Genomic DNA, 60,948 nt, shown 5'->3' with positions numbered 1-60,948 from the left:
ATTATGTCGCCGTCACAATCTATAAAGCCTTTTAACCAAATGTCCGACATGGAGACATAGTCACAACGTATTACTCTCGCTCGCACCAGTTATACATACATGTACTGTCTGTCGCACTCTTTTCTTGCTGTACACCCGATGTCTCAGACGTCGGTCGCTACCTAGCATCAGTTGGACACACTGTTTCAATTTGCCATGCTATAGGATGTCTCAGAAAGGACCTAGAAAGCATACTAACCACTCCCGCACCAGTTAGACATCCAGTCGCAATCCTCATATGTTCGCAATTGTCTTCGCACGATGCAGGATGTCTCAGGATACTCAAATGCGACTGAGACAGTTTCATATCTGACTAAGACAGTTTGATTCGAGAAAACAATGACTTAGGCATATCAAAGAGTCTAACCTGTGGTTTTTACATCAACTTCAAAGTTATTGTAGTATATTTTCCAACTTACCACTTGAGAGTTTGTCTTTAATCAAACAAATAACTGCATTAATTGTGAGGTTTTTCTTGAGTGTACTGTTTCTGGCGGCCATGTTGCTTGATGTAAAACTGCTTGAGTCACATTTGTTTGATTCAGGCATAGGCATAGTTATTCCATTGACCTTCCCATACACCAGGAGATGAGATTTTTACCACAGGTGACTCTTATGGTAAAGAGCTGACTTTGGCGAAAATATCGATTTGGCAAATAAATGACTTGGGCATTTATTTTATGGTCAGAAAAGGGTATGTCGGGGGCCTGTTTTGGAGACACCGTCACAAACTATCATTGTCGCACCTGTTAGACGTACTGTCGCAATCTTGAAATTTGTCCTACAGAGGATGTCTCCCAAAAATATAAGTTCAACCTTTGCCAACCTTAGTGCCAACCAAGGACTTTACATGAAAACATCGTCAACTATAATTAATTTTCGTACCAATATATAATCCTTGTTGCATGCAGGATGTCTCAGAATGGTTTGTAATAGGCCGTGTTACCGAGGGTCTCACATGGAGACATCGTCACAACCAACCTAACTCGCAATAGTTAGATGTGCACTCGCAATCCTCATATCTGTCGCAATCCTCGTTCAGTGCTATACGCAGGGTGCCTCAGTAAATGTTATATGAAGTCTTCACTTACAAAGGACTGAGGTGAAGACGTCGTCACAACATGCCAGTGAACTGTTGTCCCCGACAGGCTTGCAATTGTCACCGTTCGAGTCCAGGGTGACTATTCCAGCTGGGTCAAGGCTAGATGTACCTGCACCTTCGTATCTGTCTAGCCTTCAGCAGAATCGCACCAAACCCAACTGACCAAGCTGTTCTCGTCCGAGCTTCTAGCCCACATTCAAAAACCAGGTATGGAGATCAAAGCTTCTTTAAGTTGCTGCTCCTAAACCCTGGAATCGTCTCCCTTCAAGAATTTGATCTTTCGCATCTGCTCAGTGTGGTGAGCATTGCAATTGCTTGTCTGCAATTTTCAACGGGAGAAATCCTTCCACTATTCATTGCATATGATGATGATGATGAGAAACACAATTTTGTTAAAAACCACAAAAAAGGGCTTTGCAGAGAAGATCGCAACAACGAGCATAGGAGGTGACATCATTCCCGAAGACCGTCATGCAGAGCGGACGGCGGCTGTCCTGGAATGGTTTGTGCAGTTTACACAAACTACACCAACAACATGATTATCTGACATGTACGTCTGACTAAACCACGTCAAACAATGCGTTTATTATCTCTCTTCTAGTTCTAACATTGTCTACCATGAAGTAATCATTATCTCTAATTGGGTTGACCTGATCACATGATGAATGGTAATGTCATATACCAGAGATCAATTCTAATGTGTATGTACCTAAGATTTTGTGATGGACTGTTTGAAAGTGCTGTAGTGTAACCAGTGTGAAAGGTTTGTTTCCACTTTTTTAGGACTAGGATTAGGAATATATGTGTACATAATGTACAGAGGAACAGAGTGTACATAGATAATGTACAGAGCTACTACTGTCTATGTGTACATGATAATGTACAGAGGGACAGAGTGTACATAGATAATGTACAGAGCTACTACTGTCCCGGCTATTCTGTAGTTAGGCCCTTTTTTACCACTCCTCGGTCTCCTGTACTGTGCCTGTCATAGGCATAGCCTCAGTCTGTCAAGTGTCATCCATGGAGGTTAATAATACCTCCATGACCATGGTAGATATCCATGCATTTACTCAAATATGTTAGCTTGTTAGTAGTTTTGGCTTCATTGGTAATAAACTGGCCTACTCTGCAGACAGTTTTTCATTATTCAATTGACAATTGAACGCTAGAACTCCTCATGATTCATGCCATAGGTGACTGATATTTCAATTTTGTACCACTCCAATCACCTCGTCCTCGGAGTTTTAGTCTCCTCCCCCTCGGAGGTTTAGACTCCCTGCCGACCCTGGGCAGTCCATTGCGCCATCCTAATTCGATCTCCCTAGGGTGAGGTATGAGGCTGGTCCACTGGCTGCGTCCGGTCAGTGTACAGAGGTTAGTCGATCCTAATAATGTCTCGTGTCATGTTGTGTTTTCTACACCTATTCAATCTTTTTCAGGAGCTGGGAACTTCACCAACTAAATAGGAAATGCAAATCCAACCTTTCAAAATCTAAATCAGAGCATAACAGCCTATGGTGCCTTGGTGGTCAATTTTAGGAGTAGGATCTGTTTTACTTGACTTTATTGCTTGTTTTAAATGTTATACTGGATATTTCTTCTGTGCACTGTGCCAACCTGTATCCTGCATTTAATCTAATGACCTGGGTTTGAACATGCCTCCTATAAAGAATTCCAAGTGGTTTTGAAGTAATTCATTTCAACATTTTGGTGCTACTCGTTACTGCTGCTCTCAACAATGGTTCGACCTTCAAATTCTGGGCCGACAGATCCTTTGGATCCAACTGCCCGTACGCCACTGCTAGAAGGGCAGAACGGTGTTGCCGGAGGAGATACTGAGCAACCCACACGAAGAATGAATGATGAATACGGACCAAAGGATAGGTTGGTATCTTAAAATATCTCTCATGTCTATACACATTTCTATAGTCCATTATGTCCTCAGCAAAAAAGCGAAAGTAAAAGCTAGACATTTAGATACTTCTGGTTCTATAGTTCTATTCCATTTTCACTTTCATGTATGATGTAGGCTTATAACTTGTTGCTAAAACGATGACCAGTGGACTTAAAGACACTCCATGGTACTTATGTTGCAAACCATTTGATTTGGCTCACTATTTTGGATAAGCCTCCTGACTTCTCTTGACTCCCCTGCTATGTGGTATGTGATGTTATCATTTATTGTCAACTCTCGTGACGTGAAGACGTCAAGTATGACATAATTTTTTATTTGACAACGATGTGAATTGTGATGACGTCGCGACCACACAAAATCTTCGACGGCTGTAAGCAGGAGCTAAGGGTCTATTTAAATGGTCTCAGGCTAACTAAATGATTAAAAACTTCCTCCTTCTTCTTTCACTTCAGGCTTCGCGTAGTCTATGGTTTGTTCTACCTCCTTGGGATGGGAACTTTGCTACCATGGAACTTCTTTACAACTGCCAAATTGGTACGTAGGGGCTAGGTACTTTGATTAAGTCCAATGCCTAAATCTAAGTCAGCCTGGTATTGGCAATGCGCATTGCCTGAGAATCTTCTGATGGTCAAGAATGTGTAGAAGCAAAAGAATCGGCGATGCAATCAGAACACACTTGTCTTAAAACAATATCAAGGCAAAGTCCTTGGAAATAAAGAGAAACGGGTTATGCTTGGCAGCTCTCTGCAAGTACGAGGTGATAATATGTTACTCGCTCTACCAAAACTAGGCGCTTGTCGCATCTGAACACGACAGGTTGATATGGACTTGTTGTTCATTTCCCTATTGTAGACATTTTGTGAAATCTATTACAAACTGATTTGGTCACATTTCACAAAAGGTCTACAATAGGGAAATGAACAACAAGTCCGTATCAACCTGTCGAGTTCAGATGCGACAAGCGCCTAGAATAAGGAAGACTTACACATAATATAGGTCTATGTACAGGCTGCCTTCAACTTGTGAAAGGGCGTCTACACAGTATATGAGCTTGTCTTGTGTATTTTTGATCAAGCCAGTGATAATTGTTTGTTCTCAAGCCAGTGTTTGCATTATTTTTCACGAATTGTTCACATTTTCTCCATTTCAGTATTTCGAATACAAATTACGTAATACATCCTTGCCAGATAGCGTTGACTACACCAAACCAGAGTACCAGACAGAACTTCAGGTGACGTTTGAGAACTACCTCGCAATAGCTGCCATGGTGCCCGGGGTACTTTTCATGTTTCTCAATACCGCAGTCACGAAAACGTAAGTTTTAGACCGATCTGGAGTTTGATTGTAAAGCACTGGGCATCATTTGCCCATCTCAAGTCAAATGACTTATGATTTAGGCTGTTGTGGATGAGGGGGGAGAGGTAAAGAAACAATTGAACGTAACATGAAAGTTAGCTTAATCCCGCTTAGATATACAGGTAGACAAAATAAAAAAATTAGCTACAGGTCTTTTTCTTGATTTCAGAATCCGGCTAAAGGTTCGCATGGTGACAAGTCTGATCATGATGATTCTGCTCTTTGTATTCACAGTCATTTTAGTAAAACTAGACACAGATGATTGTAAGTATTAGAGTGGCACCTCCCTTAGCCCACACCTCCCTATCAAGGACATTAGTTTTGGTCCAAATTGGTTGTTTCCATTCAATTTGACCTCTTTAATCAGGACACCTCACTATTAGGGACAGTGCTTGTCAGTCCCGAGGGTGTCCTCAGTAGAGAGGTTCTACTGTAGTACATACTACATGACATATAGATTTCTAGGCCTAAACTGATCCGGTATTCTTATCATTTTAACTTTAGAACTATGCGGGAATAGAAATATTGTATAACTCTACCTTATCAAATGGGGACAGTGACTTCATGCAGCGGGGGTCTGTACAATCATACTAAAACAAAAATGTTTTTAGAATAGATCCACCATCATTTTTTGAGAGTGAAGATTTAAAATAAACGTGTCGACTTATCTAATTCTATTAGCATATCTTTTGTGATTATTATGGTAATTTGACCTGTTCTCTGACCTGTCTGGCATTAGTCCAGCTAATTGTCTTGAGTGTCTGTTGACAGTCTGCTCAGTTTATTTTATATATCTTGGTTGTAATGTTTTGTTTGAAGTGTCATCCACTTAGAGAGGTCAGACATTCAATTTTTAGTAACAGTTCGGTACCACTTGTACGAATAAAAATGCTCTCCAAAAAAACTATAACAGCAAATCTTTTTTAATTCAAAGAAAGAAACGTATTTATTAATCTTCGACCGGCATGATGTTGTCACTCGGAGAAAAATGATGTCATACCTTGTGTGCCGAAGGGAGTGTGGTTATTATTAGCTGCGTGTTAAACTCTGACAGATCACTCTGGTACGAACTCCACGATTTCTGCAGTAACATTTTTATTGTACTCATGTTTATTAATTTCATGATATCATGATACAAAACGTCAAAGGATTTCTCCTTGTTTCTTTCAGGGCAGCTCATCTTTTTCATTGTCACACTGTGTTCTGTTGTCATTATAAATGGTAAGTGAGATTATACTGGGTGTACTCTCTGTCCAATTGATAGGGTCAGTTACATTCAATTGACATAACTCAGACATGTTAGATCAATAGAATATATGTCATTAATAGAACCAAGTATCGATACTTCCTAACTTGAACATAAGATCAACAGAATATATGTCATTACTAGAACTAAATATAGATTCTTCCTAACTTGGATATTAAATCAACAGAATATATGTCATTACTAGAACCAAGTATAGATACTTGCTAACTTAGACATGTTAGATCAACAGAATAGAACCAAGTATAGATACTTGCTAACTTAGACATGTTAGATCAACAGACTAGAACCAAGTATAGATACTTGCTAACTTAGACATGTTAGATCAACAGACTACAACCAAGTATAGATACTTGTTAACTTAGACATGTTAGATCAACAGACTAGAACCAAGTATAGATACTTGCTAACTTAAGACATGTTAGATCAACAGACTAGAACCAAGTATAGATACTTGCTAACTTAGACATGTTAGATCAACAGAGGATTTGTCAATACTGGATGTTCCCTTTACTTTGCAGCTAGTAGTGCGATAATGCAGGGATGCTTATTTGGTCTCGCAAGTATGTTCCCTGAGAAATATACTCAAGCTGTGATGGGAGGACAGGTAAGAACCGCTGTTCTAATCCATGCAACAGTCTCTGCGTTACCAATTGTCACCCTGTTGTTCTGACGCAACCACATCATTCCGCTGGTCAGGTGTGGGTGAACCTGAGAACATTCAGAAAGCAATGTTTTCGTTTTCATTGTGGTTTTAGTTAATGTACACGATAGTTTCAGGGTATAAATTATAAAATGGGGCTCTGTATGTGTATCATATTGAATTCAGCTAATGTGTCAACTTTTTGATTTCGCTCCAGGCTCTGGGTGGTACCTTTTCTGCTGTAGCCAATCTAGCTGCCATCGCAGGAGCATCAAATGCCATAGAGAGTGGTTTCGGGTTCTTTCTATCTGCTGAAGCTGTGCTTTTGATATCTCTAGTTGCGTATTTACTGTTGCCATTTTCTGTAAGTACATGTACCTGTACCCACTAAGAAATAGTTCAAATTTCGCTACATTACCTATCTAGATCTTAGTCATAAGACCAGTGCTGTAAAAACCGAATCAGATTTCTACCATATTATTCCAAATATTCATGTCTTTCACAGAAATTGTATTTCAAATGAAACATATGTAGTTTTTTTCCTGTCTTCCTGAACATTTGCCTGAAAAGTAACAAATTTCATTTTAGTAATAACTCTCTTCTTTCAGAGATTTGCCAAGTACCATATAGCAAAATGCAGTAAGTTCTTTTACTCCCTCTGTCAAAATTTAATTAACTTTTGATTAAATTTTATGGCTTTTTGATGGGTTGACAGCTTACCAAAGCTTTCACAGGAAATCTGGTCTGCTGTATCAGTGATGATCACACCGCATGGGCCGTGATATCAATTCAATTCAATTTAACGCCATGCCATCTCTCGGTTTAACCCCTTAAAATATGCTATTGTTCTATCCAGGTGACGACGATATCCGGCCAACCACAGCTAATTTTGATAGCCTATCACCTGATCAGTTTCCTAGATTCGTTCGACCGAATCGACCATCGTCACTGCTCATCGTGTTCAGACGTGTAAGTTTATTGAGGAGTAACAGCTTGAGAAAATCCAAGTGGAACTATATTGCCTCTGACAATATTGTATCCTATACTGAATGATGCATGACAAAGTTCGTGGTGTTAAAACTGATGTTCTTTCCTGAAGTTTGTTTCATCTGAGTTGTTGTATTCTTCTCGATTCGTAACTAGATTTGTGCCTCTGTGATGGTCGATCACTCACCACCTCATTTAACAAAAAAATGTTCGCGATCCAGGTAATATTTGGCTTGGTGGACTTGAGATCGGCTGATCCAGGAAACATTTGACTAAGGAGTCTTTAGTTCAGCTGTTCGCTGTGTGGTGATTTCAATCTTCATTCCAACGTGCTCGATGATAATGGTAATACATTGTGTCGTCTGCTCCTTCCAGATCTGGTCACTTGGAATGAGCGTCTTCCTCACATTTGCCGTGACATTGTCGCTCTACCCAGCTATTCTCTCTGCTATCAATGCAAAGGAAAAAGGCAGTGGAAATGCTTGGACGGGTATGTACATGTATATGGTTTACGTCAGCATTGGCAGAGTTTGATAGATAAAGTCGTTTAGTGCGAGTAAATTACATTAAAAGGAGCTGTACGCAGTGTTGCCTGGTCCTAATTCCTCATACTTAAGTATTCATGTGAGTCTTTCTTCATTGCAGACACCTTCTTTAGTCCTGTTGTGTGCTTCCTCATCTTCAACGTTGGTGATCTTGTTGGTCGGGTTGCCGCAGGATGGGTTAGAATAGTAAGTGCACACGACATTTTCAACACATTTGATACCCATTTTTTATTCAGATGATTAGAATACCTATCCTATACAATACTATGATTATGATCCATCTTGCAAACTTGAGTTATGACCTATGTATACTATTGGTAATAGTCAGCGCTGCTTCTCTCTAAAATTAGCAGAAAAAAGTTTTGTGAGACAATATGAGAAACTTGTCTACATGTATCTAACCTGAGCCCTGCAAAAATGAGTAACCGACCTTCATACCTGTCTACAAGGACTGACTCAAACTCGAGGGTAGTGTTGTAGCAGAAGGACAATCTAAGGACAACCTATCCTTATAAAAAATTGTGTCCCGACCCTTGAACATTCATTTAATTCAAATTTCCTTTTCAGCCTCGCGATGGGAAGGGCCTAACGCTACCGTTGCTCTCTATCATCAGGATAGCGTTTATCCCTCTGTTTATGCTTTGCAATGTACAACCACGCACAAATCTACCTGTGATATTTGAGGAGGACTATTATCCGATTATCTTCATGGTGTTCTTTAGTACGACTAATGGATACGTGGGGACACTGGGCATGATGTATGGACCAAGGTAAGAACCTTGTATTCTGTCAACATGTTTTATTCACTCTGAAGACGAAGTATTAGGACTTTCATTTATGCCAAGAAACAGCGACAATTATAAAACCCTTTCACTGTTCTGATTGATCTTTTCCATTTCTTCTTTCAGTCAAGTTTTGGCAGAAGACGCAGAAGCTGCCGGCTCAATGATGTCATTTTTCCTGGCCCTTGGACTTTGTATTGGGTCGCTGTTATCAATGGCTATGAACAAACTAATATAGAACCGCATCATAAGTCGTAGTTCCACCTATCATAAAACCCCGTGTTTTTTCAAGACCCGTGTCTTCGCTGTGTGTCAAAAAACCCACGGCGCACTTACACCTATCAGTTGTGATAGATAATGGTTAATAGCCTCGGCGACAGGTGCGCTGTAGGTAGGGAGCTCTCCTGTGTTTCTTTCCCGCTGGAGGGGGCGTAATACCGAGGCAACTACACCGCGCCATCTGTCGCCGGATCTTAGAACTTGCAATTGCCGTGTCTATTCAGATTCCACCTATCAAAAAACCTGTGTTGAACATGGGTCTAAATTAGCCCCCGATTAGCCCCATCGAGCTCGATAACGGGGATTTGACACACGGGTCTATTTAGATACGACAATTCATAGGTGTAAGCGCAAAAGACACGGGGATTTGATAGGTGGAAGTACGACTATTATTAGACTGTAGCCTGTCAAAGACACTATCAAATACAATGTACATGTATATTAGCTGTGTATTCACGGCGCTAATTAGTGTATAATCTGTGATTATTTGTTTATGGCAATTCCGGGTAGTGGCGCAGTTGGTTGCATTTGGTCTCTCATGGGAGCCAAAATGAAAGCAAAAATGAGAGCTTCGCTTGAGCTATTCTAGAACACCTCAAACTTGATAATCTTAGGCGTAATCTATCAAGAATCGGCTTTTGACAAGAGGTCGGTATCAAATCCATTCTAAAATGAAATGGCCAGGGCCATTGTGCTCACCTCATGTGGAGGAAAGATGGATAAAGAGCATGGTATTGTGTCATGTAGTGTTAGGTTTGATATAGGTCCAAGCAATTACAATTTCCCCAAAATGGCCAATTTACAGTACATTCGACCTCTGTGACCTTGAAAAGTTGGTCAAATCAAAGAAGACCCGGGTGATACATTGAATGGTTGTTAGAATTAGATGTACCTATGATATAAAATTGGTGCCAATCGGGTACTAGGAATAATGGCATTTTGATGAATTTAGGATTTGGCCCCCTCCCTGGAGGCCAAACGGCAAATCAGATCGCACCAAACTTCGGTACCTGAGATCACCTGACCAAAGGGTACATGTGTACTTAATTTGTGATCAATAGTCATTGCAGTTAAGAAACGTGCCATAGTTACGTCCTGACGGCGAATTTACGTCATTTGACCTCTGTGACCTTGACAAGAAGGTCAAATTAAAAACCTGTGTGACATATACTGTATGGTGGTTAGATGTACCCATGATATCAAATTGGTGGCAATCGGGCAAGAAGTTAAGGAATTATCACATTTTTAAGGTTTTTGGATTTTGCCCCCTGGTGGTCAAGTGGTGAATCATATTGGACCAAACTTCGGTCCCTGAGATCACCTGACTAAGGGGTAAATGTGTACCAAATTTGGTATCAATAGTCATTGCAGTTTAGAAACGTGCCATCGTTACATCCTAACGGCCAATTTACACCATTTGACCTCTGTGACCTTGAAAAGGAGGTCAAATCAAAAACCCGGAGGATATATGATGCACCTTTGCTAGAAGTACCTACCATATTTTTTTCAAAATTTCCCGACTACTATTAAGGGAGATATTGCATATTTTCACTTTTAACGTTTGGCCCCCTGGTGGCCAAACCATGAAACGAATCGGACTGAAACTTGGTCTCCAAGGTGTCATTACATAAGGGTACATGTGTACCAAGTTTCAACTCAATAGCTCTAACAGTTACGAAACGTGCCCTGCTAACGGACGACGGACGACGACGATGACGACGACGACGACGACGACGGACGACGGACGCCACGGTATGGGATAAGCTCACCTCTGCTAAGAGGTGAGCTAAAAATGAAACATGGTAACCAAGGTGTTTTGGAATTACGGGCTTTTGTTGTATTCCCTGTGATTAAAATGACATGTATAATTCATAGTCAAGTTTATTTGCCCAGGATTACAATGCATGTCCATGTTGTTCATTTTACTCAGAATAAAAGAAAAAAGAAGAAGTACATGTGGCAGGTTGACAGTTCAGATCTGGTGTAAATAATCCCAGAGTACAAATTAAGAATTCCACAAGCAGTTTTCCAGAGGTCATTTTCATGAATCACTTATGAGTTATGATGTCGTTACTCCAGCCAGTCAACATTTCCTTGTATAAAAGAAGGCAAGGCCTGTGATGCTCCATTAGTTCGTTTTTATTCTTATAACTAAAACGGTCTCATTTTACCAATAAGGTACCCGTTTAATTTCCCAATTCGTCCATGCTCAGCCCGACACACGACTGTTTCCTTGAGAGAGAGAGTTGTGGTAGATCGTTGTCCGATGAAATATTGTCACCTCTTCATCATGAGGTATTTATTCAACATGTATTATATTTAATAAAATGACATATTTGAATGAAAATAAAATACTGTAAATATTACATTGGTGTGTTCGTGTTGTTGTACATGACTTATGTTTTGACTTACCTGGGTATGATTCCTTCACTGAAGATTCCTGTGACTCAATACCCTTTAGGACTATTTCCTCTTTCCTCCACATTTTTAATTTTGAATAAAGAAAGAAAACAATATGTAGTCTCATGCTCCATTTTCGTATTGATAAATATTTAATGCCCTTTTCGAAACAATAATATATAGACATATAATATACAACATGACTATAATTTCATTTTTTTTAAAATACCTGGCGAAGTTAAAACACATAGATCAATCCTAAAGTCTCCTACTTTTTGTGAAGGGTGAATATACGCACAACGACGGCAGATCGAAATGCTAAAACACAGCTTCAGCCAGCAGTTAGTTATTGCTCCATCATACATAAAATTAAAGGTTTTTGAGCAAATACATGTATTTAATCCAGTGGTCTTTCACGAGCTGGTTTTTCATTTTTCTAAAAAACCTCTATGGAGGGTACATTTATTGTTGGCTGAAAACTCCCAAAAAAGGTTTCTGAAAAGCTCAAAAACCTTTATCTTTATGGGTGAAAACATATAAATTATGGTGGTCAATAAGGATCACTAAATCAATATTCGGCCTAGATGTATTTTGAGTTCCGACGTCAAAGAAGACAAGAATGTTCTTTTGTCCTCAATATGGTTAATAGTATGTATGATCAGTTCATTGAAGGACCCAAAGCTTTTATCACATTCTGTACACCTTTCTCCAGCATGAGAAATGTCATCAAGATACCAGTCTCTATTTCGGCACCGACTGCTATGATTTCGTAAACTCCGCTTCGAGTTGAAATTGCTCAGACATGCAGCGCACGCTATCACGTCCTCAGGGTTGCAAGTTGGTCTGGGGGCCTTCTTGTACACGGGGCTGAATTTATCCACATCATGACACTCTCGGAGGTGTATCAGTTGGCCGAATTTGAAGCGGAATCTCCGGCGACAAATCGGACACCTGTTAGTTTCTCCCGGAAAAGGCGGGAACTTGAGAATCTGAAACGCAAGCAGCAGATAAGGGATAAGAAATACGTTACACCTGGCGAAGATAATACGGGCCGGGCTACATACGAGTCTGTGGGATGGGGACCAGTCCGTTATATAAGTCGAGGACGCGGTGGCCCGGCCTCGTCCGAAATACGTTCAGGACTACGAAATGCACTGCATAGGAGTCTAACGGTTTTTACGAACATGGTGCATGGAGTCCAGAACCGGTCCTCTACGGGCTGGCCGGTTTGGTCATAATGTCCGTCCATAATCTTCTATAACGCCGCCTCCATAAATCGCGCCCAGGAAGTACAGCTTGGACTAACCTTCATCTTGATGATCACGATGTCTCCACCCGCTCCACCCGTCTTCACCCACTGTATCAGGTTTAACTGGAAGAGACTTTCTTTAGAGGGATTATTGATATCGATAGTTTAATCAGCCCCCCCCCCCCAATCCCCATGCGGCTTCCGTTGCCGCTCAATTCGTCACCTAATCTTTCATTAGGAGGGACTCTAGGCCAAGTCACCAACGGACAGCCCAGAAGAGATTTATCTGTTGTGTCCGGAGTATAGCCTACAGCACCCCCGTGACGAGCGCTCTCTTTCTGGACTTGGTGCAGGTCTCGGGTGCAGCATCCTCGAAAACCAGAGTCGGTCGGTTGCTCCTCCCCTCACACACGGTCATTAATGCACACAGTTTTTTCCCCAGGACGTGACAATGCGAGTCGGAGCACAGGCACATGAAGATCAAAACTCCGATGGGCCCAATTGACAAAACACCTCAAGAATATTTTTGATGAGTGTTTTCAGTTTTGATCTTCATGTGCCTGTGTTTGGGGCAGAGAGGGATGTATACAGGGCCAAGCAAGAACAAGTTAAGCAATAAAATTTAAGTTCCGCCACTTACCACTCTGCTACATGCCGACTTATCGGCGGTGAATATCAGTCCTACGCACAACGACGGTGAATCGGCATGCTCTGCTACTACGCGTCCCGGGCTTCATTCCACAATGACACAGACAAAGTGCACAGTGTTGGACTGCATTAGTATGATACGCGGGCGGCCTAATGTTAACAAAAGCCCGAGCAGTAATTGTCTCGATTTCAGTGATAACATCAAGGCCATGTTCAGCTATAAATAACATAGTTCTTTCGGAGATAAATTTATTACGAGATTGAGCAAAGTAACGAGGCGTGCTGGTTGTGACTTTGTCCTCATAAGACCATCCTCGATACAAGGGTCATTCACACACAGTTCGACTTACAACTTGAGCGCACAAATTATAAAAATAAATTGAAACATTCAGAAATTAAAAAAAACACCCTGAGACTGGTGTGCCAAGGCACCGCGATAATGACAGTTCGGGACACCGGATTCGGATGGAAGTGTCTTTGTCGACGGAGACTCACTATCATCCAGTGTTTCATATTCCTCGCCTCTGTTTAATAACCAGCGGGCATCTTTCGCAATCTGTGAGATATTAATTGAGTTACGCCCATTGAGAAATTGCAATCACGAGCATAAAGCCGATGCAGGAGGCGTTCAGCATTGAAGAGGTTGCCGCCACGCGGCGTGAAAGCCGAGCAGACGATATATTGGTCACGTGCGCTAGCGCCTCGCAGTATCATCAAATGGCATGTGCTCGCTTGAAGAGGCGGGATTTCAAGGAAGGGAGCCGGACGTTAAGCTAGCCTTGCGTTAACTTGCTATCAGTATCAAGCCATTCCATGCATTCAATCGGATCTATGGATTTATCATGAAGTGCAAAAGGGTTCGAATTTTTGTGACATTAGTTGTGATCTGGAGTGTCGGGATTCTTCAGTACGTGTTTCATAGTCCGTCTGATGAGCAAAGTGCAACAGTTTTGCAGTTTCAGTCACGAATAAGCGCGACCCAGGATAAAAAGACAAAACTGGCGAATGCGAAGAGAAAGAATAAACTCACTGAAGCAAGAAGGGCAGTTCGAAAGGTAAGACGGCCGGGAAGGAACCCTTTGACTCAAAGTCCAGTCAGGATAACCAGACATTGAGACCAGAGATGTTTAAAAACCTTCTACTATATACGTAATCACTGGTGAGGAGAGCAGCGCTTTGAGTTGGTTTAATAAGCTTGAACCAATTAAATACTCATGACAAATATTCATATGTAGTGCCTTTCTAGGTTGCCCTCCCAAAGTGGGCAGATTCAGTAGTCTTATAGAGCGGGTGCCCTTAAGAAAGAGCCGGCACTCAGATGGTTTTTGGTTCTATAAAAATCCTTGACATTAACACATTTGGTATTTGTGGTCTTAACCTAGTTGTACAAGTACCTTCTCCAAGCAGAAGTGGCCGGCCTGAGAAAGACAGGGCCGCGTCCTTAGAAGTGTCGGTGGCGGCACCTAGTTTTTAGGGTCACATTACCAGTATTCATGATCTGGTGGGTGGGGTGGGGGGGGGGGGGGGGACCACCTGCCCCTCTTCACCTTCCCTGAATCCACCACTGGCAGAAGCAAGTGACGAGGCCACGTTGGCTTGAAAAGAGGCTCTTTGGGGAAGCGGAACATGCACCTTTCGTCCCAAAACATGCATGAAGACATGTTTTTCAGAGACAACTGGGTACAGTTCCCCCCTTTCACCCCTGCTAAACACACGGCCTGGTCTCATCACAACCATCATGAGGAGCCGCAATAGGGAAGTAACTGAAGTGGTAAACACATCATTATGGCAGATTTGTGGCAGATTTGCAGCACATCTATCATTTCAAGAGCACTTTTGATTTTGCCAGTCACAGGTTTGAATTAGTGGTTGGCATGAATAATTTCTAAAAATGCTGCCGCAACGTGACTTCAAGAGGGTTTGTAATGTATACAGATCAGACAAAGTTATGTACAAAAATATTTCAGTTGAAAATAGGTTACATTTTGACTATAAATTATCTAAAGGTATTTGAGAAGTGTATGTGCAATTTAATACTTAGCTCTGAAATCAAAATGGTCAAAGTAATTCTAATGACAACTGCAAAATGTAGTTGTGGCCAAAAGTAACCTACCTTTTCATACACAACAACCATGCAACGTTCTACTGAAGAGACTTATGTATGATATGGTTACTACATTTCTCAGCAAGGCAACTGAGTGTTTGATTTCAGACCAGACAAGAAACAAAAAAGTTATTATTCGTGATTGTCCTTTGTTAAGACAATTTGTGTCAATATATTGATGTTTAAAAAAATCATGTTGGGCACGTATCATCTTAGTACATGCCAGGTTTCCTTGTCCTTGTATGTCTTATTTTGCTTCACTATGGCCGTGTTAATTTCACATTTAGGTTTAAAATGTATATGACCTTTAAATATATCAATGGTTTAAATCATCCCCAAACACTGACAAGTTTCTTTTGTTTAGACATATCACTTGCTGCTGCTCAGCAGTTAAGTGATAAAGAGGACCACTTCATCGGCCACGCCAGCGCCAAAAGCGCCAAAACGGCATCGATTCCTGTCCCTAAAAACCCATTGTAAATTGCAGATTCACAGCCGTACAATGCCAACGACAAGACAATTATTGTAGCTTACTTATTCATGGGTCAATTGAAAAGCAATTCGAATAGTAAGCTCTGTACATAGCGGGATGTTCGAGCTGTCAGCTTGGCTACCTCTCTCTGTGTATGGCGTCATGAATTTTTGATACACTTTGTTGCCACTTTGCCAAGACCGACTCAGTTTTCCAGGGTTTTTTATCTTCCTGCTGAGGAAAGATGGTATTGTTCTTCGTTATAATAACTAACCCAACCAGTAAAAAAATCGATTATATTATGGGACACAATAGCTAATCAGGACACTTCCCCCCGAAAATAGAAAAAGTGTATTCATCATCACTGCATACAGAACCTCCCTTAGTGGACACCTCTCTGATGACGCCACCCTCTCTTTTGAGGACATTCTGTTTGGTCCCGAATTGGTTGTCTCAATTCAATTTGACCTCTCTATGAAGGAAACCTCTCTATGAAGAACAGTACTCGTCAGCCCCAAGGGTGTCCTCAATAGAGAGGTTCTACTCTTATAAAGAGCGGCATTGTTACCAAGATATTCTCTGCATAAAAAGGTGATAATGGCGACATTGGGAATTGGCTCCTTCGTTGTTGAATTGAATCGGTTAAGTGATCCAGCGAGTGATTAGGTAGCTGTGTCTGTCAATGCCAGCGATGATTGCTTACCGAATGGTTTTCATGTCGATCACGCGTCAATTGAAACGTGTCATATTTTTCCTTGTGCCGCAGCAAGTTCGGTGGTAATATTATACAAAATCTATTTGCCATTAAATCTTGTGATACACATCGGGTATTTATTCATGGCTGTCGCACGGTTTATTGGGTTGTCACAACGTCTGATTATAGGGGCGATGAAAAAGTAGAACATATCGGTGAATCATCTTTCACCTCTGGAGGAAGCAATCTCTGCCAATTGCCGTCCCATTATGAAGACAGATTTGATGGAGCGAGTCATTTCCATGTAAAATACTTCCCTTCCAACTTTGCGTGGGAACTACAGAGGACAAGTACTGCTGTTGGTGTCAAGTCTTCAGAAATATCCCCAACGTCAGCAGTGCGTGCATTGTTTTGAGAGATGTACCACCCCAGTCAAACTCCCCGCCTGACACCGTATCAGAGCGGATAGCCACGCCACTGCCGAATTGGCCAGTTTGAAGGGCGTAACTGCCCGATTCGGCGACAGCTCGCAGTTCTGGGAGCCTTGCCTTACTGGTATTGGCTTGGACCTTTTACCATCAATGCTTTAATACCAGGCTGTTATAGTATTCATGAGGTTTTGCACAAAGTATTGAAACAGTTTCTTAGATCTCTCTTCTTTTATGCTTCAAAAAACCTCATTCGAATGTGGTGTACAGTGATACGGTTAGTTGAATTGATTTTGTATTGTAAATCGGTCAGTATTCTCACTGATCTCCATCTCGAGTGTACTTCACATGATCTCTATGCATAGGTGAGGACCGGAGAGTAGCTGAGAGTAGGAATCGATTACAAGCTTGCTGCGTTCTCGGCAAATATGATGATATCAAATATGACCAGGCTTCCAATTCTAGCTTCTCAAGCGTGGAAGACTTTCCATAGTAGAATCTCTCTAGTAAGCCTTATCGCATGACACTACATTTAACACCAGTTTCGTTATGGAGCTTGTGACTCCGTTTAGAAGAGCAGTCCATCACAAGCATGCCCACTTTTGCTCATGCCGATCTACCGTCGTTGTGCGTGTATCCATCCTGTAAGGAGGATACTTTAGGGTTGACATTCACTGCCGGTGTAGAAGTTTAAAATGTCCTAGGATAAAATGTCCGGGAACAAAGGATTCTATTAAGCGCTTCAATCTCTGAGCTATTGACTGTCAGGGTCTCTATAGAACCATATTGCAGAATACAATAGGGCCCGACACTTTTTCCCGGGGGGACACTTTTTACTTTTACACCGGTAAGACGGCATGACTTTTGCTAAGGTTGTTATTTTGTCGCTCAAAGGATGAGGCGATCAAAGAAAAGCCACTTCTCTAAGATCACAAACAATGTGTCTGGCATCCACACTATTTCGATCACAGGTCCTACACCCGACCATATAGACAGCCCTGCCCCTGTGAAACTTGTTAGTCTAACTCGTGCAGCCCAGAGAGCCGTAATGGAAAAGAGGAGGAAGGGTACAATCAATCTGTTCAAAATATGATCTATTTTTTTGGCACTTTTATCTTTTCAGAGTTTGAGTCGTGATGTTGTGGAGCGCATGAACCAGGTGCCACCGTATTTCACCATTGACTCCAAGTTTTATATCGAGGAGACACAATCTGCTGGTGGCGATCCCTATCAGAGACATGCCTTCAACGTGGAAGCAAGTGATAATATTGACATCAATAGAGAAATCCCCGATACCAGAGAGGAGTTGTAAGTTGTCCTTCTTTCCATAAAATCCCTCATGGAACAAGTTACAATAGGTTTGAGAGAAAAAAGTACCTCCTGGAACTCCCTCCTGTCGACCCTGGCCCTGTCTTAAAAATTGTATTTATGCGATGGAACACGAAAAGAAGTTGTCATATTTTTTGTTATTGTATCAGACCGACGAATTCCGAATGCAGATGAAGAAGAAGAAGAAAAAGAAGAGGAACCTCTATCTTATTCCTTGTAGAAGCCAATATAAAATTACCTTCTATATCTGATCAGTCACGCGGAACAGTTACAAGACATTTTAGAGAAAAAATACCTCAGGCGATACCGAGCAACCACTTTCGAAAAATTGAATTGATTGATCGTGAAACCTGATGATGTATTGGGATGTCAATGAACATTGCCTGTGGTCAAACAACCTGGTAACATTAGCGGAGAATTACGGAAGAGTGCACAGGTAGAATGTGGGGAATCAATTTCCCATCTTAGTGAGAAACATGAGAACTTGAGTTGGCCTCGCTTGCCACCATGTACCATCTTGACCCTCAATGTATTACATACAACGCGCGTATGGGCGGAGGTAACGGAGGCAATACCGCTGGAAGTTCGGTATGGGGGCCCTAGCTCTTTCTCACAAAGTTGGGAAACTATCTCCAGAATGAGGTATGTTGGCGTGTAGGTGCATGCCACTGGATTACCATCTGTATCAGCAGAAGAGCAGGTTAAAGAGGTTGAATAGCGCCTCCAGAAGCAAGCAACAGCGCCACCCGTAGCAGAAATAAGCACTGCTTAGTGACGTCATGGTTTCCATATACGGCATCTCATTTGCATATTTTTACAACCTTATTTACTACGAGTTATAAATATGCCAGTAGCACGTGTATCATGCCGGGCGGCGCTGTCAGGTGTTTCAACTATGGGTTACATAATCGGCTACAAAGAGGCCAGTGTTCTAGTAAATGAAGTTAGCAATGATAGCGAAAGAATGTTAGTGTATGTTACGCAGTCAATAGCGATAGTTGTGAGTTGGAGAGAGGAGAAAATGGAGAGAATAGTAGTATGGATTTCGAGTCGCCGGTGGATTCTGGGCCGGTGGAGAGCCGCGAGGCCCCTGATCCGAACAGTACAGAAGAAATGGAGCAGCATATTATCCAAGACTTGTTTGACAACCATGACGACTCAAGATATTTGCCAGAATTGCCGGCAATGAACATGAGTGAAGAGGAGATGGGGCCATTCCAGCTAAGTGACCTAGCTGTCACTGCTCATGGCGAATGTCGGAGCCTCTAGAGACGCTGGTCTCGTCAGTACGCCAACGGCATTGAGGTGTTCCCCAAGGGTGGTGCAGACGCCAAGACGTGAGACTAACACCGGCGCGGTGACAGCTGTAGCAGATGGAGCCACGCCACTAACATTTTTCAAGCATCCGAATGGTACCTTACAGATCCGCAAGGGGCGCGTTACCGAAAATGTTGCAAAAATCAATAACGTGATCGTAAATATTGTCATATTTTTCAAGATGAGAGTATGTAAATGATACGCAAACTGTAAACCAATGAAAGGCCAGTATCTATTGAACCTTACAAGTAATTTGGGGGCCTTGAAACTCCTTATATTTATCAATGAAACCTTATTCCCGCCTAAGGTTTTGACCGGGCCGTCCAAAACTCCCCATTTTTTGGCGGGCCCTTTCCTTTAAGTGGCGTTTTATTGCTGGAGATCTTGTTTGATGTTAAAACATCTCTGAGCCCCCTGCAAGAATTCTCAACAACTCATATCTGTTGGTGGAATGTAATCTGGTACAGGTTGTCTCAGAAAAAAGGATGTCGCTGAAAAAAAGAGAATTTGCAAGTTGGTCCTGTTGGTGGTATGATGTTCAGTTTCGAGCACTCTAAAATAAGCATATAAGATTACTAACAGATTTTGACCGGGTTGTTTAAATCTCTCCATTTTTCCGTTTCTTGGTTGGTTTTCTTTGATTGAAATTTATAACGCTGTTTGCTAAACAGCTGAAAGATCTCTGTCACTATTATTCTCTCCCTATTTCTAGTTTGTGGACTCGTACGTGCCTTCACCTTGGTAATGTTGGTGCAGCGTGTGAGGTATTTTCCCCAGCGCATGATTGATACGACAAGTTATGTTTGTAATGACTAATTCACATACGATATGAGATATTAATGTTGTCCTGAGTTATTACTGAAGAGGGCAGAGGTCCAGCTTGGTTCAGAAGCAAACCAATAACTCATAGATATACTGCAGGATGAAAGGAGTGTTTGTTGATGTTGTTGGTTGCTGCAGGCAAGAGTATCAATGGAGCCGGATTAGACATGAAAGCAACTGTTACTCATATGCCCAGTAATAGGCCTGCTTCCCCTGCAGGTTGTTTTACTTTCCCACAAGTTGCTAAATATTTTAAGGTGCTGAGAAACTGGTGATTCACAGCTGACATTGCCTTTATAGGGTTAACATATAAAATCCAAGGATTTAACACCCATTTAAAATCGGAAGATGCTAATCTATGCTAAGGCTGTGTTACAGAATATATACGAGTATACTGTTGCTTCTTCATCACCTGTGAAGGAAGAGTTTTTTTCAACTGTATCAGTGCACGATGATTATTTTACAATCTCGGCAATTGGAAACCATCAACGTCGCTGGACACCTGCCCCTCTGAGGCGATAATGATCGCCCAAGTTATTCGCTTTAACTCCACTGGAAATATGCATGAATCTTAATTGCTTAAAGCTGAACCATCACTGATACACCCCAAGAACGTATCCCATAGATAATACGTAATAAAATATACTAACAAGAATACTCCAGCTAAGCTAAACTGAACGAATTTCATTTTAAGTCCCTTTCTCGATATTTTGTCTATATCTCCAGATGTGGCAATGTGTAATGTCACTTCCATGGCTATTGACTCAGGTTCAGAGCTTTTTATGTGCATCAATGGCGTCATTCTGTTGGCTGTTTGTTACTTTTCCGCACTCTACCTTTTACTCGTAAAAAGAAACCGAAAGCTGTCCGTTGACTAATTATCTACCGAGTAGACATAACGAGCCAATTAGTTAACTTTACACCTTTTTTGCCAAAGGAAATGAGTTCTTTCTGTACCATGCTCTAGAAAATATGTCTGGACTTTTTGCGAGACTTGCTTTCAGTTCACTTTCGCTCTTTGTTGTCTCCTAAAACTCTTTTAGACATATCACCACATAACCGTTTAAAGGGGTACGCATATTAACTGGTGGTACCGTTTATATTATGCATGGAAATTTCCTGAAACTTGATATTATAGTATTTTTATACCGGTCTGCACAACGGCAGTGCTGTAACTTATAATCATTACACCATTGGAAGTTTTCAAATTCAATTACAAATCTAAATTTTCAACGAACGTTGTGGGCCTTTAATGCTGCAATTTTCGGGTATAAATCTGCAGCCCCTTCTACAGCAACTCGGTCAATTCACTATAGCACTGGCCCGGCATTATTTCGATCTCGGGACAATCCTACTTTAGCTCAAGGAGAATAAACCCTCTTTTGATATTTGCTTACATTACATCGGGGAGGATAGAAGGCTTGTTCAGGTTATTCAAGTTCCTCCTAATCACTGATTTGTTTCATCGAACTGTTCTTCTGCAACATTGAAAATGGCCTGTGCGTACAAGGCTAGCTCCAGAAGCAACAAGCAAAACGTTAAAAATCTTCGGAGGAAAGATGAGTTCCCATAACATCGTCTCGATGTTATCACCATGTTCTGTCTGGCCGCTAAGCATTTGTTTATTATGAACAAAAATATTATTGATCCGCCAAGACTAATCACCAACCATTAAGATTCCTGCCTTGTTGGTTTCAGTAGATAGTTCCGGTGGTCTAAACGATAGGAAAAAGAAGATCATGATTTAATGAAGGTGCTATGCCTTTAGACAGACAGGAGAGACAGTTGCCACCTTTATCACCAGCCAAAATTATTTGGCCTACCATGTAAATATTTCATCCTTACACTAAGTAGTACACTGACTAACATCTCTGATGACGTCAGCAAACTCCAGGATTTTCAAATATTCTGATCTGATGTAGCGCTCTTGCCTCTTAGGGGACAGTTTGGGGGCTTCCATCCTGTACGTAGATCTTTAACGAAAAAGCTAGACTGTGCAATCTGGAGTGAGAATCCCAACTGGCACTGATACTCTCAACTGTTAAGAATACACAAACAAACAAAAACACTTGATAACGCAACTTCTGTTTGACTGTATCACTTATACGTTATACCTATAGTACTCAGAGAGGATCAAGAAAAGAAGCAAACTATCTGAGTTCGCTAACAAGCTGAATTCCTATGGTCAATTCTCTCAACCGTCTCAATCCTTTGGTTGTTGCTTAAAACATTGTGGCTTAGAGAAAGCTTTAAGAAAACCTGGGATACAAATATCAGTTGACGTTTTTCCATCGTCCAAGATTTTGTTTGAATGGCTTCTCGATGTTCAATGTGATATTTATTTACCCGGCGATCACTTTCACTTTTTCAGATGCCAGTCAAAGCAATATGAGGATGATCTCCCACAAACGAGTATCGTCATCACATTCCACAACGAAGCCAGATCGGCCCTGCTGCGGACAGTTACCAGGTAGGAGGCGTCTTCTTCTTTGGATTCACTCGATGTGTTGTCGAAGCACCTTTTCTGATCCAGTCAGTCGGTTACTAAAAAAAACCTGGGAGACTGTTCTCTGGAAAACAGGGAACAGACTCCAGCCTTTGAAATTGGCAATCACTTCATTTGAAGTTCTATTTGCTCCTAGCGAAAATGGTGATGTCTTGGTCAACCCTTAGCCACTCTCTGCTTCCTGCTATACTACTGAAGAATGCTTCACCAGATGAAATTGGCTGTCATGTCTGATGACCAGTGAATGAAAAGCTTCCCTCCTCGATGTCTGAGTTGCGCTCGTCCAGCATTGACAAGTCGATGAATTGCAGGATGTTATTACATTCTGCCCTACATCATGTCAAAATATGTGACGATATTGACCTGTCAGTATCTTAGCGGTCATCTCATTTGGAAGTTGTTGACTTTATTGGCCTGGGCTTGCTTGCCTGTTGTTGACCACGACATGCTTAAGCCTCCTCGAAAGTGTTCCGGCTTAAACGCATGACATTCATAGTCAAGATTGGGTAGTACAGGAGACCTGAGATTGGGGGTACAGAGTTCACCGAAATCTATATGTGTTGATAATTGTCTGAGGAGAAATATGGATGCCGGGCGCCTCCAACTACCAACTATTGGGGACAACCCGATAAAAACAGGTAGCCTGCACATGACCGTCTGTCGTGACATCATCAATCAACAGACTGATGAAGTTCCCAGCAGGATGTCAACACGCTGATTCAATTGATTAAAAACTAACTCTTCGTATTGTTTCTTAGGCACTCCTTCTGGTAAAAGTTAGATTCAAAGTATGTTTCATTAACATTTTTTTCCATTATTGAATGAAAGAAGAACAACTTTCCTCCCCCAGTAAAATCACCAGTGGTTGCATTCGCCAACGCATGAGATCATTCATCAAGTCGCTTCCAACTGCATGTTCTTCATTATCCGCAGAAATTGCCTGTTTGCGAACTCGCTAGTCAAATGGCTGCCTAGCCAAATTGTTGCATCTCTGTCTCTCTTGGGCAAAGTAAACTGTGTGAGTCATTCACTAAGTGATATTTGTCAAGATGGAATGAGGTTTTTTCGGATTTAAGAGACCACTTGTCTCTTTTGTAGTTCGATCCTCCATGAATCAGTCACTCTGTCTGGAATTTCAATCTGCCGATGGTGAAATTCTTCTTTTCTAAAGGGTGGGTTGAATTCTATTAATGAAGATGCATCGCGTTAGGATGTATCGGGATAAGCCGTACTTCAGGCTTTTCCAAAAAACTATTTAGGGACATCTATTTGATTTGACCCATCAGAGTGCACTCTGTAAGGGGATTAGCTGATAAATGGCACGCTAACAGTGAATTTGAAAGAGGATTGGGTAAAAGGGTTGACAAGGCAAGAGGGATGATTGAGAGATGGGACTTTGAAAATGGACAAGACCGGAAAAAGGCCAAGTTGCAAATGAGAAAAATGGGAAGTTTGAAGGGGGACTTGGGTAGTGGGGAAAGTAAAATTTGGAATAGAACTTTAGGCAAATGGATGAGGCCAAATTGAAAGGCGCCACTGAGATGCATATATAAATGTTGTGACCGCCTTGTTCTGATATAGTCAGTCGAAGTTGATGTTCAAACACGTGCTAACATTGATGTCATTAAGTACACAAGTCGATCGTCAGTATCGTCGTAATTAGAACCGTTTTAAATAAATTTGCATTCATCAAGCTTTTCAATTTCTTGAATGAAGTACCAATGCAATTAATGAACGCATTCAATGCCGGGGGCATGAAATCTTGTTTCACGGTGCATATCAATTCTCCATTTCCTGCAGAATTCGATACAGGTGCTGTATACCTAGCCATTGAGTTTTACGCTGATACAATAGTGTCTGGTTTCAAGGATGCTTCATGAAGGAGAACGGAGAGGTCCTTGTTGCCAAAACGTTTGTTTATTTGACTCTCGTCGCCATTAGAGTACCGAAACTAGTTTGTTCAGTCCAGTGCTTGTGTATTTCAAATTTCCTCGGAACGAATTTTTCAACTTAAAGCGATAATTGCAAATGTTTGTTGAAGATGCTGTGACTTACAAATGCAAATGGAAAAAAGGCAAATGGTTCAATAATTCTACTGTTCACTTGGATGGGTCATTTGCTTGCCCCAGCATGGCCTCAGTTGCCACAGTTCCTGAAATAGTTTTCATTCTCTTAGATGAATTTCTGTGCAAATTTAGAATTTCTGGTGTATTTACACAATTGATCCTATATCACACCTGCATAAATGTTAATCAACTTTTCATGAAATATTAAGATTATGACCACTCAACATGTTGACTCTTCACTTTACATGAAACTAATGAATTATTGTGAGTAATCTGACTCATCTGTAGACGTAGCTCCTTTAAATGGCATAACACATATTCATCACACTTGGATAAGATTTTTGCCGATATGTATGCACTCAAATATCCATATGCATTCACATTTCTTTCAGATGGAGCATTTATGCCATATAAAAAAAAAATCTCATCTTTTATCAATTCTGAAGAGGGACGTCGGCGTCTTTGGTGTGAATCGTGCACGACCACATCCCAACACTTATTAGAATTCATTCGTCTTGAGATGAATTTAGCGCAGTATAAGAAAATCTTAGACGCTGTGTCTGTGAATTTAAAAATGTTGGGTGGCTTTCATCCTGGACAGTTTTTCATTGGACTTGTTGGAGATTATGTCAATTTCTCCAAGAAATTATATTGTGACTTTCATTAAAGCTGATTTTAACACTCTTACAAAAATCTTGTTTTACTACTTCTACGATGTCTAATCAGGAGTTGTGAGCGCTTCACAGTTGAAATCTTACTGAACATCTGTTGTTTTCCCCCATATATACCTTTGTACATTGTTTTATCATTAAAAAGAATACTATACATATATTTCCAGTGTGATCAACAGGACACCTCCTCACCTCATCAAAGAGATCATCTTGGTGGATGACTTTAGTGACAATCGTAAGTTATTGACTGGTTTCCTGCCATTCCCCAGCCGCCCCACCGCCCCATTGCCAGCTCCCCTTAGCTCAGAATCCGAAATAGAGCTCTGTTCACCTCTGCTGCCCTCCGAGCTTAGCATGTCTACCATCTGTCCCTTTTCCAACGCAAGATAATTACATCCTGCGCTGCACATGTCTCTGTTCCTAAAAAATCATCCCAGAGGGAACTACATTTATATTGCCTACTTGGGTCCATGACCCTGGATGGTATTATAAAGAAAACCGATCAGAAAATGATAATAAAAATGGGAGAGTTTGCCAGCTGATCAGTATTCCCAGGCGGAATGAGCTTTCATTGACGAATCGTAGCAGTTGCTAAGTACCCCACAGGTCATTTTGGACTCCAATCAATGATCATGATATGTGTGACTCTGCGAGGTAATCATTGAAAAACATGGCTGTACCACTGTACCTCAAGATGTAGAGCCCAGGCGATAATTCATCCTTCCCTTCCAGTAACGACACCTTGGATACAATAGAATGTTGGGTGGGCAGCAATTCACCTCGTAGCCGATAATGATGTTTGTTATGGACAGCTGCTGGAGATGCAGATTAGTGAAGGCTAACAAACCGGCTAGACCAATAACAGGAAGGCCGTGATTGCTACAGTTCTGGTCAGATGGAACGTCTCCTGTTGAACACAACGTAACATTCTACAGTTGCGTCTATAGCTCAAGCATATTTTGAAACTGTGAAATTGATCGTCCTGCGAGCTTAACAAAAATGTGTATCTTTACTTCTGGGTGTTAATCCAGGAGAATGATTTATTGCATGATATGTCAAGTGTCAGCCAAGATCTCAGCAATCACTTTCGAGGATATCGTCACATCGTCTATAGGGAATTGATCATCTGTCTGCGTTGACAGACATATCGGTATCCAAATATATATTTCTGTCATTCTGTATCGCTTTTTCTGATAGATGAGAGTATTGACACCCTGTAGTACAGTAGTGGTAATACGGTTGTGATCCTGTGTGGTCTCGATTTATTCATCTTACTTGTTGATGAGTAAAGTTCTCACCAGTACCTGTTTCTTTGCACTGTGAGGTGTTGCAGGCAGGTAACTATTATTATGAATGAATACTTTTCATCTGTTTTTTACGAGATACAGAAAAAGAAAAACGAAAAAACCTGATAACCACGGATGCTAGTACAGCATGCTCCTGCCTCGTCTCTCATGCAATCACCAGAGGTAAACACACAAATAACATGGACAATATACATGTATATGAACATTACCAAGTACATGTACAAATTTGGAGATTGATATACCCTTCAACTTACTGGATTTACAAATTTTGAGCTAAAATTTGTCGATGTACTTAACCTAGGAAAACGTCTTCTGATTCCTCGTTCTGAAATCAGCTCTTTCTATCAATAAAAAGCTATCGATCCCCTCTCGATCAGATATGAACTCAAGCAGAATCCTGTTGCATTAGTGAAGAAAATTACCAAGATTTTTTTACTGGTCTGCCACTCAGAATCGGTATGAAAAGAAATCATAAGATACTGGTGATTTTGGAACCGATTCGATCGATTGATGCGGTATGACGACGCAATCTAATCTTGAGATAAAATAAGGGGCTTAGGGGTTGATGAAATTGCAATTGTAATCATGTTTTTATCGTGTTGGTAGGATAGCGATTCGTTCCGAGTGAACACGACGTGTTGCGAACGATATTGGAGACGATCCTCGAGGGTCTTGGGCTACAGCAATCATGTTTAGTGATATGATGGATATATTGCATTTTTCAAACAACAAAGCCACCAGTGGTAAAGAAACTACATTTTGTAAGATGGAAGTCCAGTTGCTTTTGGAATCGCAATTTATCATGGTTTTAGAGCAAGGGAAGACGATAAAATTGTAAGAGCTTGGGTCTTGGGATGTGATTTTCATGTTAACTAATTTATTGGCTTGTTTCGACAAAAAGCCTGCCGGGTTCCCAGTAATCTCTTATGGCATCAATGCTAGCGCAGTCCTTTTCACACAGAAGTTAGTCGAAATCGTCTGTTGGAAGTTTATAGAATATTGACATACCAGTATAGTTGTGTATAATTATCATCAGTTTAGTTGTGATCAAGACACATTCTTTTGTCGGTCTTTTGAATTCACATCCGAAACTTCAACACACAGGTCCATACTCTTCCATAGCCCAAATGATACCAAGAGTTTCAGAGCAATCAGTCAAGAATATGATTTCTGCAGACATTGAGTGAATTAGCATTTTGGACCACAATAATTGGTACATTAATCATGTTTATCACTCCATAGCTTCCCATGAAATATATTTCATTCGCTGAATTAACTAACAAGTTGGTTAGCTGTTGCAGGTTTGGTGCACTTCTGAACGATTGCCGAGTTCTTTACCGCTTAAGATAGTAATTCATAGATGAGCTATTTGTCAAACTGTCTGTATGAGTCTAATGATACACATTCCCTTAGTCACCAAGATCTATATCAGTCCGGACTGACAAATTTCTTACAGATTTTCTACCCAGATGCAAGCTTGAGATTTTATGGGAATTGGATGCATGTAAGATCATTATGATTGCCCAAATGCACCCTATTTGTAGTAAATCTCTCCTAAATAATGCGCGAGGATTATCGCGAATGACGGGGTCATAACGGGCGATGAATTGTTCATTTACCGTTACGGACTTCTTACATGATAATGCTGCTCCTTGTTAATCCATGAATACTATAATTAAGATCAGGGAAGATTATTCAGAAGCAAATTGATCCTCAGGGAGGGCGTTGTCATTATCTTTGTCTTCTTCTTCCATGTTCAACTTTCTTAACCGATTTCCAATTTGCAATATGGGTCATCGCTGTTTTGAGTTGATGCGTATCTCGATACGCCATTTATTTCACAAGTGTTGCTGTACATTGTCTTCAGACCACTGATGGCAGACAGCAGAGAGGCATTTTTCTGGTAAAAAAACAATAGTTTACATTGAACAAAACCTTAAAACCTTTTCAATTTCTTATTCCACATAGACGTTTTCAGTCTGAAACATTGCTGTCGTGGATATCTCTTAGATGAACTAAACAAAGATCGCAGTATTTTTGCATCATTAGCCAATCATCCATGCCTGCTCACATGCGATACCAAGTATCACCAAGTATCATTGCGCTGCATTTTAATATCTTGCATTAAAGGCCAACGCCGTTCTTAAATTCTAAGAAATATGTTATTGAATTTGAAAATGCCCAATTGCGTCAATATGTACTTAATCTAAATTTCAACATTGCTGTTGTGCAGACGGATATACAAATACTATGAATAACAAGTTTCAGCAAACTGTACTAAGGCATTGTGTGTACCTGCTTGTCTATTTTCCTGAGCCACAAGTAAATGCCAATGGCGTACCCATTGAACACTGCTGACTTTGTTGCTCTCATCAACTTCTTCACCATAGATTTTCATTTTAAAGCTCTTTCGATCTCTCCTCGGTAATAACAACTAATGATGTCTACGGAGGCAAATGACTAGCCTCAGACATCAATTATGGAAACTAGATCATTCTCTCTGATGGCGTTAGTTGATGGATAACATGACTTCCAGTCTATCCATTCAACATGTTGTGGTACAAGGAAGAAAAATATTGCGGTAGGAATTTTGAGATTAGAGAAATTGCCAATTAGTTTTTGGTTTGTGATTGCCTTGGGAGCAGAATATACACTTGTAGATCCAGCATTGCTACCAATTGCTGCCAAGAGCTAGATTACCTGAGAATTGTAAAAACCTTGTGATGATTCAGCAATTTTTTACCATGGTGCTCGATTATGCTATCTCCCCCATTACCAGATCTGTATACTGCGCTAAAAACTATTTAATGCAGAATCCATGCTGAGAGTAATTAGCAGAATCAGAGTGATTGATTGTAAGAAATGAATATTGTGTTTCCAATCTTTATCACTAAAGTTCTAATTAAGATAGTTTTGCCTCTCCATCGCACTAATTAGTCAGTTTTAGGTTATTTATATTCAAAGTTTGCCAGGATGATTGGATGGATTGGACCGAAATAGTTCTTTGAAGACTTTTAGCTCATCAGGTATTACAAAGGCGTTCTTATTGTAGGATTTCAAGTTCTAGCCAAAATGATGGTAAATAGGGGTTGGCCCTTCTCCTCTTTTGTCGCTGATCCAAGATACCATGTTTTCGAGATCTAATTCAACTTGTCTCGTCTTTCGACTTTTCAGCTGACGATGGATCAAGACTTAGCATTATCCCAAAGGTCAAGGTCATAAGGAACAGCAAGAGAGAAGGTCAGTGAAAAGAAGGTCGATCGTAAACAAGTGAGGAGTCCACGAATTTAGATTACAATCCATTTTACAAAAAAGTGGCGTTCAGATTTTTGCCTATTTCACACAGAATATGCAGCAGACAACGAAACGCCATGTTTCATCTGAAGATACGAAGCATAGAAAATGGTTAATTTGCCAGAATCGGTCAATGCTCGAACAGGAATGTGGTATTTGAAGCGAAATACTTTGTGCTTCCTTTTCCCTGAAGTCTTTGTTCCTATTGTAGGTTTGATAAGGTCAAGGGTGCGAGGTGCTGATGAGGCCACGGCAGAGGTTCTGACCTTTCTGGACAGTCACTGTGAGGCAAACACTGATTGGCTTCAACCACTGCTACAAAGAATTAAAGAGGTAACTGAAGATAATTTTCATATTTCTGTAAATATTGATGATCAAAGAGGGACTTTATTGCCAAAGGGTGGCAGTAATAATTAGCGCTAGAGTCTAATGCAATGGCTCATCAAAATGAGAAAATGCTAAGTGGATTGTAATAGACAAATTACAATCAGAATAAAGAAAAAACCCAATAGCAGTGAAGGCATCCGAATCATTAGGTAAGCTAATTCGTTTGGAGATTTGAGATTTTATGGGTCTCTCTCTATGGTCTCTTCATTCAATAGATTCTTATTTGATTTTAAATTTAGTAGGATCTCCTCCCATACTTATTACATTTCTGACTCTGGTTCATGTCATGCATCGCAACAGGATTCATGTCAATTTAATGAACCAATGTTTTGAGCAGTAATTCTTTATACTGTATGCTGGCATGTTGCTGGTAGATACTGCAAGCGTCTGGTAGCATTCCTTCAAGAAGACTTCCTAACGTTATCTTGCTAACTTACAAGCTCCTATATATTTGCCTCAAAATCATACCTAAATGGATTAGGAATACATGTACTTCTATTTGGTAAGCCAATTTGACCTGCAATAAAAAAGTGTTAGTGAGATGACGTCGGGGATAGGGGAGACATTTTCAGGAAGTCCTACCTCTACGAGGAATGCCCTCGAAAAATGTGGTGCTCATCCTCCAGGGTGAAGAAAAGAAGACACATACCACCCTGGCCTGATGCATTTCCCATATGATCCAGACATCTGGTAGCATTCATCATGAGGTGTGATGTGATGACTCAATTGTAACGAACTCACACCACGCACAGCTACTACAGAGCAAATAAATGCAAATTTTGTATGATGAGATGGGTTTCCTGTTAGAGGAAGGCAAATTTGATTTGGTTCCAATCTGGTTCACACTCCGAATAGCTAATGCTTCCCCTCCATATAGCGGTTGCCACTTTCTCGTTCAGTGTGATTAAATAGAGTTAGAAACACGGCATTGTGTCATGAAGATACGTCAGGAAAACATCATGCATATTCCATAAGGGGCTGAACTGAGAGGCCCTCCTGATCTGTGCTCCCATTTATTAAAAACAGGCTGATGAAAACTTTAAAGGTGTGTAAACATTGTTTACTGAGAAATATGAGCATTACGTAAGGAAGGCACTCAAGATCCCGACAGCTCTTCTCAGCTCCCATCTCAGCGTCCCAAAAAGCACCCTCTCAATAGACTGAACACGGTGGACTGAAGCATCACATGTTTTGGGTCCCAGCAGGCTGATCAGCATATCGCTGGTGCCGTAACCTATCGACTTGCGGCCCTATTGATTAAGGAGGTGGAGGGGTGACTGATCCCTTACACCCTGGGACACATCCGACCAAGATTAGCAAGATGTGGCAAAGATGAGGTCATCGAGCCATTAACCCTTTGATGTTTACGTGACTAGTGTTGTGAGAGCCATTGTGGTGCACTTATTTCGGTAAGCGTCCGCATCTTTAGCTGGGGAAGAGGAGTACATCAGGAATTCTCATGTTTCTCACTTTCATTGGACATGTTCCTTGCCTGGCAAACAGGAACAAGGAATCACGTGCCTCAGAGCTTTTACGATCTGGCAATTGAGTAAGGTGCCTTGCCAGGTTGTTTTAGGAGCCATGTGGATTTGTGGCTCGGACTCTCAGCTAGCAATCAAGACCTGCCTGGTTCGAACCCCACAGATGATGTGAGACTTTCGGAAGATCTCTTTGTTTGACTTGCCTGACTCCCCCCCAGGAGTGTACATGTATAAAATTGGTACCGGTCATAAATGCTCTGGTTGTAGCGCTGAATGAGCATCTCAGCGGATTTCTGTTGAAGGTTTCGGGATAGGCAGGGGATATAATAATAAAGTGTGATGACACCTCTACAGCAGTTGATATCAGACTAAGAACCCAAACTTAAAATTTGAACATTAGGTCACAAGCGCGGTGACTGCCAGCCTCTTGCTCGATCTTTCCTTGAAAGCTTTCTGTTGCCTCAGCACCTTAACTTAACATGCCACGCACCCGTTCAATAAGCTCTACTTTGAAAGCTGACATTTCAATTCCTCTCGGGTTCCCTTTCTTGTGTTTTACTTGTTTTGTTTGAGTGTCAGTTTGCGTAAAATGATCTTGGAATTGTTCGGGTCCATTAGGCTAAAAACTGGAATGAACTAGAGGAGTGTTGCATAGCATCAGTGATTTCATCTGAAAGCATCACCAGTTTGCAAATAGGAGCAGTCAGATGATGAGGTTACACTGTGACAATGTCATTAATCTTGGTTCTAGCGTCTGCATTCGTAATCTTCCTGAATCTTTGTTAAGTGAGTTAGAAACTGGAAAGTGTCATCGGAAGATCAGTTCCAGAGTCCGTGAATCAAAGTGATTGATAAGAATTCCAGTGCCGCGTCTCAGAGGGGCCGACACGTCCCTTGCTTTGAAACTGTTCCTGTGAAAACTCCTGGGCATCACCTCTTTTCCAGGGGCAAACACACTCTCATGTCTTCCTTTCCATTTGTCTAGATCTTAATTATACAATGATCACTACACAATTTAAAATCTCATCAGATAAAGTGAGAAACTCCATGTCAGGCCCATGGGTTCAATTTCATTCAAATTATATACTCATTTATTCAAACCTTGGGAATATGAGTTGGGCTGCGGTTCACTCTGAATTGCATGCAGGCATCAATAATGATCATTATTCTGTAGAATGCATTCCGTTGCTCATTTCGATACAACGATATCTTTTAAACATGTGACAGTAATCTATTTCTCGTTATTTTTTATGTGTTTGCTTCAATAAGCCATGGGGGCTAAACACTCATCAACTTCTCCCCTCTCCCTCTCCACTCGTAAGGGAAGTATTGGCACCGACTCTGATCAGATATTAAATGCCTTTGGAGTAGCAACGAGCTAAAGTGTCAGCTTATAAGGTTACTTGATTAGAAATTAATTAGTATCAGTCCAATTAGTGTTAATTATGGACCATCATCTGGGATTATCCAAGAGATTGGGAACCGTTCAAAGGATTCTAAAAATACAGCCTTGGAGGCTGCTGTGAATTACTAGAATGGCATTCAAAATGGGAATGGAAACTGGATGGCTGAACCATGTATTACTGCAGTATCAGTAATCTACTGCTGGTATTATGATATAATAATGTAAAATCATGATACATTGTCGTAATTTCAAAATTGATAGGCCAAATGTCGTAGAACAATAACCATAAATATGTCTAATCTCTCCCGTAAGGTTCGACACACATTAAGAGCTGATTATAATTAAGTTGCATTCTAATTTACATTTAAAAAAAGGGACCAGTGACATGGTAGTTACACTGAGCTTTGAGTTCAATATCCGGAGGTTGTTGTATCCTAGTGTTCTTGAGAAAAACACCTATATACATATGTGAACCTTTCTTTCATTGCTTTTTTCCACCTATAGGAGTATAAAGTTGATACCATGATCAACTTGGGAGGTAACTAGGGACTGAATCAGATCTTACCCAGGGCAATGGTACTTCTAGTTGCTTCATTTAATGAAGTCAGTGTTAGGCTCAGCCAGACTTCAATCTATTTGCTCATCCGTCCATATCTTTGCCTTCAGGACGCCCATGCCGTTGTCAGTCCAGTGATCGACGTCATTAACATGGATACCTTCCACTATCTGCCAGCATCACATGACCTTAGGGGAGGATTTGATTGGAGTTTACATTTTAAATGGGAACCGATGACGCTTCACCAGAGACAGATGAGACGAGATGCCACATCGCCCATTAAGTAAGAATATTTCACCCAAACAGAATTTACTTACAGCAATGAAAAAGTTGAGGAAACTTTCTTTATATTTACATGTACTCTTATGGTTTGTCCATAATGTCTTTGTTGGATAAGAACATTTGTTGGGATGCACAGCTCTATACTTTTGCCATGTTTTTATCCGATCTCGATGCTCGGTGGCACAGTGTGTGAAGATGGTATTAAAGCCGATGGTATCATACTTTAATTTCAGAACTCCTGTGATAGCCGGTGGACTGTTTTCAATCCGAAAGGACTGGTTCATCACCCTGGGCAAATATGACACTGAAATGGATATCTGGGGAGGGGAAAACTTCGGTGAGTCTTTACGATAAGAAATGCTAATTTTCGGATGAATTCAGGATTTCCCTTGTGGTTTAGAGAGATTCGTGAAGATGTCGAGATGTTGACTATCTTCTGGACCAATACATCACACTCCATCTGGTGTTCATACAATAAACTACATCTACCTGCCTCTGATGGTAAAAAATCGAATACTTAGATGCAAATTAATCGTCCATCATTAATAAGCCTATTGGAAACATTTCACAGCTTGGATGAACGACACATACTTAAGCTATAGACTGCTATACCAGATGATGGGAATGAAAAAATAAAAACAGTCGTTCATGATTTGAATACATGTTATAAGCTAAATTTCCTCTTGGAAAACGACGACACTTACATATCATGCAGTGAAACTTAGTTGCATCGTGGTTGCAAAAGATATGCCTGTAAAGTCCCAGCTGATGGAATGTAAATTTTGTTTCAGATTTGTCTTTTAGAGTTTGGATGTGTGGAGGGGAACTGGAGATTATGCCCTGTAGTCGAGTGGGCCACGTATTCAGAAAGAGACACCCGTACACGTTCCCGCTGGGAAATGCAAAAACGTATATCCGCAATACTCGAAGAACTGCTGAAGTGTGGATGGACGAATATAAACGATTTTTCTACAATGCACGCCCATCAGCCAAAAATAAACCTTACGGAGAGTAAGTTCTTGAAAATACTGTGGACGTTTCATAATATCTTGGCCAAAGTGACGAGCATAGAAAAGTGTCATGTTATAGACATCCTGAGATAAGTTTTTGCTCCTACCTCGTATACAAAAAATAACAGAATAATAAAAGAAATATCGAGAGGGGGAGTATATTGAAAGTCACTGGTTACGTCAGGATGGTTATAGAGAGACCTTTTAAGGAATATTTCACCATGATCTTTGCTGGTGCACAACAAGCATGTGAACTTCTACATTGTAATCATGAGTGGATCTCTGTCTTCTAAAGGCATGTATAATAATATTAGGAAAGCACATAAAAGGAGCTTTGCTGGTTTATAGCATTTGTTAATTCACGTGTAAAATCTTCCCTTTTATCAACATCTAGTGTTTCAGAGAGACAAAAACTCAGGGATTCATTAAAGTGCAAGTCATTCAAATGGTACTTGGATAACGTATATCCAGAACTGGAGTAAGTAGTCTACATGAACTCTTAGAAAATGAATCAGACAACATCCGCTTGGTTTTCCTAGTACAGTACTGTGTACTTGTATATCTGTCTCTCAACGGCATTGTTGTAGTATATCTAATTGCATATCCACAATTTGAAACTTTCAAATTCAATTAAAATTTTCAAATATTTAACGGCGAAGGTCTTTAAGACAAATACTATCGGGTCACTGTAACATGACGATTATTCTAAGCCGCAACCAATTTTTGTTTTAGAGTTCCAGAGCGCGATGAGATTGCCTCTGGGAAGCTGAGGCAGGGAGATTGGTGCATAGATACGCTGCATCAAGTCACCCCTGGAGAACCCGTGGTGCAGTACTGCAGCAAGCACAGCACTAGTCAGGTTTGTTGGATGGATGTACGGTTGTACCTTTAACATGCTTGGGAAGAATATTTAGTTCTACAGCTGTCCAGTAGATGGCAGTGCAATAGCTTTACCAGAAATGCCTGGCGTGAATCAACTTACATATATACTTACTTACTAATTTACTTACTACTTACTACTTAATGCCCTGGTTAATATATCTGAAATGTTTAGGACAACCCTAATAGCATCTTGACCACCAAGGTTTTGACACCTGGCTACATTTAAATGGGGTATAGACCGTGAGGTTCAGGATACCGGAATAGGTGACAGAATCCATCCCCGAGCATAGACATGCCTTGGGCCTTGCTTGGAATTGGTGGATGACATAGTCATGCCGTTGCTGTATCTATTCATTCAAATACATTCAATACTGATTCAATTTTGCAGGACTGGGTCCATTTGAAGTCTGGTCAGATGATGAGTAACCAGATGTGTTTGACTGCTGATCCGATAGAAACCCATAACCATATAATTCTTAACTTCTGCAACAAGGGCTCACAACAGGTTAGTACCGGCAAGTCAAACCGAATAAAATGGAGTGTTACTCGGCCCGACCAGCGAGTCAGCCAACATCGCCCAAGAAAATGCGCCTTCTCATTTCCTGTTTAAAAGTCTGGCGCAGGTCAGTAGCTAGACGCAAGGGCCCAACGCGCCGCGTAGCGGCAAAAAAGCGAAGCTGGCGAAACATTTATAACGGGTCACCGTCACTTATTATTGGACTTATAGCGCATTTACGGGGTTGCAACTATTTTGCTTTATAGTGTCACCAGGAAAGAAAAGCATGCGACCTAACGCCGATCTATTTGTATAAAGTGATAATTGGATGGTATATAGTAGGAAATATCAATAAAATAATCATTCCATTTCGTCTTTTGAGGGCATTTTTGACTGTAAAAAATATATGTGTACGTCACCGTAGTCTCGGCAATGATAATTTTATCAGAGCAGTCTCGCGCAAGTAGAAGTTCTTTACCTGTTAGTTCTTCACTTATTAGTCTCAACGTCTGGCGCAAAGCCAGACGTTTTCCATTACGATTTCACTACGATGTTTGACAAGAAGGAGCAGTGCGCGAGATATGCTAATGAGCAGACTTCCCTCGCTTGAGTTTCTGAAGAATGTTCCATATCGCGCTAAGCTCATCACTACTGATTATGACAGGCGTGCAACGGTAGGTATCTGCTCCCCAACTTCCACCCTAATACGGTACAATAAGTTACCATTTGATGGGAATGGGACAATGCCCTCACTGTGTATGGAGTCATAGGGATAAGAAGACATTATTCATTAGTGTTGGTACAAGTGATTTTGCCCAAAAAGCATGCGCATTCAAAAAACAAAATATGCAAGGTATCACGTACATGACCATGACGACGTGCAGAAAGTGCACTGGCCAGTGCATACCCTATGGCTATGTACTAGCAAACATGGTAAACATGAACAACATCATTATTCATCGGCAGTTCATTTTACTCCGAGCTTTTCCTGAAACATATAGCCATGATGATTAGGCCTACCATGACCAATAACATGCACTAGATCATGTAGATGTCAACAAGTTCACATGAACCGTATAATCCCGCATGGCGCATGTGGGGCATGCGTCTAAACCAAAGCCCCAAAATCACTTGTTTTGGTCTATTTCAGTTTCACTTGTGTTTCCCCCGTCTCCCAGTCCATAATACATTTACAGTTTACAATCCCCGATCATGGCCCAACAAAAGGTCATTGGTTGACTAAAGGAACACAACTGTTCAATGTATTTATAGTTGAATGCGATCAAACTACGTCTTTTCAATCGTGGATTGTAAATTTAACCCCATGGGCCTAGGGAAGGCCCTATAACAATACTTTCGAGACAGTTATTATCTCCGCTGCCTCCACCATGTTACACACAGTGCTCACTGCTGATTCTAAAATGCGCCACCTAGTCAAAACAGGACATATGTTCTTCTAGGAATAGATCTCTTTCCAATATTTCGTCATTCCACTATCGCCATCACCTCATCATACTTTCATTGACATTACAGGCACACATCCACAGAGCACTCTTCAAATCATCTACACAGTGGTTATCCAACTAGGATTATAAAGGTAATTTCTTAGCCCCGCACAGTGGGTTTCAGTCTTGATAAAGGGGCACTATCCAAGATAAAGTTACAAGAAGTAGTCAATAGGGGTCTCTCACCTCTCACTGTATGTCCACACTATTCACGCTTGTACGAGGAATACATTCAATGCTGAATCTAACAACACCCAGTGCCCTTACTCTGTATATTAGTCACTGGAAGATGGCCCATTTCACTCCTTCCTTCTACTTCACCTATAGTCTCATTGCAAACGCCTCAGTTCTATGATATCACATTCACTTTCAGCTGTCATGCAACGCAACAACTGTGCTATCTGCCATCGCACATCAACGAAGAAGTGCAGCCGCCCACATTCCACCTCACGTCTGTCCGACCAGCTGCAATCCTCGAGGACGCCCCACTGTACCACGATTTCATTACGATGTTTGACAAGAAGGAGCAGTGCGCGAGATAGGCTAATGAGCAGACTTCCCTCTCTTGAGTTTCGGAAGAATGTTCCATATCGCGCTAAGCTGACCACTGCTGACCATGACAGGCGTGCATTGGACTGGTACAGGTTGGAATTGAACATTGAATATGCTGGTGGTGACGCTTTCTGATGAGAAGTTGGTCGTGACTGATGCAGTATCCTTGGACTTGTCCACAGCATCGTTCAATCATTGCTCTCTGAGCTACCTTGATTCTGTACTTACCCAAATACTAAGACCAAACGCCTGTTGACTGTGCTTTAAGAGAGACTGGCGCCATGCCTAGAGATATGACTGACCCCTATTGGCAAATTTGTATGACTTTATCTTGCCTACCTAGCTGCTGCCTATAGTCTCCCTTTAACTGCGGAACACTTCAAAGTCGATAAAATGCCATGTTCCACCTTTTAATGTGTTCAGACCGCCATTTTCAAAATAATCAAGTCAGGACACTGCCTTCTAGTCTCATAATAAATTTTGCTTTCCTCAATAATAACATTTCTTCTTCTTCAATGCTTTCATCATTCCAAACTTCTCCTCCTCGGACTTTTACAGGGGTACAGTCATGGCAATCAAAACCCAAATACTGAGACCAAATGCCTGTTGACTGTGCTTTAAGAGAGACTGGCGCCATGCCTAGTCTCTCTTAAAGCACAGTCAACAGACACCAACCCCCTCAGACTCAGAAACCACAAACGCCCAACCCTTCCTGCTACCTTAATACTTCTGGATTCGGCCAACAGCACTATGACGTGATGTAGATGCATCAGTTACTTTGTGCGGGGAAAGGCATTGTATTGCTCATATGAAGTTTGCCATTGTTAATTCCCTTAGAGTACTTTTGGTCAGTCTGGTCATTTTGATTCAATTTCCATAAATGAGACACCCACATTATTTCTTAGTCCAGACTTCAATGTGATTCATTTCTTTAAATTTCAGCTCTGGAAGAAAGAGGCATCCAGTTTGATCCACATCAACACCGGTCTCTGTTTAGATCGGTCCTACCGCGGCCAGAGCCTCATCCTTGGCCGGTGCTCAAAGAAACAGACCCAAGTCTGGGGGATATTTGATAGTTGATGATTGTGATGGAGTAGGGATGAGCAGTTTCAGTGTCTGAAGTGAGATGGCAGCACTACAAAACTTTCATTCGTCACACTGTTGGTCCTTCCCACCAAGGTTGTTGCTCGGATATTGTGCACGAGATGCGCTAGGTGCAGATTCTGTTGAGTCTACCATCCAGCAAACTGACTATGTGTTTCTTCTAACATTGTTTTTTATAGGTAACAAAGCGCAAAAAAACCAACCCCAGTCTTCAATAACTTGAATCAAAAGCAACCTCCTGTCATTTGGTCATAGTGTTAGGACAACATGTGTCATTTTGTGTCCTGTGTGTTCCAGTGACGAAGAATCAGTACATTGACAATTAAATTTTCATATCCTAAATGGGGGGATGGGGATTGGCCTTTTTCGGGACACTGAGATGGACTCAAAAATGGCCCAATTTTCGGGATACACAGCCTTATAAGATCCATGAAAATTCAGGATGGCCAGGAAACTGCGTCAGGATTCGCTAAAGATCGTCTTGGGATCTGCCAAAAATTACCCCTCGAGAATTGGGTTGGGGCCTTTCTTATAACGGTACGTTGGGACAGGTACCCCCCTGAGTCCAATTGGAGATAATAAATGTCATTGTACACAATGATTTCGGAAATATATATGGAAATGTGTTTTATAATATATTAATCTTTGTTAAAATTGCCTCAAAGGCTATGTCATGGTGCCCACTCCATTGAATGTAAAGAGCAGTAGATTTCCGGTATCAATAGACCCGCCCGATCCTTTGTGGCTGGTAAAATTAAGGGGTCGAAGGAGTGCATTCAACCGCTATTTGTTTTAGAAATGATTCAGGCGAGTCTGTTGTGGCCCGTAACTGATGTATTATTCATTTGATTGGGCACCATAGATATGAATGTTTAACTTTAAAAATGTGTTTGATACTTTACATGCTTTACAAGCGCCTGTCAATACTCGAATTGTTGTAAATAAAATCAGCTATGCACAGATGTATCTCTCCTTTTCATTAATTCAAAATAAGAAGAACACAGTGCCTATTCAAATGGCAGGCTCAGACTGAAGCTTGCGTTAAACCTTTTGGGATACAACGATAGTTACTCCCGATATAAACTGACCATGGGACGTCACAACAGACTGTCCTGTTGGGAAGTATTCATCCCTATTTAAACCAAGCCCATCATATCTCAGTTCAGCTCCAATGAAGACAATGTCACTGGAGTCTGTCCTGTTGGGAACTACATGTAGGTAAATATCATAAGTGTTCAAAAGTTTGCACAAAACAGAACTTTTCTCATATTGGTCCAGTTTTCGACACCATCAAGGTGTTGATTCGCGCCTGGACGCTGTTTCCTATTATGTGGTGCTTCGCTTTTCAAACGACACCCCGAGGTTGTGCACACCATATGGTCCCACACCTCTAACAAGGCGGACACAACTGATGCTTGTCACGCCTAATCACGTATGTTTATGTCGCCTTTTGGCAATTTCCGTAATGTGGATGGAAGATCGATGAAAAAATATGTTTTTTATGTCGGTCTGATCGCTAAAAGTACAGTTCATGGTTGATATGGTCCAGGCGATTGAAACCAGGGTTTTGTCATCAATGTCCGTCTTGACTGTCCATGGGTTGGCCTAAAGCGAGGTTTAAAGTTCTTGTAAAGGCTAACGCTAAGAGGCATGTTTCACAACTCCTGTACGACGACGAAGTACTAAGCTCAATTCATCTTTTATAGTTGCAGGAGAATTCGGGAAATTTTCAAAAATAATCGTCGTTAAAATTATATTTATACACTTCATCGTTCGTAGCTCTTCTTGGGGTTTGCTAACCTTGCCAATACCTTTTTGAAAATAACATCGTAAATATTTCCTGGTAAAGGGACTATAGGAATTATATCACAAAGGGAAGGGATATTTTTCTACCTTTATGTCGTTAATACATCATTAATCGCGTTGGCCAGGTTTTCGGTTGAGGGGTCCGAGGACAGTGGTCTCCCGCTATCCTAATGCCTCCTAAGAATAGCGGCGTCCCGCGGTGGTTTAGCTCGGTGACACGGACGCGTAAAACAAAAGGCAACGCTAAGCTAAACCAAATCTGAGTTGGTTATTTTTATTAGGGATAAATGTAGCATAGTAATTTGGTGATTGATGAACTGGGGGACCATATGCTCAAGCGTCATGTTATAAAGAACTAGCCACTTGATTTTAGGCATATGTGTAGGCCTATTTCCAAAGTGTACGCGAGGGCAATATGTATAAGGGTTCGGAGACGTTTTCATATTTTCATCTTATCTTGAACAATTAAGGATTTTTCTCAAAATATTGTGTTGTTAGATTGACATTCTTTTGGAAGCTGGATGTCCTAATATTGTGACGAAGGCGGTGAAGATACGACCTTGTTCTTTTCTGGATGAACAATCAGTAAGTCGTCGTGGAGTATCTGGCGCTGAGTTGAGACACTTGGGAGTTTTTGACATTATAACGACATCTGGGACTACAAAATTCAGGAAGGCGGGTAAAATGTGAGTTTGTGAACATCTGAAGCAATCTGGAAAGTATTAGTATTATCCTCCATCTGATTATTTTGTCGAATTTGTCTGGGTGAAAGATACCTAAATCAAAAGAATGGTGTTTCGATGTTGTCGTTTGCAATGATCTCGACACCAATTCGTTTCGACTTCAAGAAGACTTCATCATCAATGGCAAGGTTTACTTCTATCGTCTTGTTTATATGTCTAAATGGACTTGCAGCCGGACCACTTTTACGCGGCGGCCATCTTGTAAATGACGGTCATTTTGCTGCAGACGACGGCCATCTTGTTGCAGACGGTAGGAATACGTTTCGCAAGTCAGATGATCTCCTCAGTATTGGCGATGAAAATTTTGGTCAGGACAATTCGAATGATATCTTTGATGATATGTCGTGGTCCGCTATTCTGTCCCAGTTTAATGATAACATTGAGTCCGATGAAGAAATAATTGCCATAAGCGACCATGACAATATCGGTGAACATCTTAGCGATGACGTCATTTCAGGACTTGTGGATCCGGAAAGTACCAGGGACAGCGAAGTTCTGGTACTTCCGGACAGTTTTGACATTCCGAACGAAAAAGAGAACGCTGAACACGGAAAATTTGCTCAGCAGACGACGCAATTGGATGAAAACGACTTTGAAATGGACGTCTTGCAGACATTGGGATTGCCGTCAAGACCACGCCCATCTGGTCAAGTTCAGGTGCCTGACTTCATGAAGCATCTGCATGCGATATCTGACGCTCACGACGACCACTGCACCCTCCACCACGACATCCGCGGCAACATCTTCAGGAGCATTAGAAATAAAGGTGAGGGATATACGTACCGAAAAGCATAAACCAAAATTTCTTTTTAGCACCTTACGGTTATCCTAAGTTTAAAGCGGCATTTTAAAAAACACTCTACTTTTCTTCCTATTCTTAAACCCATCCAATCTTTTCCAGGCCACGTCTCCACTGAAGACAACGAAAAGAATGTGATACGGCTCCGATTCTCCACGTCTGCCATCACACCAGTCGAGATCGCCACGCAAGCTGAGGTGAAAGTCAGGATTGACGTGCCAAGAGGGATCCCAGAATTTGACAATATCAACACTCTCCAACTCTCGCTCTGTCATCGCGGGATTGGAGAGGGCGATGGCGCAGGTGGCTGTGACGTTGCAGAGGCACGAAGCATCGGTGTCGGAACATTTTCCGCTGATTTCAAAGTAGCAGACGACATTTTAGAAACTGTGTCAGGAACTTCAGAGGAAGACGTTAAGTTTGTGATTCGTTTAATCAGCGGCAAGGAGGAAGTCTCCGATGTTTGTCTTTCCAAGGTTAAGGTCGAAGGGCATCTTCTGCTCGCAACGTACGACAGCGCTTCATGTATGACGTCATCAAGGCAGAAACGGAGCATGCGTGGTCAGTATGAGATCTACAAGTATCCAAAGATTTGCCACATGAGGCCTTACAAGATAGACTTTAGAACGATAGGCTGGTCCGATTGGGTGTTGGCCCCCGTGAGATACGAGGCAAACAGGTGCTACGGGGAGTGCCCGTTCCCAATCACGGAGTACCTGAACGGAACCAACCACGCCATCTTGCAAACTCTCTTTCATTCTCACGATGATGACATCGCGCCTGAGACATGCTGCGTTCCAGTGGATTATAAATCTATATCCATCTTGTACATTGATCACGAAGAGAACGTTGTTTTGAGGAAGTACAAAGATATGGTAGTCACAAGTTGTGGATGTCGGTGATAAAAAAAACACATTCATGTCCTCTTGGCCTTAATGAGACTGTTCGATATTCACGATTTATTAGTATGAAATGATAGTGATTAAAGGCCAGGCATAAAATGCCAATGTATCACGAGATTCATCACATTCCATGATCGCTTTGTATACTTTGGGAATTCACAAGATATGACCAAACGCCTTTCGGCAATTAACAAAGAAAAGAGATCGCTCTCATCTAATTACATGTATTTAGAATAGCGACATCCCGATATCTAAGTTGAATAAATACTGGTCATCTGACACGCTCTTTGATATTGAGTAATTAGCATAACACTAAGATTAATTGCATTTGTAGAATTCACATTTGAAATAAATTGTGAAGGCGGGGTGATGACTTCCCCTGGGGAATGTCGCGGTTTGGGATGGATGTCCTAAGGGACGGTGTAGAAATACGAGTTCTCTGAAACACGGGACTCCTATTTATGCCACTATATACAATAAGTTCATCGTTTGCATTTAAAGGGAAATCATTACTCCAGGGAATAGAGAATGCACCAATGAGCGAAGTGTCAAATAGCGAATTATTTATCGTTCAAACTGGAAATCTGCTGGAAGTGACGAGGTTGTCATCCATTGGCGACAACAACCCTGGCGCGGACCATCGAGGCTCCTGGTCCGCTCGTCTGGTGGCTGAATTTGGACAGACGGACATGACGGAGGCTTTGGGACGATGAACCGCAGACATTACCCCTTGAAGACGTTTTTTTGGCCAACCACAGAAGTGCTTTTGTTCACCATGGCCAAGCTTTCTGTGCCAGAAAGCGGAAAATTTGTTTCTGTTCGGCTAGATTGCCACCGGAAACGCAAAAGGCAGCTTGAAGAGGCTCGATTGGTTGATTTCGGTACGTCTAAATACCTCCAGAAAAAGTGTCCTACTCTGTTTGGAGGCGGATTAAGATGTATGGCTATAAAGACCTTACATTACCGAGTTACAATATGAAAATTTCCCTCGGACACTTGATCCTGTCATTCAGTTCCTTTCACACCCGCTCAGCAGACACAACGTTTTGTGGCCGCAACGGAGAGGGGACAAGCCGCATGGTCAGCGATATCAACACGGAAAAACGGCCCAACCACAAACTTTAGTGAAGAAAGAAAACAGCAACTTTTGGAGGTGATACGCCTGACTTCGCCCTCACTGTCAGAGTTGCATTTCACCACCAATAAAACGGATGCTGGTACAACCTAGCCCAAGGCGTGTATCCAATCGGTACTAAATCGTAGGTTTAACACCACAGGAACCTTTATTTAAACTGATCCAATCCGCGTTTGGAGGTTCTTTTGTCGCTGGTCTTCAATCGTGCTCGCATTCAGTCCATCACTCGCGGGTTTGGCACCGTTAAAGCCACATTAGTCTACTCAGTTTAAGGCAATGTATGAATATGAATTAGAAATTTGCAGCTGACTGAGAATTCATTTCCCAATATAAACTACAGACTTGCACATCCTTTGGAAGATACAAATCGCCCCAACGTTATGTTATCCTGGCAGCTTTGTCGACGCTGTAGCCGTTTTTAAAGAAAGTTGTTATTGGAGGTAAAACAGCATTATGAAAAAGATATTTCAGTATGGCTTTAACTGACCGATTTTCCCGTGATTATAAAGCTGGCTGCGCTGCTAGTGTAACCCGATAACCGCTCATTAGATGGACAATTGATACATAGCAAGCCTCCAAGTCATTAGCCAGATCATACAATGTCATCAACCAGATTCCTTCACATGAAACTTTTACTTTCTGTTGCTTATGCATGTAACTGCATTTGATCTGAATCGGAGATAAATGGACAGAAAAACATGGTCTGGTTCGGGCTTAAACATCGATGCTGATTCACAGGGCCCGACTCCCGGGGCAATCCAGTCGTCGTCCTATGTTCTTCCTACATGCATGCGTGTTGGGGGAAGGGACGAGGACGGTCCACTGCGTCCAGAGTGTAGTTGATGAGGTATATACCTCAATATCAGGTAAAAGTAAAAGTAAAATGCATTGCAGCTCTCCCAGTTCATGCCGCAACCACATTTACGGCTGTGCCCAACCTTGAAGCAACAGTAAGACGGTATCAGGTGTGGAAGGAATCTTGCATCAATCAGAGAGAAAGTCCTGGAACAATAGTTTACTGAAATGTCACAATCTCCGGTCCATATTTGTTTGTATAGCAATAACCTACTGTCCGTCGAGGAATTGGGTAGGACTAGTTCTCCAGGGGACTAAATTTACTTTTACAACAACACCGGGAATTTGTGTTTTTCGCCAAGACGCGAAAGCATTGGATTCAGTTCTAAGCATGCCGTTGAGCTGATCGGTGATGAGCGTCGCTTTCCCTCCTATAAATCGGCATGCTTCCAAGCGGTTATCGTGAACTTCATATTGATCAATGGGGGTATAATCTAATTGTCAAGAACCCACGATATACCTTTGAAATGCGGAATGATTTCTCTGGTGATTCCCCATCATCGCACGGGGGTTAATTAGCTCGAGGCTGTGCAGGTGTGGCGATCAGAATGACATGAGAATTAGACGTACGCGGAGAATAAAGCCTTTGGCATTGTGTGACATTGTGAAATTCCAACAGAGTCGTCTGACAATTGAAAGGTTAGTTCATAGCCCCATTCTAAATCTGGTGATATTCAATAAATTTACTGGATCTTCATATTAGACCACAGGTGTTCCCCGTTAATTTTTATGATCTGTTCCGAACGCAAAAGAAGCGTTACCCCTTAGTTCATCACTTTTATAGTGAGGCTTGGAACAGATGGTGTACATCGGTTGCGTCACGCCGGTTGTCCTCGTTGCAGGACTCAAAACTCACAACCTTACATGCAGCATTTTTTCTCGATGGATCTAAACAACTTTTCAGGTGGCATAGCCATAAATTTTCACAGATGAATAAATGATATATATCTTCAAATGAGTAATTTTACAATACGCTGCTGCGGACTGCACATATATATTGTAGTTCTCTGGTAGCGCACCAGGTGACGGAAAAAGCCGAGGTTCATGACGTAATCGACGGTCACAACCTCGACTGCGACTGAATTGCATATGTGGGAGAGCAATGGTGTTGAATCCCTCAGCGCGATGATGACAGAGGTATGCATTAAAGGAGACATCGTGAAATGAGGCAACGCCGTCTTCTCCAGTGGCAAAATTTCAAGAACTTGCTCGGAAGGCCCCACTGTCGAGAACATTTGAATTTCTTCCTCCAACAGACCCATACTCTGGCGCAGTGATAGTAGTGTGGTGAGGTGGTCATAATAGGCTTGAAGATTATGTCTGCTTTGGAGAATGCCTCCAACCCCCAGATATTCGTGAGGCGTATCTTAACTCCCCCGGAAGCCACCGAGGGCGTACTGATGAGAACCTTGCAGGCCATAACGATCCGTTATAAGTCGTTGAACTAACATTTAAAAGATTCCTTTCTGAAAAAAGTGTCAACTCGACACCCATGATTTCATCCTAGCAATTCAGTCGCAAGTTTTTTGGACATCGTTGCAACTGCGGGCTGTGCTCAGGGTCAGCTTTAGAAAACCACTTTTTGAATCAACCCACTCAAAGCGACGGGCGTTGGCATATGACTTTTTGTGAGAGGAATCCGTTGTTCATTACCCTAACTCGCTTCTACAGGCCGTAGTGGTAGGTCCTTCTTGAGGACTTGAGAAAACCCAGGCCACCAGCGTTGGCCGACCCACAATGGATCTTAGTTAAGAAAAGTCCATAGACAGTTTGAAAAAGTTTAATTCGAAATGTATGTGCTTCTGAATTGGGAGGCGGAGCTTACAGCGGCGAGACTTCCGCCAAACACTTGAGATTGAAACCCCATTGCTTCCAAACAGACGGCAAACAACTTGCACCACAAAACTTACAAAACGAATGATGTTCTTTCAGAATTAGCAAGGCGAATGGAAACCGCAAATAATGTCAGGATGTGCGTTAGATTCAGCGCTATAGTTCACGCCAAACACACTATAACAAAGATGACTTCAAGAAGTTTAATCGCCCGAAGAAGTTCTAGAAATCAATACCCTAATTTGTATTTATGAATGGTCCATGCGATTGATAAATATCCCATTTTCCCAGGTTTTGACGCATACAATTTTTCACCTGCACATAATAGTAATTATAAAGTGGGTATTTTTCCAATTATGAATCGTTTCGCCCAAGTAATGCTGTCAGTTGACTGAGAACTCTTACCGGAAGTTGGCAAGGTGCGCAGAACGGTTATAGTTTTCGTTAGTCTGATCAGACATTTAAAGGAGGAAGGGGTTGACAATGTTTTAGGTCACACTTGAGAATAAGCTTGGTCGACCAATGAGGAAATGACTAAACATGACCGTAAAGCGTGGATTAAGAAATGCTTATGTTCGGTTCCTTAGCTTCGGATTTGAGGGGGAAGATCGAAAGGATTAAGTCCAATCATGAAATGGAGGGTTCTGCATCGTCGACCAGAATCGAGGTAAGATTCATCTTTCTTTGGATTGATATTGGTCGTAGTGAACCCACCTATTAAGCTGCATTTGACTCCTTTGTTATGGTTCTTTCTCTTCATACATGTACCATCTATCATGCAGGAAAAACAGGTTTTGACTTTTCTTTCTCTTTTCATGCTGGACTATACTCCATCTAAATGAAGCCTCACTTGACTTCTTGCCCATACTCTTAGTCGTTAACCTCAACCAGTAGAAGCTCCATACTTACTACACTTTGCACATTCCCTTGGTCGTCGACACCACCTAGAAGAAGCTGCATTTGGCTCCTCGCCCATTCTCTTGGTCGTCGGCACCATCTAGTGGAAGCTACATTTGGCTCCTTGCCTCTACTCGTGGTCGTCTACAGCATCTAGTAGAAGCTTCATTTGGCTCCTTACCTCTTCTCGTGGTCGTAGACACCATTTACTGGAAGCTGCATTTGGCTCCTTGCCCATTCTCTTGGTCGTCGCCACCATCTAGTAGAAGCTGCATATGGCTCCTTACCTCTTCTCATGGTCGAAGACACCATCGGGTAGAAGCTGCATATGTCTCCTCGCCTCTACTCGTGATCGTCGACACCATCTAGTAGAAGCTGCATATGGCTCCTTGCCTCTACTCGTGGTCGTAAACACCATTGAGTAGAAGCTGCATATGGCTCCTTGCCTCTACTCGTGGTCGTAAACACCATCGAGTAGAAGGTGCATTTGGCTCCTCGCCTCTACTCGTGGCCATCGACTCCATCTAGGAGAAGCTGCATTTGGCTCCTCGCCTCAACTCGTGGCCATCGACACCATCTAGTAGAAGCTACATTTGGCTCCTCGCCTCTACTCGTGGTCGTAGACTCCATCTAGAAGAAGCAACATTTGGCTCCTTGCCTCTACTCGTGGTCATACACACCATCGAGTAGAAGCTATATTTGGCTCCTTGCCTCTACTCGTAGTCGTAGACACCATCGAGTAGAAGCTGCATACGGCTCCTTGCCTCTACTCGTGGTCGTAAACACCATCTAGTAGAAGCTGCATATGGCTCCTTGCCTCTACTCCTAGTCGTAGACACCATCGAGTAGAAGCTGCATATGGCTCCTTGCCTCTACTCCTAGTCGTAGACACCATCGAGTAGAAGCTCCATATGGCTCCTTGCCTCTACTCGTGGTCGTAGACACCATCGAGTAGAAGCTCCATATGGCTCCTTGCCTCTACTCGTAGTCGTAAACACCATCGAGTAGAAGCTGCATATGGCTCCTTGCCTCTACTCGTAGTCGTAAACACCATCTAGTAGAAGCTGCATATGGCTCCTTGCCTCTACTCGTAGTCGTAGACACCATCGAGTAGAAGCTGCATTTGGCTCCTTGCCTCTTCTCTTGGTCGTCGACACCGTCTAGTAGAAGCTGTTTAGAAGATGTTATGCCATGCACTTGTTGGCGGACTCTGCCATTGCTCTTTTCTTTTCCATCGATATTCTCATGGACCGTTCTTGCCCTCTTGGGTCTTTAAATATCTGAACAGGGTATAACCAGGTGTGCGATTCAGCCCAGCGGTCCTTTGAAAGCGTGAAGGTCTGCTTCCATGATCTGTGACAGGCGGGTTGTGTGAGAACACTGCAGGTCCTCTCGCTTCCCTGCGCGCTGCGGTGTGAAATTAACTCTCCATACTGAAATCAGCCAAGCCCCGAGGCACTCTGACATAATTTTCACAGGTGCATAAATAATATCAAGATTTGTCCCATAACAATAGCCACAACAATAATAACCTGCTTGATATCATCGATGTTTGTGTTAACCCAAGTGTAATGCTATTTCGAAGCATTCTCAGCCAATATGTTAAAAAGGTTGAAATAATGGCGATTATAGCCGGAGAATTTGTGACTGGGGCAACAAGAAGAAGATAATACCTTGTACTTGGCATAGCGATATCACTTCGCGCATTGTGGGGAAATCAAACCATGTCATCCATTCTTCGGGGATACTTGCCCGTTTAAAAACTTTTGTGCCGAGGTCCTGTAAAACTGAGAGCAGCATTGTTGATACTCCATCAAACTCCGCTCCGTATTGTAAAATGCGGGTAATAAAATGCCGATTAGACGCTTTGAAGACGCAGCAATTTATTCACTTATTTCATTAAAGCGTCAACTTAGGAGGTCTCATGGGTTGTCGATTGTGTCAAAGGTCGGGGTTGAAGGTGGGATGTGTCATGTTTTTAGAGCTGATTTTCCCACTGCTCAGTCAATAGTATCTGATTTGTTCTCGTATTCAGACGGATTTCATTTCGGCCATTAGCATTTCGTATTTTGAACGCTGTTTTCTTCAGCAAGATGAGCTTCTAACACCGAAAAAATGTGGTAAAAATATGTCATCGATGGAATTCTTTTGATGATACATGTATCACTGCCCTTTGTTAATTAAACCCCGGGTCAGCTTTTCATATAGGATTCGATCAAAACGTCTAGTCGAATTACCGCTGTGGCCATCATTTTCTTCCAATCTTAAGAAATATCTGCTGGTCCCCAGATAGGCCTAGAGTGGTCCGAAAACCCCCGTGGAAATCTCGAACACCTGGCAAATCACCCCTCGACTCAACCGGTAACCCGTGAAGCAGCCATTATGATCGTGTCACCAGTTTATATCAGTTTAACTGACCATTTTAGATAGGGGGGTACCTGACCATTAAGGCCATTTCTTACCCTCCCAACCATAACAGCAGAATTTAGGAAAACCTTTGTCTCTTTATTGCTTTTGGTTTGGTTCGTTGATCAAAGTAGTCATCACGGCTCAGTTATTATACCATTATCTTGCGCTCTTTACATTAACTTTAAGAATAAATTGCTTTTTGATAGACCAGTTATTAACTCTACGGGAATTTAAGTGGGGTTGTGAAATAAGACGGTTTTGGCAGTAGAAAAATGCGCAGCTGTTGACCCCTTGGTGTGGGGAACGCCGACCAATAGAATGGAGACATGTTATTAGCAAACGACACTTTCACGAGGCCAAACGGCAGAGTTGCCTCTCAAACTACATTTAAAGGCGAAGTTCGTCGACTCCAAAGCGACCATAAAGGAAAACAAAGAGACGGCGTCATTTTGAGGTTTACATTTATTATTTGACATCATTCATTTAAAATGTTTACATCGATGCATGAGCGCATCAGAACGCAGAACAATTCTTCAGCAACCAATTTAAGTTCAGCAGCAAATGTACTTCTACGCAATAAAAGTGGGTGATGATCAGCGCTATGTGTTTGATTGGTGAACACCAATTCATTCATATTATCACTCAAAAAGACAAAAAGATGACTTAGAAATAATAACAACAATATCGGTCATTGTCTTTCTAATAATGTGAGCAACACTCAAATACATAATTGATTCAATAATTCGATGTTTATTCAAAATGTACAATTCTACATTTATACTTGATCATGTGTAGAAATTGTTACTTAAACCACAAACATGCTATGATAATACAACGTGACCTCGAGATATGATGCTCACTCGTGTGTCATCAGTTCTCGGATTATTGATTAACCCAATTATAATTACAATGCTTTTCGATCAACAAATACCAACAAGCACTAATTGACATTCACAAATAGTAATTAGCTGCAATTAATTACAACCATGCTTACGATATGATGAGACGTGTCAAATGTATGAGCTAATTAGTAGACATAATTAACCTTTTCAAACGTAATTGGATAATTGATGACACGAGATGAGTGGTTTTGACAGGTTGTAAAGTTTGCTGGCCATACCAAACGCTCATTTCGACTTGGTCGTTCAAAACATGCACACGGATTACACTTTTCATCTTTACACGTTACATCTACTGCATCATCATAGGGATTATAACGAACAAAGGTCAAAATGTCAAGGACGTCACGATTAAAGGTAAGGCGCCATTTTGTCACGTGACCTTTTTGATAACCATGCCTTTAATCTATTTGGCGTTGTTACATTGAGAAGTCAATACTACAAGATGCATGTACATTGTATCACGGATGTAGTGCTATACATCCGTGCAGGTATATACAACAATATGGGTGTGGTTTAATCGGTACATGGACTATACCGAATATAGTAGGCCATGCGGTAAACCATATGGTAAACCATTATGGACAAGTGTTTTGGAGAAATTAGATTCCCTTCACTCGTCACCTGCACCATAATGTAGTACCTTGTCTTATTTATCTCATCGAGATTTTTTCAGGCCGTCAACCTAGTGAAAACCGAACTGATGGTTAAAGACTTTTTTGTGACTGTTAAACATAAATACGTCGTAATTCTTTTAAAGAAATATCCAACTGGATATCCTTTTACCTTTCACACTTAATCTGACAACACATTACAGTCAATTAATCAAAGTTAATCAGGTTTAAATAGTCAATAGGTAATAAGTTCGGTCTATTGATTAATCAAGACTTCGTGTGTAACCACAAGTATTACTTAATGTGACAGATCACAACAAGACCCGTTACTTGAACACCTGGCCTGTCCAAATGCACACTTCCAATGCTAAAGTGAACGCTCTTCGGTGTTGTCCACACATTAGCTTCTATCCAGGACTTGTTTTAAAGAGCTATTATAACAATTTAGCGTCGTGAGTAGCTGTAATTCACGCTCGAAGTGTGAACTCCAAAACAAACCAGTACCTTAGCTTTATTATTCCGCTTTCCCGGGACAATAGCAAATTTGAGTCGAATTTGTTGTAAGCTCTGCAGTAGTTTGTCTCACCTAAAGCCACATGCACACCAAGTCACGCATGCGCACTTCAAACGCTGTTAAGATTGGCCAAGACATCTTTGGTCAGCGCAAAGGGACAAGACGAGGAAACTTTCCGCTTGGATTAAAACACATCTTTCTCAAAAACTACGAAATTCTAATCGTCAAATTGTGGATATCTTGTCTGTGACATATTGGACTAGGGATTACCGCTGAAAAGTCTTAGTGGGTTTGATCCGGAGTCGAGGAGGGTGGCCTGACGTTGCCCGAGAACGCCAATCGTTATCGCATGATCTGCCTCCGAGGATTGCGATCAGCAGTCAAACTCTGACCAGTTGGTCAAGTGACCAACAGCGGCCAGAGACCGCAGGACATTCTGGTCAGCACTGGTAGATTTTTGTGGCTTTTACTTCTAGGAATGTAGTGAAATTATTACTTCGGATTATTTTATTTATCTAGTCATGCGCGAGTATAGTGACTTTATGACAGCGTTTATCATGATGTTGCAAAATTCGGAGGGATGGAGCAATCCCGAGTCACTCCAGTGAGGGGCCCACACACTTGTCTCCCCTTTACCTCTTATTTGTGGGGAGTTGGGAAAACTTTTGGAAATACACTTACTGAAACGGATAATTTAATTAGTCATTCATGTACGTACAATACGTGAAGTAACCTCCTACTGTAGGATATATCAATACAGATCTTCATGACTATGAGAAAAACTGTATTGTGGAAATTTATAATTTCGCTTCAAAATGGATTTATGGATTATAAACATTTTCTTGGAATATTTTTGTGTTGACAATCTCTGAAAGACCGCGTGAAGTCGTCATAACAGACCTGTGAGTATGACCATGTTTCTAGTATGTTAAAGGATAATTATGTTTGAAATAAGTAAAAGCAAAAATGTTCCATTAAACATTAAAGGAAAAAATCATACAGATTTCTGGTCAAGAGCTCATAACATACATACATGTATACGCAAATAAGAAAAATAAGTGTAAGTAAACGACTGTTTTCGCATATCACCAATGATAATTTAGCTAAAAAACAACTCGGTTTGCAAAGATTCCGGAACTAATTCTTATCACGCACTAAATCATAAATTAGTAAACAAAATTGTGTACAGTGTAGTACATTTTGTACACGACTGTGTATTTCATTACAAACCATTATCGGCAATTAAGTGACAACAGTTTGGCCCCAAGCATAATCAATTAATTATTAGTGGAACACGTGCATCAGTTGTCTTTAGGAAACTTTTAATGGTGCACGATGTGTGTAAAGCAAAGAGTATGCTTTTCTTGAACATGTAAACGGTTAACTACATGTATACAGAAGTTCATCCTCCTCTTTCACTTATTAGCTTCCAGACTCACTCTAACATGCGGGGAGCCGATTGGAAACGAAAATGTTTGTCTAAACTTTGCCCTCAAGTTATAAATCACCAAGTTGCACTGGTGTCAAATTGTTTTCTTGGCTTAAAAAATATTAGCTACACGTGCGGTGTGTTACTCTCTTCATTTATTACTTGATTGCCGGCGGCAGCTGCATGCAGACGCCCTCAGAGCTCCGGTAAAAACCGAAACATGAATCACACGCGCATGAAGTACACAACACACCACAAACAGTCACCCTTTACTACGGAATTTTAAGTTTCTTATCTCTTAAAGGGAGCATATAGGCCACATATTTGCCACTTCAAGGCAGGCTCATGGCTGAATAACGAAAACGGCCTCGGGAACACTCTGCAAAACATGCACTGAGCACTAAAAAGTGACATCACCATTTAAGACCCGTACCTCGTGTTCTGTTTTCTTCAAAACGTATTTCGCTATAAAGTGCCTATATATTTTCTCTTTAAAGCCACAAGAAAGTTCTGTGTGACCGTGTTGCTTAACTGACATATCGAACCAGTGAACAGAATGATACTTGGATGATTTATATCGTCCTGACTGTAGTGCGAATCAAGTACACATTTCAATACATGAATAATAAAGATAATTATGTTAGTCAATAATGGTCATTTAATGACCAAAGTAATCACCAGATCGTGCAGATACATAAACGTTTAACATCAATTAAAAATTAAATGTGATAATGACATATCGATAAAGTTCAGGCTCAATTAGATTAAACGCCATTCGGTTCTCCACAAAGGTCTTGACAATTTTTCAACACTCCTGCGCATAATTATCCCAATTTTGATGCATACCAACGACACATTCTGACATGTAGTTATTAGTGCACTCAGGTCTAATTAGAAGCATATGTCATTGAAGACAGAGCGAGAGATGCTCTTTAAGTCTAGTCACTCAGACTCCGAAATCGGAAAGCTACTCTTGACCTGACGAACAAAAAACTGTCGAACCGTACTCTGAAAATATTTGCCCGAGGTCAGATTTTAAGTCAAGGTTGGAATTTACCTTGGAGACCCGCATTCTGAAATTTAATTAGGCCAACCTTTTCTCGGAACTTCTCAAAGTGCCTCCATCGCGTCGCCAAAATGTCCGCTCCGCAAATCCATGCGCCACCAAAAACACTTTTTAAACTTCTTTAATTTCAAACTGCTGCTCTTCAGAGATAAATTTGGTGTTAGCATCACCTTTCACTAGCTTGTCAGTTCCAAGCTTTTTATCTCTATACGTTCATCCGCTCCTACTAATTTCGCCAATATCTTGTTAAATCTGCTGCATCTTTCATTTCTTTGTCAGGAACAAGTTTCTGGCATCATCTGGTTGGTTCCTCATATTATCTTTCGCCAGCAGTTTCGCTCTACGGCTGGATACATTATGGCTTTTTCTCATTCTCATCGCGTTCCATGCACCCTGAATTTCGTGGTGAGAAATGTTCCCTGCTACTTCGTCATGATCGTGAAACATAGTTTAGGGAGCATATTTTGTATGTAAACACTTGGTAAGACGGTCGGAGACAGTCGAAGATTTTGAGCAGAGATATGACATTTTGCGCCGAGAGCCTTCCCGATGGCGGCCCAGGAATCAGAAGGTCAAGCGGTTGTTTACCCACGGTGCATTTTCGTTGGTTCGTACTCGGCACAAACACAAAATATTTCCTGTCTCTTTGCACTTCTTACTGCCTCATGATTTCTGCAAATTCATAGAATCCTTTGGAACATTTTCACACCTGACTCTGTACGTACTACTCCTTTAGGGCAAGGGGAGGAGCTTCAGACTGACAGTTGTGGTTGTGGAATATCCAATAGTTGGGATTTGACTGACTAAATGTTAAGTGCTAATGTAGTGTAACTTGCACTGTCGAGGTTGGTTGAATCCTTTCATGAAGAGCTTCCTGATATTTCCTTTTATGATCTTTACGGGCGCTTTTTCCACTTTAGATATATTTTTATCTGTTCAAACTGAAGGGGTTAAAACTCTAGAATGTTGCGAAGATGCATTGGCCACCTTACCATATGGCCCAACGATTATCGTTCTAATGCAGAGCTCCACAGACAATGAAAGTTACTTTTAACACACAGGGATAAAGCGTCGCTTTATCCAAGCGAACTGCAAATAACGACAGAACTCAAACCCCACAATTCAGGCAGCAATTTGTATAAAAATCACACCGAGGTTCAGCATAACACAAAAATACACAATCGGCTGTCTATGAATGGGCCTTGCTATCTCTCCTGCGATCTCGATCGGTTGAAAGGGGACCCTTATCGGAAAGATCTCAGATGGCAGGCCTGACCCCCGGTGCAGACCCATGGTGTATAGCCAGGATAAGGCGACGATTTACATGCGTCAAATGATAATCTCTACTTGCTAATTTCAATGACAATGCTTTATTATTATATGTTGACGGTCATGCATTGAGTGATGAACGCAAATCGGTGATAAGAGAGTTTTCCCTTTCACTCTCTTGTTACCTCTCAGCTTTTAGCGGAGATAAAATACATGGTATTAGTGGATAGGAAATTTGCTTTAATTGTATCATGCTATAGTGAGTTCTTTGTACCTGCTTCCTACATTAGCTGTCTATTTGAATAGAAGTAAGTGAAAAATATTTTCCGCAAATCGTTTTGAGAAAAGATGCAATAGATAAAATAATCGTGCCATTCCGAATTCAATCTGATTGATGGCTCAATACCAGTAGGCGATCATATGGTGTACAGGCCTAGCAATTTGACACCGCGGGCGTCCAAGTGTTCCTTTCGAATGCCAAAGACGGGAGTAGCGCTGAAAATAATTGTGGCTGCATATTTCTGTTAATGATGACTAAAAACGAGGATGACTTGCGGGTAATTGGACTTGGTAATTCGGATATCATTCCAATTTCTCAGTCCGATGCCGCCTTGATATAAATTGTATATACATTTATAAGCATTGATCAATTCATGCCAGCAAAGGATTTGTCCACAATAATGAAGTTCAAATCTAGCTAAAGGGAAGGGAACGATTCAACAGGTTCAAGAAGCTGCAAAGAAAACTTTAGCGAACCCTGAAAATCGGCTGTGTACACCGCGATTCACCGCGATCGAAATTGGTCTCATTGCAATAATCAAGTGATAAATTTACAAGAATTTCTTGAGACGTTATTAAATTAAGGGTAAATCATAAATAGTTGCCTACAGGGTTTAAAATTTCGCGGACGCCGTTCATAAATAATTGGGACAATTGTCGAGGCTTGTGAGAACATCCGCCCAATTTGCTACGGCAATTTCGTGATATCGTCGTACGCTTACTTTATAACGGGAAATGGTAAATCATTTCTCAAATATACCCCTTTAAATTCTTATAGAAATTACGTCATGGCTAATTTCATCGGTTAAGAGTCGAAAGTAGAGTGTGAGATTGGGTGCAGCTTTCTTTGGCAGCTGCAATTTATCTATTGTCTTTTTGGAGCGGGGTAGAAAGCGCCTTTGTCCTTGTTCGTGGTTGTCTCACCGGGCGAGAAATAAAATGACCAATAATAAATTATGAAAACTTTGGCCAATCAAAAGCAAAAAATCGACATCCAATAAAAACACAACCATTTCGTCACTCCGTCACTGTCTCCTTCAATTAATACACCAATGAAATGCCATGCTACGATCACTTCCGGTCAATATTATAGGCAGCAACGGGCGAAGGATGGTAAAATGGTAAAATATTGAAACTGTGCTCATTCAATACCTTCCAAAGTACCACACCTTAAACTAAACGGATTTTGCGTATTTCATCATCATCCTGTTCGACTGATGACTAAAGAAACCACCAGGCCAGTTTTTGCGAATGGCTGAAGGTTATTGCAAATGGAAAGTACCCTTGATGGCTAAGTGGGCAGTAATCACTCCGGGATACTTGCTTACTCATTTTACGAAGAAACTCTGGAGCAGTTTAGGGTGATAACTCGCATTTAGTAAGAGTATCATCCTTTTCAGGGGAAACCTGAGTACGATTTCGTTTCAAGGGCACAGGCCACACAGAAACACTGAACAAGAGCGAGTCCAGTCAGTACAACTTTTAGCACACGTTTTCTTCTCGAAACCTCAATGTCCTTGTGGTTACCATATATATCTCGGGCTCAACAAAACTCTCAATATTGACCTCCAATGCTCAAAGCTACCGCATATCGAAACATGAACTAATTCTTGTTGCTCTTTCGAACTTGACCTTCAGTGCTCTCTCGAAGTTCACCGCTCACTGTGTGAAAGTTCTTGCAGCTCTCCAAAACAGGACTTTCAATGCTGTCTTGAAGCGTCAAACCTTTTTCTCTCTCAATTTTTGTGCTACATGTATCTTCCTGTTTAAACGTACATGGATCCCATCGCTAAATGACCCAGCGGTGTGAAAAGGAGGTACTCCAACTAGCCGTGTCTGCACTACTTCAGACGCTGGCGGGTTGTCAGTCTGAATGGCAGGATCGTAAGTTTCGAGACTGAATTATCGTGATCTCCGATCGTTTGAGGCCTGCACGCGGAAGAAGAACCGCAGAAGCTTGTTGGACTGGATTTTCTCCAAGTATCTTTCTCTTGCATTATCCTTACACTCGGAAAAAAAACTACATAGATGCCCAAAGGTTTGTTTATTTGCACCATTTGTTGGGAAAACTGCTGCTTTCCGATACACAGTAAGGCAAACGTAAGAAAGAATTCTTCCAAACTGCCGCGAACAGTGATATTCTTTAGTCACGGAAACGTGAAATAATTCGCCTGAAACGGTTTTCGACCCCTTGCCATTAATTTATAACTCTTGCTCCAACCAGTCATGCAAAAAAATAACCAAAAACGGTACGATTTTATTTGATTGGACCTGGCGAACTTGGCTTATAATTTCGGAAGTGAAAGCCTTCCTTATACCAAAATATCCTCTTAAGGTACTCGCACGGTTAAGACTCACATGTTCTTGTCAATCAAATCGGTAAATATATATCATGATATATGACGTCACGAGAACAATGTCCATACACAAAGATCACTCCAGGAGTATTGTATAGCCAAAGGGCCAATATTTCCCAACAGTAAGACAAACTGTTTTAAAGTGTCAAAATTCCTTTGCACAAATTTCAAGTGGGTGGGAATGTTGAACCTCACTTCCTCGCCAACATTTGCCCAACAACGCTTACAACAACTCGAAATGGATGTTAAAATAGACTCAGCGACTTAAGTCAGGCCCATGTGGACCTAAACGATTTGATAATCGTTAAGTGAATTTCCATATTATGAACTCAAATATTCAGTAATGCACCCTATTCTTGACTTGATTTGTTTTCGCGATTGGCATGACAAATATAGGCCACGCATTTGTTCAGCACATTTGTTTGCATGCAAATTTTGGACCAAAATTGTTACAAATATTACACACCCAGTGGTCGTACTCCTAAATTGCAAAGTCAACAGCGACCCCAGAACTGCCCGATTGTCTTCATCTCAAAAACCAATATGGTGACCTTTGCAGCCATCTTGGATATAGGGGGCGCCAACCAGCCTGTACCTCCCATGTATTCAGATCACAAAACCGCTAATGGTGGCGCGGCTTTTGTCATATTTTAACAAGCAAATACGCAATATTTTACCACCAGCCCTCTTCATCACTTTATCATCACAACAATGTAGATGTCAGTGCAATAATGAGAAAAAACTGTACATGTTTTCAGCGGGACTAGATAAAAAGCGCAGTGGTGTCATTAGCCACTTCACAACGCGAAATCTCAAAAAGGTGTCATGAAAGTTGAATGAATATAGCCAACATTCTCAGACGAGCATTCAACGCCTTGACAAACACTACAAGGGCCACTTGAACATCCAATTTGATTTAGATGATTTGTACACGCTTTTCCGGTCTAAATCAAACCAACAATTAGAGATCAAAGTTAGCTTAAAAGAAGTGTCATTTAAGCCACAATCCTTTGAAAAGAATTGCATGATAATCAAGATTACACAATCGCAGTGGCTATTTCTTTAGAATAACACAAAGGTTTGATAGACTCCAGGAGAGTCAATCCACAGGAAGTGCTCTGGTTCGCCAAGAGCTATGGTGGCCTTCCTGCCATTCTTTGAGAATCCGTTTGAAGGAATTCGCCACCAGAACCCTCAATGATGACCAATAATAAAGTCAATCTTGTAAGCCTTGGGCTACGAGCTGTGCGGTTGTGTGTT

At 41.4% G+C, this 60,948-nt stretch overlaps 4 protein-coding genes and 1 long non-coding RNA gene across 9 annotated transcripts in view; 4 read left to right on the top strand and 1 right to left on the bottom strand.

Moving 5' to 3' along the window:
- The first annotated feature begins 1,678 nt into the window (after positions 1-1,678).
- On the top strand, positions 1,679-10,230 carry LOC135485617 (equilibrative nucleoside transporter 1-like). Of its 4 annotated transcripts, none has more exons than XM_064767849.1 (14): positions 1,679-1,809; positions 2,584-3,028; positions 3,512-3,593; positions 4,210-4,373; positions 4,585-4,679; positions 5,586-5,636; positions 6,201-6,286; positions 6,540-6,686; positions 6,931-6,961; positions 7,179-7,291; positions 7,685-7,799; positions 7,955-8,040; positions 8,422-8,624; positions 8,763-10,230. In XM_064767849.1, the coding sequence occupies exons 2-14, from the start codon at positions 2,883-2,885 to the stop codon at positions 8,872-8,874; spliced, it is 1,431 nt and encodes a 476-aa protein (XP_064623919.1). In that variant the 5' UTR covers positions 1,679-1,809; positions 2,584-2,882; the 3' UTR covers positions 8,875-10,230. The 4 variants fall into 4 exon arrangements, with proteins under 4 accessions (XP_064623919.1, XP_064623920.1, XP_064623918.1 ...); XM_064767850.1 differs by having other exon boundaries at positions 1,679-1,842; XM_064767848.1 differs by having other exon boundaries at positions 1,679-1,904.
- Positions 10,231-11,305: 1,075 nt separating this feature from the next.
- LOC135484935 (uncharacterized) lies at positions 11,306-13,314 on the bottom strand. 2 transcript variants are annotated; one of them, XR_010446495.1, is made up of 3 exons: positions 13,205-13,314; positions 12,622-12,701; positions 11,306-12,304 (listed from the first exon to the last, which is right to left on the bottom strand). It is a non-coding gene; the product is annotated as an uncharacterized LOC135484935 (long non-coding RNA). The 2 variants fall into 2 exon arrangements; XR_010446496.1 differs by having other exon boundaries at positions 12,622-12,687.
- A 630-nt stretch (positions 13,315-13,944) lies between these two features.
- LOC135485616 (polypeptide N-acetylgalactosaminyltransferase 16-like) lies at positions 13,945-40,844 on the top strand. Its single transcript, XM_064767847.1, has 13 exons — positions 13,945-14,267; positions 18,034-18,218; positions 22,750-22,848; positions 25,789-25,856; positions 30,103-30,168; positions 30,434-30,555; positions 34,162-34,334; positions 34,567-34,670; positions 35,125-35,344; positions 35,738-35,821; positions 36,076-36,202; positions 36,614-36,730; positions 39,721-40,844. Exons 1-13 carry the CDS (start codon positions 14,055-14,057, stop codon positions 39,856-39,858), a joined length of 1,716 nt encoding a protein of 571 aa, XP_064623917.1. The 5' UTR covers positions 13,945-14,054; the 3' UTR covers positions 39,859-40,844.
- A 2,198-nt stretch (positions 40,845-43,042) lies between these two features.
- On the top strand, positions 43,043-44,411 carry LOC135485456 (derriere protein-like). Its single transcript, XM_064767474.1, has 2 exons — positions 43,043-43,197; positions 43,333-44,411. Exons 1-2 carry the CDS (start codon positions 43,101-43,103, stop codon positions 44,130-44,132), a joined length of 897 nt encoding a protein of 298 aa, XP_064623544.1. The 5' UTR covers positions 43,043-43,100; the 3' UTR covers positions 44,133-44,411.
- Positions 44,412-53,425: 9,014 nt separating this feature from the next.
- LOC135485615 (bone morphogenetic protein 4-like) overlaps positions 53,426-60,948 on the top strand; it is a 19,681-nt gene continuing 12,158 nt past the window's right edge. Inside the window, exon 1 of the mRNA XM_064767844.1 lies at positions 53,426-54,190. The gene's annotated coding sequence lies outside the window, so the exon portion shown is untranslated. The remainder of the gene's footprint in view (positions 54,191-60,948) is intronic.

The sequence above is a fragment of the Lineus longissimus genome, chromosome 3 (genome assembly GCF_910592395.1).
Source record: "Lineus longissimus chromosome 3, tnLinLong1.2, whole genome shotgun sequence".
NCBI classification, from domain to species: Eukaryota; Metazoa; Nemertea; class Pilidiophora; order Heteronemertea; family Lineidae; genus Lineus; species Lineus longissimus.
Note: the sequence above shows the minus strand (reverse complement) of the source record. Positions and strands in the feature narration are given on the sequence as shown.

Coding starts and splice junctions, on each gene's coding strand:
- LOC135485617 (XM_064767849.1), top strand. CDS start 2,883: ATGGTTCGACCTTCAAATTCTGGGCCGACAGATCCTTTGGATCCAACT. Junction 4,680..5,585: donor AAAACTAGACACAGATGATT/GTAAGTATTAGA, acceptor TGTTTCTTTCAG/GGCAGCTCATCTTTTTCATT. Junction 6,687..6,930: donor ATTTACTGTTGCCATTTTCT/GTAAGTACATGT, acceptor CTCTTCTTTCAG/AGATTTGCCAAGTACCATAT.
- LOC135485616 (XM_064767847.1), top strand. CDS start 14,055: ATGAAGTGCAAAAGGGTTCGAATTTTTGTGACATTAGTTGTGATCTGG. Junction 18,219..22,749: donor CCCGATACCAGAGAGGAGTT/GTAAGTTGTCCT, acceptor TCACTTTTTCAG/ATGCCAGTCAAAGCAATATG. Junction 30,169..30,433: donor AAGGAACAGCAAGAGAGAAG/GTCAGTGAAAAG, acceptor TTCCTATTGTAG/GTTTGATAAGGTCAAGGGTG.
- LOC135485456 (XM_064767474.1), top strand. CDS start 43,101: ATGAAGCATCTGCATGCGATATCTGACGCTCACGACGACCACTGCACC. Junction 43,198..43,332: donor CAGGAGCATTAGAAATAAAG/GTGAGGGATATA, acceptor AATCTTTTCCAG/GCCACGTCTCCACTGAAGAC.